This window comes from Podarcis gaigeae (genome assembly GCF_964106915.1).
Source record: "Podarcis gaigeae genome assembly, chromosome: 15".
In the NCBI taxonomy this organism is placed as follows: domain Eukaryota; kingdom Metazoa; phylum Chordata; class Lepidosauria; order Squamata; family Lacertidae; genus Podarcis; species Podarcis gaigeae.
Window position 1 is genome coordinate 44,367,383 of NC_139692.1, and position 69,079 is coordinate 44,436,461.

At 50.0% G+C, this 69,079-nt stretch overlaps 4 protein-coding genes across 13 annotated transcripts in view; all 4 read left to right on the plus strand.

Annotated features, from left to right (window-relative positions):
- Positions 1-985: 985 nt before the first annotated feature.
- On the plus strand, positions 986-29,760 carry PHF12 (PHD finger protein 12). 8 transcript variants are annotated; one of them, XM_083715036.1, is made up of 15 exons: positions 986-1,202; positions 1,335-1,708; positions 16,789-16,861; positions 19,465-19,861; positions 20,518-20,638; positions 21,226-21,358; positions 21,491-21,655; positions 21,931-22,092; positions 22,989-23,799; positions 24,196-24,324; positions 25,437-25,583; positions 26,818-26,916; positions 27,232-27,314; positions 27,460-27,598; positions 28,335-29,760. In XM_083715036.1, exons 1-15 carry the CDS (start codon positions 1,137-1,139, stop codon positions 28,709-28,711), a joined length of 3,276 nt encoding a protein of 1,091 aa, XP_083571162.1. In that variant the 5' UTR covers positions 986-1,136; the 3' UTR covers positions 28,712-29,760. The 8 variants fall into 8 exon arrangements, with proteins under 8 accessions (XP_083571162.1, XP_083571163.1, XP_083571164.1 ...); XM_083715037.1 differs by having other exon boundaries at positions 25,440-25,583; XM_083715038.1 differs by lacking the exon at positions 26,818-26,916.
- A 4,499-nt stretch (positions 29,761-34,259) lies between these two features.
- On the plus strand, positions 34,260-44,337 carry LOC310832923 (dehydrogenase/reductase SDR family member 13-like). The gene is made up of 5 exons (XM_083715264.1): positions 34,260-34,717; positions 37,926-38,044; positions 40,018-40,141; positions 41,529-41,840; positions 43,270-44,337. Exons 1-5 carry the CDS (start codon positions 34,585-34,587, stop codon positions 43,518-43,520), a joined length of 939 nt encoding a protein of 312 aa, XP_083571390.1. The 5' UTR covers positions 34,260-34,584; the 3' UTR covers positions 43,521-44,337.
- A 5,068-nt stretch (positions 44,338-49,405) lies between these two features.
- LOC310832922 (dehydrogenase/reductase SDR family member 13-like) lies at positions 49,406-56,160 on the plus strand. The gene is made up of 5 exons (XM_083715263.1): positions 49,406-50,121; positions 50,892-51,010; positions 51,804-51,927; positions 52,629-52,940; positions 53,407-56,160. Exons 1-5 carry the CDS (start codon positions 49,995-49,997, stop codon positions 53,667-53,669), a joined length of 945 nt encoding a protein of 314 aa, XP_083571389.1. The 5' UTR covers positions 49,406-49,994; the 3' UTR covers positions 53,670-56,160.
- A 377-nt stretch (positions 56,161-56,537) lies between these two features.
- The window catches only part of FLOT2 (flotillin 2), a 27,834-nt gene continuing 15,292 nt past the window's right edge, over positions 56,538-69,079 (plus strand). For 2 of the 3 annotated variants that reach the window (XM_083715225.1, XM_083715226.1), the window contains exons 1-2: positions 56,598-56,747; positions 66,728-66,809. In XM_083715225.1, coding sequence (XP_083571351.1) covers positions 56,699-56,747; positions 66,728-66,809 — 131 coding nt within the window. In that variant the 5' untranslated portion in view covers positions 56,598-56,698. Of the gene's footprint in view, positions 56,748-66,727; positions 66,810-69,079 lie in introns of all 3 variants that reach the window. The other variant, XM_083715224.1, reaches the window with a different exon arrangement.

The following is a 69,079-nucleotide window of genomic DNA, read 5'->3' on the forward strand; positions in this document are numbered from 1 at the left end:
AGAAGAGAACGACTGCTGTATTCCTTTTCTAGAAACCGCTGTGTACAATCTGTTTCATAACTGTTAGAAAAATGTTGCTTCATTTGATTTCGTGAAGTTCAACACTGTAAACAGAGGGAAGAAAGCGTTTATTGAGCATGCGCAGAAAGCAGAGTGCAAAAGCCACCCACGACTGAGTACGCATGCGTAGAAAGGGCAACACAAGAACCGGATTGCGCATGCGTTGAAAGCAAACGTATTTAGCACTAGACATGCGTACAAAAAGGAAACACGGAATAAGGTTGCACACGCGCACGGGGAGTTATGGAGCGAGGACTACGCATGCGTACGAAAGGGAGCGGGGACAGTGCGTGTTTAGAAATGGAGAACCGATTGCCTATACGTAAAAAAAGGGAGCGAGAACTGCGCATGTGCGAGAAAAGAAGGGGGAAACTGCGCGTGCGCAAAGGACGGGCTGTCGAACGCCTGAAAAGAGGGGGATAAATAAATAAATAAGGGCCTCCAAAGTGTCGTTCGCCCCCCCAACCACCATTCCCTGCGTCTGCGCAGACAGCACCCTCCTCCGTGCGCATGCTCCCGGGGCGTCGGGGAGGGCGCTGTGCGCCTGCGCGACGAGCGCTGTGGCTACGGCGGCAGCGGCGACTACGGCGGCGGGGCCCTGCGAGTGAGGAGGCGGCAGCAGCGGCGCCCGTCAGATCCCGCTCGCCTTTTCCCTCAGGAGCCGGTGGCGAGGAGCAAGAGGAGCAGTCCCAGGAGGCAGCGGCGGCGGCGGGAGCAGCGCGGGCCCCGCCCCCTGTCATGGCAGCCGTCCCCTCAGCCTTCCCGGGGCCGCTCCGGGCAGCAGCGCTAGCGGCGGAGGCAGCGGCGGCGGCCAGGCCCGTCGGGTAGGAGGCTGCGGGACGAGGCCCAGCAGGGCAGCAGCCTCCCTCGCGGCGGCGGCGATACCGGAGACCCGGCGCCAGGAGCAGGACGCGGCGGCGGCGGCGACGACGGAGGGGACGAAGGGCGGCCTGTCAGCCACCGGGAGGAGCCGGAGGAGCAGCGCCAGGGGCGGCGGCGGCGCTCCCTTCCCCCGCTCCGGTTCCCGCCCGCCCTCCGCCGGGGCCGCCGCCGGCCCTGCGCGGCGCCGCTGTTGGATGTGGGAGAGGATGGAGGCCAAGACGGTGGTCTACGACCTGGACACGTCCGGGGGGCTGATGGAGGTGAGCGGAGCGGGAGGGCGAGGGCGCGCGCGGCGGCGGGAGGGTCCCTTCCCCCCTGACCCCTTCCTCTTGCTCCCCCCCTCCGGTCTCCATCCCGCTCACCCCTTTCTTCCTCTTTCCCCGACATGGCAGCAAATCCAGGCGCTGCTGGCGCCTCCCCGGATGGACGACGGCGCCGGCGCGGGAGGCAGCGAGAAGCGGAGCCGCCGGCCGGACCGCAGCGGGGACCACCACCAGCACCAGCACCACCCGGCGCATCATCACCACCAGCAGCACCACGCGTCGCCGCACCACCACCACCACCCGGCGCACCACCAGCAGCACCACCACCACTCCTCGCACGGCGGAGACCGGCAGCACCACCCGGCGCACCAGCACCACCACTCGGCCCAGCAGCAGCGCCGGAGCGGCCGCGCCACCAACCACGACAGCTGCGACAGCTGCAAGGAAGGCGGCGACCTGCTCTGCTGCGACCACTGCCCCGCCGCCTTCCACCTCCAGTGCTGGTGAGAGACAGGGAGGAGGAGAGAGAAACGCGCACCCCCCCCCAATCCCGCCTCCGATTTGGAGTCACTCCGGGTCCTCCTTCCACCCATCCCGCCTTCGCATGAGCCATCCCTTGCCCCTTCCTTCCTTCCATCCATTCATTTGCATGCCATCTTCCCGGCAAGCCCCGCTTACTTTTCTTTCCCGATCCGGAGTCATTCCAAATCTCCCTTCCCTCCACCTCCCGTAGTATCCATGCCCTGCTGTTTCTTGACGATTTCGGAGTCTCCTCCTTTTCTCCTCCTCTGCGCCAATTCGGAGTCGCTCCGGCTTGCCGCGTCCTCCGCGCTCCGCTTTCTCCCCGCCCCCGCGGAAAAGTCCCGTTATAATCTGTCGTGCTGCGCTGCTGGCCGTTTCTCTCTCTGTGTTTTGCGCGGGCGGAAACTCGTTGGGCCCGACCGGCTCCTGTTGTTGTTGCTGGGCGGTAGTGTTTTTTTCCCTCCCCGCCGGCCACAGGCGACGCGCTCCGGCGCTCCGCCCTCGCTGACTCTCTCGCTCGCGGCTTGCTTTTTCTCCCAGCCGGGCCCCGCTTTGCTCCTGACAACATGGCGACCTGCCTGAAATTGTTGCATTTTATTCCCAGCGCCATTTTGCCCATCTGGTCTCCTCGGGTGCCGCCGCCGTCCGTCCCCCGCCCCGCCCCCTTTGCATGCTGCGATCGGTGCCCGAGCCCCCTTTTCCCGACCGTCCCCCGGCCGATCGCTCCTCGCTCTCTCCGCCTGGCTCCCACCCGGCCTTTTGGGCGATCGCTGCCTTGCAGCAGAGAGAGGAGGGGGGCAGGCTACCAAGGCCACCCTGGAGAGGGCAGGGCTCCGTGCCTGCTGCAGTTCCGTGCAAGCTTCCTCCCGAGGAAACAGGCACGGGGCCCCTCACGATCGGGCTGCTCCTTCCCTCCCTCCTTCCGCATCTTTTGTTGATTTGCCAAATTGTTGGGATGCTTGTGGGGAGAGCTGCTTTGCAGGTTTCCGAGCCCATTGTTCCAGCCCTGGGGAGCCCCTCCGTGTTCTCAGTGGCTGCTAGGCCGGAGCCCTTGGTAATTCAGGCCCAGGGAAAGAGTGTGTTTGTGGTCTGTTTGGTTAGCTGTTAACTTCTGGGCTAGGATGTTCAGGCCCTGGGGAAGCTTGCCATAGGCAAGCTAACCTTTATTTTTATTCTCTCTCCCTCTCTTGCATAAGGAAAGGGAAGTGAGTGTCCATAAAAGGACTCTTCCGTGTGCTTCAGGATCTCACTTGTTGGCAAAACCTTGAAGGCGCTTGGGGAAACTCGGAGGCTGGCAAAGGGGAATCCTTAACTCTTGCTGCGTTTTGCTTTTTTCATTTGTTTTAATGGTCCATTGCTGGAACTGAATTAATTGCATGGTTCTGTATTGTGGGGCTGTTGTGTCTATATACACAGTCTTGACTTAATGATCAAGGAGGGAGAGAAAGCTGTTTGTGAGGTTCATAAGCGAATGTGGCAAAAGTTACTGAGCTCCTAAACAAGTAATAATAATAATAATAATTTATTATTTATACCCGCCCACTCTGGGCGGCTCCCAATCAGTGTTAAAAACAGTACAGCTTTACATATTAAAAACTTCCCTGAACAGGGCTGCCTTAAGATGTCTTCTGAATGTCAGGTAATTCTTTATCTCTTTGACATCTGATGGGTGGGCGCCACTACGGAGAAGGCCCTCTGTCTGGTTCCCTGTAGCCTCACTTCTCGCAATGAGGGAACCGCCAGAAGGCCCTCGGCGCTGGATCTCAGTATCCGGGCTGAACGATGGGGGTGGAGACGCTCCTTCAGGTAAACAAGGGGGAAGCCATGCCCCTATCCAGACAGGAGGTTTCTGGGGGAGCGTGTGAGTATGTTGCCCTGGTATGGCAGCCTGTCCCCACCCTTCAACTGAGAGGGAAGGGAGAAAGGCATCTTAGGACAAATTCTCCTGTTTATGCTGCTGATAGGCTACTCTGAGGAAGACAGCTCTACAATTAATAGCAGCGGTGTGGATTCTTTTGGTTCCTCATTGGAATATTCACACACACCGTCAACAGAGCACAGGCGGCCTTCCTGTTGGTGAACCGAGACTAGTTTGCCTTGTGCTTTTGCGTGTGTATCAGGAATTTTGCCTGCTGGCAAGCAAGATGCTTGAGGCTTTGCATCCATGTCTGTCTTCATCATGGTCACTTCACTAGGGATGGTTAAAGACTGCTGTGAGCTTCCCCTGCTGAAAGTGTGTGGCTCCTACACTGAATTGGGGGTGGGTGCAGCCATCTTTATCATTTGCTTTTGTTTATTCCCTCCACCCCAGATTTTATGCACTTCCATATGCACTGGATTTTTTTGCAGTTTGTCTGGTATATGTTTTACTTCGATACTCCTTTCTGTGGCATTAAATTATTAAACTTCCTGCATTCATGGGTGTTGAGCCTGTTTCCCTCCATGCTCAGATGCAAATGGATTAGTTTTTGTTGCATTTCCTGGCTTTCAAGTTCAAGCAAACATCTTTCCATTTAAAGCACTGGAAATAACTGAGCCATTGCCTTTGAATCCCACAGTTCCTTTTGGGTATCCTCTTGTAGCAAAGAGCAGTAGGCAGCGGGACTTCAGAACCTTACCCGAATTTGGAAGGGACGGGAGAGAGAGAGAAGTTCAGTAATGGGTTTGGGGAAAGTATATTCTCTCTAACTAGCCAAAATTTGAGGTCATTTTGATTCTACCCTCACCCACTCCTTCGAAAATAAATAAATTGAAGGGGGAAGTGGACATCATGGTGAGGCTGGGAGGGGCTTGGAGTGTTTATGCAGCCTGGGAGGACCACGCTCAGGAGGAAGTCTGTTGCTGATTTCCAGAAAAAGAAGAAAGACCAGGGTGAGCAAACTTGTGGACTCTTGATGGAAGGGAGGGGATAGCTGCACCATCTGGAAAATAAGGGCATAAGTGTTTTGTTTTGTCTCAGAGTCTGTCTTGCCCCTTATGCATACATGGCATTCGAACACAACCTTTGCCAAGCTGGTGCCTTCTGGCATGGCCAGGATGGCTGTGGCTGATGGAAGCTGTAGTCCAAAACATCTGGAGGGGCACCAGGTTGTCAAAGGCAGCTCTAAGCATTAGGAGTGCCCGTGGGAGAGAGATGGGGGCTGTCTGTAATTCTTTGCTCTTTCCACCTGGAGTTGAGCTGGTCTCCCATTGTGATTTCACGCAGATGGGCTGTGGGGTCTGGCTTGTCCTCTGTGGTTTAATTTGTACCAGAAGGGCTACAGTTGGGAATGAGCTCTGGCACCTTCGGCTCAGACTGTGTTCTGCTTGTGTTAGGTACTCCAAACTTTCTGTGCAAAAATGTCATGAGGCTGCAGTGAGCTGCTTAGTGCACTGAATGTTTTGCCTTTTTTATCTTCACAATAAACGTGTGAGGTAGACCAGGATGAAAAAGGGAGGGAACCCAGTTTGTTTTGTGGTTCTTGGAAATCTGAATCAAATACTTTCCCACTTCTCCATCTCATCTGCTTTCTCCTTTGCATTCACTCCACTCTTAGCTCAAGCTGGTTAAAATACTCTCTTATATAGTGAAAGCATTCTGCTGCTGCTGTTTAATCTTAAGCTTTTTGTGCATGCCTGGGCCAGCCTGCTTGCAAATAGCTAGTGGGGTCTAGTAAACAGTGCAGTAAATGCATGCTTTTGTGGCCCTCTCAGGTGAACTGCATCTGGAGGTACAAGTAGCATATTTAAAGAATACCTAGTAGGAGCTGTTTATCTGGAACTTTATTTTGTCCCTCCCACTCAAACCTTTGCTTATACACATCTAGTCTCCTTTCCCCCACTTAAATCATCTCTCTCTCTCTCTCTCTCTCTCTCTCTCTCTCTCTCTCTCTCTCACACACACACACACACACACACACACACACCCCTCCTTTGCCTCCCTGTGCTCCCAAGTGAATTTATAATTCTGCGGTGGAGCTCAGCTCACCAAAGGCCACATCCCCCTCATGACCACCGACTGTGATTTCACTGAGGAATTACAAGAATGTCAGTGAAGGGAAGGTGGTTTTCTGTGTAAAACAGGTAACTAGCAAACAAATAAATCAGTGGCAGTTGCAGAATGCGGGGCAGGTGAACTGGCTTTTCTCCAGGATGTAAAAGCCTCCTCCGAACTTAGTGAACCATGCTATCCATCTGGGTCAAATCCCATTTATAGCTTCCTATTTGGCTCACAAGTAAGGATCGCTATAGCAATGCAAGGCCTATGGTGAAAGTGAATATTGTGTAAGATCATTTAAATGGTTGTGCCCAGGTTCCTCCCCCACCAACTTAAATGTGTCTCCATTCCAAATTATTTCTGTGATTCTGTCTCATTTCTGGGGACTGTTTGCTAGCTTCTCAGGTTACTGCTTTGAGGGCACAGGATCAGCCTCCTCTGTCTGGTTTTTTGACTCAGCGTCTCAATATAGGGCTGTCGTTTTTAAAGAGCTAGAGCGAGCTTCTCTTAAAATGAAGACCTGGCAAAGCAACTGCAGAGTCCAGTGTGCTCTTATTTTTTATGTGTGCCATCTGCAGTGGTTTGAAATGGCATAACTTATTTCCTTGCCTCACACAGACTGGGCGTTCTTGCCTCCCTAGGGTAGCCTTTGGGTGTTCATTGCCTTCATGTGAGTTCATTGCCTCTGTCTTTACTGTTCACTCTGCCTGTCGCCATTCCATTCTTTATACAAACCTGGAAGAAGGTCTTCGCTTCTTCCTGTCGTCACATAGAAGCAGCGTTGACAGGTTTATTAATACTTTATGATTCTGATTTGTTTTTTGTTTTTTTAACCTGTCATTTGGCCCTAGGAACATAGAAAGCTGCCTTATGCTGAGCCATTGGTCTATCTAGCTCATCATTGTCTACACGGGGGGGGGGGGGAGCCTCCATCCCACATGCCTAATCCTGCTCGCCAGGCCTCTGCACTTGGCCCATCAAGCCATTTCAGGCAAGCCACTGTTGCTTGCCCTACACCTGACATCATATCGTCTGGTTATCAGGCATTATTCTGCCCAGGGGACTTTGCAAAGTGTTGATCACATGATGCCATTATGATGTCAGGTGATTGATAGGTGGGTTGCACTGCAGGGGAAGATAAGGATTTGGCCTATCAGGCCAGAAAGGTTTCCCACCCCTAATCTGCAGTGGCTGGCAGTGGGAAATCAGAAGATTTCCCAGCCCTACCTAATACCAAAGAAGATTAGAGAAATGCATGGAGGAGAGGGCTATGATGGCTAACAGGCACGATGGCTCTGCTCTGCCACCTTGGTTGGAGGCAGCAATGGTTCTGAATACCAGTTGCTGGAAACAGAAGGAAAGGTGAGTGTTGTTGTGCTCCAGTTGTGCTTTTGGGCTTCCCATTGGGGCATCTGGTTGGCAACTGTTTGTGAGCATAGGATGCATTGGCGTGATCCAGCAGACTTGCCTGAATATTTTATTGCCACTCTCCTCCTTCTCCTCCACTTCTCAGTGTTTCAAATGTGTAGTGTGACACACAGGGCACTGCTCCAGGTGTGTATAGGGAAAAGCATTTCCCAAACGGTTTTCTGGTGCCTGCTTGAGGCTCTTCAATGTGCAGATTCCTTTAACATCAGCGGCTGTCAGCTAATGACTCCTTATGGTTTTCGGCTTGCTAGGAGGGGCTGTATGCTTGGTTGTGGAGCAAATATTCGGCTCCTGGATTGTGACAGCAGGTGTTGGGAAGGTTCTCTGCCAGAGACCCTGAAGAGCGGGAGCCCGTCAGAATAGACAGTTCTGGACTGAATGGAGCTGTGGTAGGTAGAAGCTTTGCATCTTCAGTTTTCCTCTTTGTTAACACCAATAATATATATGGCGAGTGCACTGAGGGGGTTTTGTGTCTTTGAAGCTGGAAGCGGTTGGCTGGGCTGCCTAATGTCACAGCTTGTTGTGGCAGGCAGGAGGGTCCCTGGCCAAGCCAGTCAGATTCCTTGGCAGGCGCTGAGTCAGCTGTTAGAATCCCAGGAATAGGGCAAGCCTGGCTGGAGGGCCCATAGAGAAACAAAGGGGGGCAAAGGCTGGAGGAAGTAGAAAGATCTGGGAAGGCTTTTGTGATTGGCTACTGGTGATGGTAATAGGGGAGCCTTTGGAAAGGAGAAGTTGTGCATAGGAGTTATGGGTGGCAGGAAATGCACATTGATTTCATGTAATGAACCAAGTCTCTGGTTTCACAGTCTCTATATCATTCCTACCAGTGATGTTGCATATTCTCCTATAGTGATCAAGCCTTCATGCAGAATCATTACTGCAAAAAGCCAGCTATTAGTTATACACACACAGCGTTAAAGGGAACAGTTTTGAACAAGGATAAACTTCTTGGTTCACAGTAACGTCTGCTGTTATATCACCTTAGAGACAGAGTTTCATCAAGTATCTTTTTCAAATGCAGCTTTTCCCTCTCACATACTCTGTTATATCAATGTAAGTTATAAAAAGAATACTCCACCCTTTCTTCATAAATGAACTCTGCACATCAATTAACAACACAGCCAGAAGCAATATAAAACAAAATAAATAATCAGAAAAGACGAAGCGGTACTCGGCAACACAGAAAGAAATTACTGTAATAGTAATCACAATCTTGGCCAATCTCAAATCGTATTGGAAAATGCCAGGTTTCACACCTGACACCTGAAGGCAATATAGTATTGCAGCTAGGCAAGCCTCCCTTTGGGGGGGGGGCATTCCATGGAGCTGGTGTCACCTTTGAAAAAACCCTGCTCCTCGTAAATTCATGCCAGAAATCAGCAGACGAGAGCACCTAGAGCAGCCCCTCTTTGTTAAATGTGAGGGCTGTGTTGCAGGACAGAGTGTTTTTCCAGCAGCTAGGCCCCAAGCCATTTAGGTCTTTATAAGCAAGGAGCAGCACTTTGAATAGAGTCTGGTAACAAAGCAACAACCAGTGTAGCTCACATCATTTCTAGAGTCATATGCTCCTGAGCATCCAGTTGCAGCCAGTATCTGGTGCCTGCATTTTGCACCAGCTGAATGTTTGCGGACTCTTCAAGGGCAGCCCAGGTAAAGAGTGTGCTACAGTAATCAAGCCTGGAAATTTACTTGGTCATGAACAGACTTTGTTGGTGATGGCCATCGTTTTTCCTTCCTGTGATGGTTTTCAGTGAAGCAAGTTGACATATTCAGCTGGTCATTGATCAAGAGATGTGTGGACCATTTATTGATTGCAAACAGTGTGTGCAAAAACGAAATGCTTTCGTGGGCAAACTGAGTGAAGTTATTCTACGTGAGTGTTACAAAAGCAAGCTCCCTTCTCGTGAAGTTTGCTGTGGGAAAGGAGAAGAGCCATGTTTGAAAACTGCCTTTGTTTACTAGCATGTGTTGGGAGACTTCGTTTTGTGGGTTCTGTTCCCATAGCGCTTCAGGATTGGAGTGGATCCTATCATACTTGAAGCCCTTGGAGGACTAACTGATTAAATGAGTCCAAGGCAGGTGAAAGACCAAGGATTCTGTAGCTTCCAGAAGTCATAAACTCTGGTTTAAAAATAATAAGTAAGGGTGGGTTTTGACTCTTGTTTACGGGCTGTGGGTAAAAGGAATCAAACAGACTGAGAGCTGCATCATTTAACTGCAGCTAAAAGCAAAATGTGTAACTTCAGAAGCCTTGTATAGAAGCGGAACTTAGCACAAAAGGGCCCTGTCTGAGGCTGGGCAATCGGATAAGCACCCAGGTCGGTCTGTTGGCGCCGGCATGCATCTTGGGCCTCTGGAAGCGAGTGGTTGCAATTAAGAATCCAGGCTCATTGTAACTTGAACCGGGTTTTCTTTGCCCTCGACCGCCTTCTTTGGGGGGCGGGGGCAGGAGTCTGGTGCTTCGTCGGACGTCCTCTTGCAGCTCTCAAGAGCCCCCTTTTCCTCACAGGCTCCCCCAAAATTAGTCCAAAGCATGTACAGGCACATGTCAGTGAACAGTCTCTGAGGCGCGGCTGGCGTTCAGTGGTAAAGCACATGATCTGCCTGTTGAGCAGAGGTGGAGGGCCTGTGGGCCCCTCCCCACACATGTTACTGGACTACAACTCCACAATCATTCTTGGCCATTGGCCATGCTGGCTACTGGGAGATGGAGGCCAGTAGCCCCTGGAAGAGCCACAGGTTCTCCATCATTGGTATAGGCTCAGCTCCCAATACCCACGGTTAAAGGATCTCCGCTGACAAAGACCTCAGCGTGGAAGCCCTTAAAGAGCTGCTTCTGTGCAGGTAATCCCATATTGTGTTAGGTGAGTTGTCTGTCTCATTAGGTGTTGGGAACCTAAGAATCTGCCTTACATTGAATCAGACCCACGGCCCATCTAGCTCAGAATTGTCTTCAGTCTGGGAGCATCTCTCCAGGGTTTCAAGCACGGGAACTTTCACCAGCACTACCTGGAGAACTGTTGGGGATTGAAACAGAGATATGAAAGCTAGGAGCTAAATGGCACCTTAAACCTATGGGCACAGCAACGGAATGCCTAAGAGCACTTTTTATAACAAGAATACAAAGCTGAAACTGAATGAGCTGCAGCTAAAATATTATTTTTAAAAAGTCCTTCCCGTAGCACCTTAGAGACCAACTAAGTTTGTTATTGGTATGAGCTTTCGTGTGCATGCACACTTCTTCAGATACCAGATCATAAAATATTATGTTCATTTTTCACATGGTCTAGTCCTTCCCCTGTCCTCCCACCCCTAATATTCTTATGAGGGTCTCATCTCCAGTCTTCAGAGAGTAACTGGAAGTGGGGAGGCAGAAAATCCTTCCACTCTGCGGTTTTAATCTGAAATCTTAGGCGCAGTACTGCACCCAGAGCTCAGGAACTGCTCGCACTAATGAAATTCCCTGTCACAAAATGCACCTAGAACAATGAGAGTTTCGAACACTGCTTCTGCACACAAAGCAAATGCTCTGCTGCTAAGCTATGGCACTTCTCCAAGTTTAATAGCGTCCCTTAGCCCACAGGAGCTGGGCTGGTGAGCATCATGGCTGTGCTGGACACCATTCAGAATGCAGACTTCTCCATTTACCCCATGGTCCTCTGTTATAACCCACCCATTGCAGAATAATGGAAGCCTTCAGGGAAGAGAGGAGCCCCCAAGAAGATTTTTGTGAGAATTTAACGATGGCAAAAAAAGGAGGACACAAACTGAGGCATCAGTCTTGGCAGGCTCCCTGACCACAAAGGCCAAACTGGGCTTGGCAAAAGGTTCAATTAATTCAGAGCATATAACAACACTTTTTTGTTCTGGGACTGAGGATGCTGGATCCCAGGGTGGAAGCCTCCCTTGCGCAGCAGAGTCTTGCCACGTTGAGCTCTTGGCTTGGCTGTGTGCATCTCTCTTGAGTGGAGGCTCTGGAATCTGTGCTCTTGACTTGGTAACTTGGCACAGCCAGCGCAGCACAGCCACTTTTGCTTCCTGCTGAAGAGTCTCTGTGCTGCCCATGGGCTGATTCCTCTGTGGCAAACAGGCCTGTTGCAGATCCGAGGGCAGAATGAGACGGCCTGCTTGGAACCTATGGTTTGTGGGGCTTGGAGCAAATGTGGATGGATGTTTGGGACAGGGTGTATGATAATGTGTGTGCTGTGCTGTAGTTCTTGTTGCCAAAAAGTTTGCCAAAGGAGGTGTAGTGCTGTGCAAATAGTTCTTGTTGGTTAAAAGCTTGCCAAAGGAGGTGCCGGAAGAGGAAACATTGGACTTCCCAGGAAGCATTCATCACACGTTAATCATGCCCTTAAAAAAAAAGAATGCAAATCTTCCAGCTGCAGATTGGAAGTCAGGTATCCTGTACTGCCCTTTTCCCACTTGTTGAGAGTGAACTGGAAATTGCTGGGGTAGGGGTATGTGTGTGAAGCCTGAGAGCAGAAGTGTGCAGTCGTCGTCGTCCCCCCAAAACCACAGCAGTACTTCCTGGATTGCCTGGCAGGTGGCATTCTGCTGTGGTCTGGTTGCAAAGCAGGCGCTTAGTATTGGGCAGCTCTTTCAGGAACTCTTTTGTGTCCAGCCGGGAAGAGGAAAGGCTTGCTTCCTGGGAAGTAAAACAGGCAGCCTAGCAGTACGAAGAACCACCCAGTTTGGTTGGATCGCCCTGGGGAATTCTGTGCCTTACTTGAAAGCAGGCCAGAGGCGAGAGAGAGAGATTGGGGCACCATGTTAGTAAATGCCAGGGTACAGGCAGCATGAAACCCAGGATAGCTGATAGCACGCTTGGTTGTTAGGTAGTGGTTTGTTGTGGGAAGGTATCTGATGTACCGGCCTTCTTGCTTTCAGCATGCTTCTGAAAGGTTTGTGGTTTTTCGGTCTGCACAGACAGCAATGGCATATTGCATTTCATTTAAATATTGCCTTTCATCCCCCCCAAAGTGTCGGTTTGCAGCCTATATTTAGCCTTTGGAGGATGGCCATATCAGAGGAGGTGAAACACAGCCATCCTTACTAGCTTTCGGGAACGCCTCAGCCAGTTAGGCCAGAGGGGCAAAGGTGTGCAGGCAGGCCAGGTTAAGTCAAGCTGCTGCTAATTACCAGCACTGGGATTCCCCTGAGATGAGACAGGGGGATAAGGTGGTGTGTTTTTTTCTGCATGGAGGCCTTCCTGAAGAGCTGAACTTTGAGAAGACTGAACTGCTTGGCCTCCTTGCGAGAATGTCTTGTCAGCTGCATTTGATTTCCAGTGATGTCCCCCTTTCTTATTTATTTTTTGCATTTGCTCCAGGGACCATTTTGAAGCTTTTGCAAGCCCTGACTTCAGCACACCATAATTGTGGCATTGTTCTTGAAAGGGCAGGTGGATTTTTCAGGGACCAAACTGGAGAGGCAGTAGGTCTCACAACCGCTGCTTCCTCCTCCCTTGGCTCCCCACCCCCCCACCCCTGTGCTGGCAGGATCCTGACAAAGAGCACCACTGTGTGGAGGGAAGGGAGCTGTTTCCTGATCATTAATCTGCCTCTCGGAAAAAGATGTGCATTCTCCATTTCTCTGGTCACAGCCAGCAGCAGGAAGCTGCAGCTTGGAAAAATGTCTGCCAGCGAAAGTGGCGGAGTGGCTGTGTTTTGATGGTGGCTGCTTCTTGGTAGGGATCGATTGTGGCCAGTTTAGATTGCCTGCAGGTGTTTTCACCCCCAGAAGGCTCTGAGGAGCAGCTGCAAAGAGAGGTTCGGGTGCCACACAGCTGTTTTGCAGAACGGAAACTTTGCCAATATCTGCGTGTTTCTCAGTGGGTTTCAGTTGCAAGAAGCTGAGTTTGCTACTTGCTCACTTGTAGCCTGGCTTAGAAATGAGAGGCCTGAATGAGCCTTTCCACTTCTCTCCTGATGTTATTGGTGGCAGGCCTGCAAAATGCACCACAGCGTCCTAAATCTTGAAACAGAACCATTGAGCCATTTCCCATTCTCCCATCCCCGGACAGCAGAGATGTTGGGGTAGCTCAGGTGCTTGCTATAATAAAGTTCACCTATGCAGACATCTTGAAAATCTCCTCCGTATGGGTCTTTCTGGGGTGATGGTGCCTGGCTGCTGGCCCTTGGGAGTATGAGATTATTTTCTGCTGGTAACCCTGCAGCTGGACTGCCTTTGTGGACTGAATGCTGGAGGTGCTGAGTTTGTGGGACTGCGTCGGCTGCTCTCTCCCAGCAGGCCCCTTTTTATTATGTGCATGGGGGGGGGTGTCTGCAGCCGCGGAGGTCAGGTGTGTTGGCGCATGATGTTTTCCCTAATTCCTGCAAGCTGGATCCTGTTCTTACCTGGCTGCATTTTATTCCCCTGTGCTCTGGAATGTCAATGTCATACCTCCAAGCGGGTGGATGGAACAACTTCAGCACTGCTGGCAACCTTCAGTCTCTGATCATGACTCGCTGCCCCCTCCCAACCACCCAAATCTGCCTGAGGCTCACAGATAAACTGGCAAGCCCTTCAAGCCTCAGGGGGCAGCTGCTCACTGGAACTACTACAGCTCTCTTTTGAAACTTATTTTTTAAAAGCAGCTCACTCTCTACTATTTTGTTCCCAGCGCCCTTCCTACCAGGCTTATTGTGGTTTGGGGTGAGGGGTTTTGTTGCATCTTTGCTTGAAACTCGACCATGGGAGGTTAGGTAGCCAGGCTTGGCCATCTGTGACTGCTTCCAACCTTCAGGCTGTCGTGTGGGTTTTGGTTTTTTTTTTCTTTTTCTTTCAAGAAATGTTTTGATGTGTGGATTTTCCACTGTGCTCTTGAGACTGCCTCAATCACACACTCTGGAGTCCACTTGCCGCCTCCCTGATTCCTGAGCTGTGCTCTCAAAATGGCTGCCTGCCTCATTCATGTGTCTTGATTTCTCAGCAGGAAGTTTCTGGGAGATCTGGTGTAGGCAGGAGGTACGCAGGGTCCAGGTTCCTGTCATAGGTGTCTCTGTATCCATAGACCAATTTCCAGAGAAGCATATCTGTGAGTTTTTAAGACTATAAAGCTTTCCGGTACAGCCTTGGTGCAGAAGGCAAACGCTCCACAGACCCGGCTTGACTTCTTCCTGCTCAGTGTTCTCTCAGTCCCGTCTCTCACTTTCCTTTGTAACTGGCAGCAGAACCACAAATACTAGCCCAGCCTAGGTGGTGTGCCTACCAGGAGTGAAACACCCCACCCCACCCTGCTCTTTCTGCCACATGGATCCATTGCAGAGGGAAAAGAGACGGCCGCTGGTGGAGAAAGGACTTGGGCATGTGGCTCAAATGAGGGAAGGCCTGGCCTCAGCCGGGAACTGTAGTTTCCCTGGTAGGAAAGGGTTCAAAAGAAAGATAATGAAATGAGAGCCGGCTGCATGTGCCTCCTTAGAGATGGAAAGCCTAGATGTAGATATTTCCGGCCAATCACAAATGGAGCAGCCCTAATTCTCAGCATTTACAGAGCACTTCATTGCATTTCAGAGAGTTTTACTTGAGCTCTGTCGGTTTAGAACAGCAGCCCTGTAAAGGAGGCCAGCATTACAATCTGTGGCTGTGGTGATCTTTGAAGTTGGGGACTCAGGAAGCTCAGCTGCTCCTTCGCCTTTCGCTGTTGCAACGAACCTGGTGGCTTCTTTCTTTCTTTCTTTCTTTCTTTCTTTCTTTCTTTCTTTCTTTCTTTCTTGTCTTGGGGTAAGCCAAGGTCCCTGCCTAGCATCTCCCTTTGCCTATGTTGAGGCAGAGTAGCAACCTTTTATTGGGAGCCAAGAGCTGTTGTCAAAGGGCGCTGAGCACTTGTAGGGTACTAAAACATTATTGTGATCAAATTGCAACGATCAAGAACAGAAACAATGTGTGATTACAGCAGGAGTCACCAGCGTGGTGCCCTTGAGCACAGTCGTGCCCACAAGGGCCTTCTCTGGTGCCCACAGCGTTGTCTCACCCTGCCAAAATTAGGCTTGGAAGGAGCATTCTGTTGTGACCAATAGAACGCGTTGGGGTGTGTGTTTGAGTTTGTGGTGTGTGCTCTCTCTGTTCTTCTTTTAAGGTGGTGGCAGTGTTTGCAAGGCTCCCTGTTTTGGGTGGTGAAAGGCAAGTACATCTATCTTTTGCAAAGTCCCCAACTAAAGTCACTTATGGTGGCAGAGAATTTCAGAACGTGGTGTTTGAAATTCACTTCTTTTGGTGTATTTGAAACCTAGATATATGTCAGGATGGTGGGTGGCTGCCAGCTCTTCATGGAGCAGCTCTTGAAGCGCAGAAGGGAGCAAGGAGCTGCTGGAGGGGCCTCCTGCATTGTGGCTCAAGGTGACTTTGAGATTTTTCAGGCAGAGAGGGACCACCTTGATGCCTCCACTTGAGGCCCACTTGAAAGTCTTTCTTTATTATCTTTGTCCCCCTCCACGTCTGGCTTTCTACTGTTGTATCTCCTCCTGCACTGAACTTCTTCATCTCTCTCCCTACCCCCCATCATGCATGACTCCCCACCCCCAAATGTGGGGCAGCACCACCGGGACCACCTATGTGCGGCCCGATCACAACCTGTCATTACTGTGTGTGCATGTGTGTCCATGTGTGTTCACATGCACGGGTGCTGCACGTGCAAATAGACCTCACACAAAGAAGGAGGTTCCACATTGCTAGCAGGCAGCACCCGGATGCATTTGCAAAGGCTGGCCTTCTTTTCCAAGCATGCTGCTGAACATGCATCCTTGGTGCAACTTGTCAATGTCTGACTGCCTTCATCATCCTAGGGTGCACTTTTGCATTGGTCAGCTATGTGGCAAACTGTTTAAGGCTGTCATGGGCAGCAAAATGTCCTTTGCTCTAGCAGTAACAGGGGAAAGGGGCCAGTGTGGTGGGTCAGCTGGTGCAGAATGCTGCAGCACAATTGATGATGGGAGTGAGACCCAGCCAGCATATAGAACACCTTTGCTCAGGGATCTGCACTGGTTTCTCATTTGCTGCCAAACCAAGTTCAAGGTGGGGTCACTTTGCTTGTGGGATTGCCATGCCTCAAAATACCCACTTGGGTGTGCTTTCATCTGCACAATTGGCACTATTGTGGTTTTAAAAATAAAAACCACCAGTATTTTAGTGTGGCAGTGCCAATCCTTTGAAACTCCCTGCCTGTTGACATTCACTGTACTCTTTGGTACCTGTTCAAAACATTTTTGCTTAGCAAAGCCTACCCAGATACATCGAAACTGCATGTATCTCTTTTTAACTCCTGTTGATTTCAAATCATCTTTCAAATGCTTTAAAATACCTGTTTTTAATCAAGCATCTTAATGTTTAATTTCATATTTTTGTAAACCATTTCATATTTCATAATTTCATATTTTTCTTAACAAGCAAGCAGTATATAATTTTTACTAATTAATAAGTGAAAGAAACTGGTGGCTGAGGAACCTGTGTCCTTCCTGCAGGTGCTGCTGGGCTCCCAGCTCCCCTCCTTGTGCTTGGCCCTTGGCCATGGCTGGCTCCTGGTCACGGCAGTCCAGCAACATCTGTAGGGCCCTAGGCTCTCAACCACCACCGGTCTAAATGGAAGGGAGGTGTGGCTTGCATGTCCTTGCCATTTGGAAATATAACGGCCTCCTTTTCTTCCCTCTCTCCTCCCAGTAATCCTCCGCTGAGCGAGGAGATGTTGCCTCCCGGGGAGTGGATGTGCCATCGCTGCACCGTGCGCCGGAAGGTAAAGACGCCTCCGCCCATGAGTGAACGGACCTTCTGGGCATTCGGATGTAATCTCTTCTCCTCCTCTTCCTTCTCTGGAAAGAACAAAAGGGTTGCAAACAGCTGTGGGGAAAGATTTGTTCAGGAGGGGCAGGTGTGAGGACATACAGCTGCCACAGACCAAAAAATAGCTTTTATAATTCCCAGTGCATTATGAACACCTGTCTTCTCAAGCGGGGCTGAGGGGAATGCTTCACAAATCTTCAGGAAAAGCTAGATTTAATTAATTCATGCTTTGAGCCTGGCAGGGAGGGTGATGAGAAAGCCGTTCCTTTCTTTACCTGCTTCTCCAGAACATGGCCAAATGTTCAAGTCGCTGGCATAGCTGTGACAAGCTAATTTGGTGGAGCCACATTCCCTGCCTTGCTAAGCCAATTCCAGGTTGTGTGTGTGTGTGTGCGTGTGCGTGTGCGTGTGCGTGTGCTTGCTTGTTTGCAGGGGGTGGTGGAGGGGGGGAGCTGGCTGTGACGGCACAGGCCTCTCCCTCTTTCAGGCCAGCTGCTCCCATTGCCAAGCCTCCCCAGTTCCTTCCGGCTAGCTTGGGAGAGGAGAGAATGCAATGACCTCCTGTTGTTTCCATAGCAGCGGGGGGGGGGGGGGAGCAGTGATGAGTTACGCTGGGCCCCCCCTCCCGCCGCCAAAGCTAGGGAGGCGATTATTGGGCCAGGCTCCAACTTGTCATCAGAGATGCCTGCCCTTTCCTGCAGCTAGCAGGGCGGCCCAGCTGAATGCAAATATTGACTCCTGGGACTGCCAGCTTTCAGGGTGTGCTTGAAGAGGGAAAGAGCTGCTGGCAGGGCTGGGTGAAAGAGGGAGAGAGAGAGACATTTCAGAGTCCAGGGATTTTCTGGCTTCTCACGTGTCCAGCGATTCCCCCCCCTCCCCAAGTGTAGGATTTCCAGCTTCTGCTTTTTTTCTGTTCTTAAAAAAAGAAGAAGAAGAAAAACCAGTGTAGTAAAAGGAAGCAGTAATGGCCACCAACCTAGTTGACTTTAAAAGAGGACTGCACAGATTTAAGAAGGAGAGGGCTATCGATGGCTACTAGCCATGATGGCTGTGCTCTGCCTTCACAGTTGGAGGCAGCAATGCTTCTGAATCCCAATTGCTGGAAACCACAGAAAGGAGAAGGCTCTTGCGCTTGAGTCCTGCTTGCGGGTTTCCCACAGGCATCTAGTGGGCCACTGCGAGAACACGATGCTGGACTAGGTTGACCATGGGCCTGATCCAGCAGGGGGCTCTTCTTATGTTCTTATGTATGACAGAAGGGCCCATGGCAGAAGCGCTGGCATCTCCCATTAAAAGGATCGGGTAACGCAGGGATTGCCGCGGCCCTTCAAAAGTGGGACTCGCATCTTCCCTGTGCATTGGCCACAATGGCTGGTGATGGAGGGAGCTGGGGGCTGCAACATCTGGGCAGCCCCATAATTGCCACCCCCAAAGTAGCAGTTGCTGACCTCTGCCTGAGGCCCAGGAGAGCTGCTGCCAGTCAAAGGAGACCACGCCAGGCTAGATGGGCAAAGAGCCTGACCTGATAGGACCTATGGTTCTTAGGCTTGATCTTTTGCTGTGTGTTCCTCAGGGCCTTGGTAGCCACCCATTGCTTCCCCGTATTTAGGGGGGTCCTTTTGACCTACCTCCCCTGCCTGCTGTCCTTTCATTCCTCGGCCCACTTGGTCAGCTGCTGAGCCCAGCAGGCAGCTCAGAATGGCCAAGCTCGCAACTCGCCAAACGGCAGGGCCGTGCCACTCTAGGGAATTCAGTTGAGGCAGGAATAGCACGGACCCCTTTCCCCTTTAAATGACTTGAATCCTTTTGTCAGGACAAGGGAGCAAGGTGGCCTTGGAAGTCAGTCACTGACTCTCAGCCTAACCTATCTCACAGGGTTGTTGTGGGGGTTAAATGAGGAGGAGAACTGTGTGCATTGCCTTGAGCTCCTTGGAGGGAAAAGTGGCATATAAATGCAGCCATTAAAATAAATCTCAAGCAGTCAAAGTAGTTTTATTCCTGCAAGGCTTCTCCCCACACAACACCCCAATCAGTTCGACACAAGCAGAAATAATGTGTTGCATTCAGCTAAGTTCTGCTCCTGAGAGACCCACTGAGAAGAATAGGCCCAAGTTAGTCACATCTGTTAATTTCAATGGACCTGAGTCTGAGTAGGCCCAACTTTGTAAGCCTTAAAAGACATGTCATTCTTCAGCCTGAGGGGTCCCATTCCCTTCCAGACAACCTTCCCAGCACCGGATTCCAGTCCTGGGCAGGAGCGAGGGAAAAAGCAAGCGGAAGATTAAATATAAATTCTACCTTTGTACAGTACCCCCCTCTGTCCTCCATCCATCCAAGCAAGAGGCATGATCAGAGTTCTGTGACACATCTCCAGGCAGGTGCTTGGGGTGTGGCCCCGAGTGAGTAGCAGGGACCAGATAAGAGAGTCCGGGGGGGGGGGCGTTGTTTGGCCATTGACCGCTGCTTGGGACTGTCCAGCGAAGGTGATGCTTCCCCTTCCTCCGGCTGCTCTGGGGCTGCTGAGTTAAGACTGCCTGCCTGTTTTGTGCCTTGCAGAAGCGGGAGCAGAAGAAGGAGCTGGGCCACGTCAATGGCTTGGTGGAGAAGTCCGGGAAGAGGACCACGTCCCCCACCAGCGATGCAGCGGACTTCTTGGACCGGGCGAGCAGCGGCGTCCTCCGGACCCTCTCCCACACCCGGCTCCTAGAGCGGAGGGCCAGCCGGCCCGGCACGCCCACCTCCAGCGCCAGCACCGAGACCCCCAACTCGGAGCAGAACGACGTGGACGAGGACATCATCGACGTGGACGATGACTCTGCCACCGCAGCAGAGGCAGACGGCGGGCAGCCCCATCTGAAGCGGCCCTTTGAGCTGCTCATCGCCGCCGCCATGGAGAGGAACCCCACCCAGTTCCAGCTGCCCAACGAGCTGACCTGCACCACCGCACTTCCAGGTGAGCAGCAGACCCCACCCCCCTTCTTCTCAGGCGCCAGTAGAAGGGAGAAGCTGGAGACAGGGGCTCCAGAAGAGGCTGGACCAGCCTGAGCTGCTTGGCTTAGCTTGTGGGCATTGCCATTGCGAAGGGGGCGGCCTTGCAACTCCATGCCTGGTTGCATGGGTAGCCCAGCACAGCTTGGGGCCCATCACCCCTTTGGGCAGGGCTTATTGCTATCAAGACTCTTGTGTCATTCCATGACTGGGAGTTTGGCTCAGTGGCTCCCAGAGTGGGCAGGTCTTTCCCAGAGGCGGTGGGATTGCACAGGGGGACTTTAGGAGGCAAGCGGGCCACAGGGGGTTGATGGAGGTGTAAATGACTCTTGAGATGTTGAAAAGCTAGTATCACTGGATCAAGTTCATCAGGTTTTTTTGAATTAATTAAACCAAATAGTTTTGATTGGACTTTGAATAAAAGTGCAGTCACTTGTTAATCTTCCTTAGCTGAGTGGCTGTTCTGAGTCATTATTTTTAGTAGGGTAGCGTGGGGCAATGGGAATCAGTTTATGGAACCAAGGGGGCAGGGATGCAACAAAGGTTTAGAAAGCACTGGCTTAGCCGTTTGAGGAATAACAGGGTGGTTTCCATCTGTCTTCCCGCACCCCACCCACCCAGGTACTAGTAAGAGGAGGAGGAAGGAGGAGACGACTGGGAAGAACGTCAAGAAAGCACAGCATGAGCTGGACCACAACGGGTTGGTCCCCCTGCCAGTCAAAGTCTGCTTCACGTGCAGCAGGTATGGGTGTGGCGAGCGGGGCTGGGCAGGGGGCTGTAATGGCATTCTGTGCCAGCTTTCTTGGCCAAGATGGGAGTCAGAGCAGGCTGTGTCCCCGCAGGGCCTAGGCTTAGGCAGCACTGTGGGAGGCCTCCTTGCACTCCCTCTTGGCCCGGCTATGCCCAGGGCCTCACATGGAACGCCAACTCTTTCCCCTGCTGCGGGCAGGGTGCAGCAGGATTCCCACTTAAGGCGTTTGGAGGTCATGGGTTTGGATCATGGGCACATCCTTCTCCAGGGGACGTGCTTCTCAGGGGGGCAGGCACCTGCTTTGCATGCAGAAGACCCCAGGCTCAGTCTCCCTCCCGCTTCATCTTCAGTTTAAAGGGCAATGGGAGATAACCTCTTCCTGCCCAAGACCCTGGAGACCTGCTGACCCCAGTCGGAGTAGACCTGCCTTCCCTCACCTGGGTTTTTAGACTACAACCCCCCATCAGCCCCAGCCAGCACAGCCATACGATTCTGGGGCAGATGGAAGTTGTCGTCCGCCAGTTCCCTTTCTCTTCACTCCTCTGTGTAGTGATGGCGCTTTCCCCTCCCCCTTCCAGGAGTTGCCGCGTGGCCCCGCTCATCCAGTGCGACTACTGCCCACTGCTCTTCCACATGGACTGCCTGGAGCCCCCTCTCACGGCCATGCCCCTGGGCCGCTGGATGTGTCCAAACCACATTGAGCACGTGGTGGTAAGTTGGCCTTCCCCTCCGGGGCCTGCAGAGTCTCTCCCCTCCTGCTTTGCTCCCATGTTGCTGCTGCTGCTGCTGCTGCTGCTGCTGTGACCTGGGGGCGTTGTAATGAGCGCCTCCCCTCTCTTCCAGCTGAACCAGAAGAACATGACCCTGAGCAACCGGTGCCGAGTGTTTGACCGCTTCCAGGACACCATCTCCCAGCACGTGGTCAAGGTGGACTTCCTCAACCGGGTCCACAAGAAGCACCCCCCCAACCGCCGTGTGGTGCAGTCCATGAAGAGGAAGGGGCTGAAGGTCAGTGGGGAAGGGGCTATGTTTGTCTCTCTGAATGAAAGGGCTTGAGGGGAGGGTGGGCTGGCCTCTTCCTCCGGACTTCCAGGCGCCAGGCTCTTTCCTTGGTGAAGCTGCCTTGCGTGAGTCCACCAGGAGGTGGCAGCCTTGCCTGCGCAGAGGACGGCTTTTCCTCTTGAAGCTTGCAGGCCTTGGCTTGCTCTTTAACCAGGCTTGACCGAGAGGCAAGGCTGGGAAGGTTTAACTGCCCCTCCTCTCTCTCCGATGCCCTCCCTCAGGTTCCTGATGCCATCAAGTCCCAGTATCGGATCCCGCCCTCGCTGCTGGCCCCTGCGTCGATCAGAGACGGGGAGCTCATCTGCAACGGCGTCCCTGAGGAGCCCTCGCTGAAGCACCTTTGCAGCCCGGAGCACTTAGCCACCCAGTCAGAGCAGCAAGAGGTAAAGGCCCGGGGCAGATGCCTGTCTCCAGGAGGGGCTGCACTCCTGCCGAAGGAGGGTTCCCCCCCCCCAAGCTTCAAATTAGAGGGATGCTGCCTTCTGAGGCCAGCAGACTCTCAGCTTTGCTGCGCTTGGCCCTGGCTCTGCTGAGAGCAGCCCTGAGCACCTCCCCATCAGGTACCTTGTGGTGGTCTGTTAGGCATTCTCTCTTGCATGTTTAGATGTCTCCAAGCTGGCATCTGGGTTGGAAGCGGGGCAGATAACCTCTTTGGGAAACTAGTCTCGCATCCAAGCTGTGCAGCTAACAGATCTGTTGCGGATTCAGTCTTTTTCCCATGGCAAAGGTCTTTTGTTTCCCTCTGGAGCTGTGGGTTGGCCATCCTTCCAGTAGACAAAGGGGACCTAGCTGAATGCAAGCAGCCTGCTTGGAATACGCAGGACAGTTCCAGGATTCCCCATGGGGTCGTTGGCTCATCTTCCTTGCCTGCCTTAGACCTTAGGCTTGTGTGTTTGCTACAGGCATCTTGCCGCCTGCTGTGAGAACAGGGTCTTGACTCAGGAACCATTGGCCTGACCTGGCAGGGCCATTCTAATGTTCTTATGGAGAAGGCGGCTATCAATTGCTACTAGCCATGATGGCTATACTCTGCCTCCAGAGAGTCGGAGGCAACAATGCTTCTGAATAGCGGGTGCTGGAAGTTGTAGGAAGGGACAGTGCTGTTCTCGTGCTCGGGTCCTGCCTGTGGGTTTCCCTTTGGGGCATCTGGTTGGACAAGGATGGGCCACTAGCCATATCAGCAGGGCCATTGAGGTGTCTTTTTTTCAGGATCTCGTGTTGCACTCGTTGCAGACTTCCTCTCCTAAGTGTCTCACTCCGTATTCCTTTCTCCTTCCAGTGGCTGTGCAGCGTTGTCGCTCTGCAATGCAGCATATTGAGACACTTATCTGCCAAGCAGATACCCTCACTCTGGGACTCTGAGCAGGCGGACAAGGCGGACGTCAAGCCGGTGATCGTGGCCGATGGCTCCCTGGCCGGCCCTTACCAGGTGGCGGACAAAGCCAGCCTCCCTCCCCTCTATTCTGCGCCCTGCCCACCTGGCATTGCCCCTCAGAACTCCTTGGGGTCTTCCCTGCAGGAGGACACCCACTACCCCTCGTGTACGGACAGGCCCAAGAAAGTGTCTCCCTGCAGCGCGACGTCCAACGGCCCCAACGCCCCCACGGAGGTGAAAATCAACGGGCCACATTTATACAGTGACTCTGCTTCTGCCAACTTGACTGACTCCCCGAGGCTTGGGGGCCAGGGCAGCGGCGCCCTCCCAGGGTTGTCCCAGCGGCAGCAGCCATGGCCCCGGCCTGCCACCCCACCGGTAGCCTGCGGGCTCCTCAATCACATGGTGGCGGGGGCTGTCGTGAAGACGGAGAACGCGGTGGGGCTAATCTCGTGCACACACAGGGGCTCCGTGCCAACGGCAGGCATGCCGGCCTCCATCCCGAACTCTTGCGCCAGCCTGGAAGCTGCCAGCACTCTGCAGAGGAAGAACGTGCAGACGCAGGTTGGGCCTCTGCTGGCCTCGGACCTGGGGGCGATGGACTCTCCTCTCACTGCCACCCGGGCGCTCACCCCTCCCCAAGCGGCAGCGGTGGGTGACGGGGTCTCTGCCATCGGAGCTGCTCATGGCTTTTGCTCACCAGCACCGCCTCCAGGTGAGAGAGTGGGGGGGCTTCAGGGCAACCAGGGGTCTCTGGGAGCCCTGCCTTAAAAGGGGCAGCGGGAATGACTGAGTCCTGGGGGACGCCGTCGCTTTCATTTATTTTTATTCATAAAATTTATACACTGCCTGATGGTTAAAAACCAAAAACCTTCACTGCGGTTTGCAGAAATATAAAAATCTGAAATTATAAGAAAATTTAACAACAATAATTTAAAACTTCCGAAAAGCTAAAATAATAGACAAAAAGCAAAACTTCCATCAGCTTTCTGACAAATCCCACCCACCATTGAAGCCAATGTGTTTTGACTCTGCGCAGTATAAATTGATAAATAGTTGGGGGGGTGCCTGTGAATCCTGACCCAGCAGTTCTTTTTGCTCCTCCCTCTAGACGGTAAGGTCAGCCCGAGCACCTTATCCATAGGAAGTATCTTAACCACCCCCTCGTTGCTCCCTCCCAACTCTTCAGCCACGCTGGACCTCGCAAGTTCCCTGAAAGCATTAATGGACAGCAGCGGAGGTGAGTCCTTGCACAAAGGCATGTTGCTGCGCCACAAGGGGGGGAGGCAAGCAGGCAGGGAGGTCCTCTTGTTGGTCTTGGGGTAGCGACATCCGCAGATGTCCCCAGGGGGCCTCCTAACTCATCAGTGCTCCTCCTGCCAGTGTGATGTAGTGGTTAAGAGCAGTAGACTCGTAATCTGGTGAACTGGGTTCACTTCCCCGCCCCTCCACATGCAGCTGCTGGGTGACCTTGGGCCAGTCACACTTCTCTGAAGTCTCTCAGCCCCACTCACCTCACAGAGTGTTTGTTGTGGGGGGGAGGAAGGGAAAGGAGATTGTTAGCACCTTTGAGACTCCTGAAGGGGAGTGAAAGGCGGGATATCAAATCCAGACTCCTCTTCTTCTTCCTGCGTGGCCCTTTCGATTCTCTCTGACCAAGCTGCTGTGCCCCTGCCACCCTCTCGATGAAGGCATCTGCACCTGCTGGTGATGCCAGAGGTGCATTTAGTGTTGGGATACTGCCGGGGAGACGGGGGCATCAGGCAGGCCCCCAGCTGGCTCCAGACGATCACCAGTCTCCCGTGGAACAGCATCGGTCAGTTAGCGACACAAGCCTCAGATACGCTTTTGAGACCCGTGCATGCTCTGTCAGCAGAGTGTGTAAATCTCCACACAGCAGATGAGGCGGACAGAGGCAGGTATAAGCATTTATTCAGCATAGTTCAGGAACAAAGGAAAACATGTCTGCATCCCTTCGTCTCCAGCAAAACAGCAGTATAGCAAAACCAACATACAACGGAAGTTCCCAGCAGACAGTGCTGGGAGTAAACAGGCATGTGATACACAAACGTCATGCCTGTACCCTTTTAAGGTGGAATGGAACTATATCCTAACATTTAGATTGCCCGCCTGCCTCTTGCCTCCACCCCCAGGCCTGGAAAGCAGGACCGTGACCCAGCTGGACCCATGGTAAATGCTAGGTCTGCTTGTATTGTGTCTCTGTGGCCCTAGGCCTATCAGGAAAGCACCATAAGGAAGGGTGTCTTTCTCCTGACAATTCCACAAGGTTTAATTCTTTGATCCCCCAGGCACCTCACCTTGACAGCACTGTTTCTTCTTCTTTTATGTCAGCAGAGATTGAGATAAACATGCTGGATGAGAAACTGATCAAGTTCCTGGCCTTGCAAAGAATACATCAGCTGTTTGCTTCCAGGGTCCAGCCCTTTGCAGGCAACGCTGGTCCCCACCAGCCCAGTCCTGGGGGCAATCATGCAGAAGGTAGGCCTGTGCCCATGTTGACTCGGGCACTCTCTCCTCCTCTTCCTCTTCTCCTCCGCTGCTCTTGGGGGTACAACAGTCTTAAAATTATAAGTCGCCTTTCTGCTACACACTCCCCAATAGTTGAAATGCAGAAAAAGGGAGGGGGGCAAACAAGTGGCGGCGCCAGCAGTAGGAGAGGCAGGCTCCTTGGGAAGGGCCTGCACCAGAGGAAGAAAGCCCTGAGTTGTTCCTGCGGCACCAGAAAAGAAAGTTTCCTCTAGGCATTGGCAGAACGCAGAAGCATCATTGGCCTGATCATAGGAAGTTAGATGGTTGGTCCATTTCGCTCAGTATTGTTTGCATTCACTGGCGGCGGTTCTCAGGGTTTCAGCAGGGAACTCCCCCGGGACAACTCTGGGACCTTCTACAGCCTAAAACTAAAGATTCTAGTCCTCGTAGTTCTGAATAAAGGTTTGAAATAGGAACACAGGAAGCTGCCTTATACCGAATCATGTCGCTGGTCCCTCTAGTTCAGTATTGTCCACACTGGCAGCAGTGGCTCTCCAGACTTTCTGAGCGGACATTGCCGGTCCTTCCTGGAGATGTTGTCAGGGGTTGAACCCTGAGCAGGGGCCCAGCCACTGAGCTGCAGCCCTCCCCACCCCCCAATAATAATGGGGCAGATATGCCTTATGATGAAAAACCCTTTGCCCACCCCGCCTCTCAGCCAAGGGGAGATCATCTAGCCCTGCGTTGTTCACTCTGCCTGGCAACAGGTCTCCAAGGTCTCTGGGGGCCCCCTGCTGCCCTTTACCCAGGATTTGAACCTGGGACCTTCTTCCCACTGGCATTGGGAACACAGATGCCTTCTCGCTGCCTCGCTTTCGGTGACACGCCTGCTCAGGTGCTGACCCAGGCCCTGCGATGCTTTGTTCAAGAAGCATTGGCCGAAAGATATGCCTGTGTGGGATGGGGAGTGAGAAGGCAAATGACAACCTTCACCCTGCCTCTCCTCTTCCTCTGGTTATGGGCCTCAAGGCAAAATGAAAAATGGCAAGAACATGGCTGGTGGATGTTTTTTTTTTTTTTTTTTTTGAGGGAGGTGCATGGGTGTGTTCAAATCCAGGGGGCTTCTTGCCTCTTGGCAGTGCTCGATCTTGAGACCTCCTGTCAGGGATTCTTTAGCTGTGAATCCCTTAGGGGATCCCTTCCAACTCTACAATTCAATGAATTCCGTCTTTCTGTCTTCCAGGGCAGAGGAAGGAGGTGCAGGCCCGAGCCGTCTTCTACCCTCTGCTGGGGATGGGCAGTGCGGTGAACATGTGCTACAGGACCCTCTACATTGGGACAGGCAAGGGCTAACTCACTGGGGGACTAGCTCGCCTCCCGCCAAGGGAGGGGAGCAGCTACATGTGTGCTCAGCAGCCTCCTGGCTGCCCAATTGGCTGGGGAAGCGGGGTCCGCTTGCAAGTTGCTGCAGCTGCTCTCACCGGAAGCTAGTAACTGGGGTGGTGGGGGAACCCTGAGCCTTCTGGGAGTGGGTGTGCTTTCATCTCAACTTCTGCCGTGGTCCTTTCCTGCTTCCTGTGGCTTTTGGTGGAGGTTTGGCTGCACCCGAGCCGCCGATGCTCAAGAGAGTTTCTGTCTCCCTCCTTCCTTTGCGCAGGAGCTGACATGGACGTGTGCCTTACAAACTACGGTCACTGCAACTACGTCTCGGGCAAGCACGCCTGCATCTTCTACGACGAGGTGAGTGCTGCAGCCCGGGAGAGTGGCTTGATTTGGAGGCAGGTATATTTGGAGAGAGAAAGAGAGGAAGCAGTCTTCTGGGCATCCTTGCCACCAACACTTCCTGTCCAGGGTGTGACTCTGTCTCCCTTTCCCTCTACCCCAGAACACCAAGCACTATGAGCTGCTCAACTATAGCGAGCACGGCACAACGGTGGACAATGTCCTGTATTCCTGCGACTTCTCCGAGAAGACGGCGCTCGTCCCGGCCAGCAGCATGGTTGCCAAAGTACAGAGTGTGATCAGTAAGTTTTCAGCCTCCTGAGCACCAGAGACAAAGCAACTCTGCGTGCGTTTCTCTCTCTGTTTTACACAAGCATTGCTTCTAGTCCAGGCTTCCTCAACCTCGGCCCTCCAGATGTTTTGGGGACTACAATTCCCATCATCCCTGACCACTGGTCCTGCTAGCTAGGGATCATGGGAGTTGTAGGCCAGAAGCATCTGAAGGGCCGAGGTTGAGGAAGAAGAGTTTGGATTTTATATCCTGTTTTATCACTACCCGAAGGAGTCTCTTAGCGGCTAACATTCTCCTTCCCCTTCCTTCCCCACAACAAATACTCTGTGAGGTGAGTGTGGCTGAGAGACTTCAGAGAAGGGTGTGACTAGCCCAAGGTCACCCAGCAGCCACATGTGGAGGAGCAGGGAAGCGAACCCAGTTCACCAGATTACGAGTCTACCGCTCTTAACCACTGCACCACACTGGCTCTAGTCCTTAGATGGCTGCACTGGTGTGAGTGTATGGACATTGCTCTGCTTAAAAATCAGAAGCCAGAGGGATGGTTAAATCAGATATTGAGCAGTGAGGGGGATGGGATGTTCAGCCCCTTTTTGAAGCAAGGCGCCCGGGATTGCGCCCAGGATTCCGAAGGCGATCACACCACATGTTTGTGCAACGGCATTATGGCCCCGGCAGTTTTATTTTCAGTCTCCCCCACGCCCCTTTCCACCTTTTCCCACTGTGCCTCTCTTCCTGTATTCCAGAGCGACACAAGAGCCGAAAGCAGCAGCAGCAGCTGCAGCAGCCGCTCCCTGAGGAGGAGCAGCCCCCAAGCGAAGAGGCAGCGGTGATGCGTTCCCAGGCCCAGGGCCCGTCCCCCAAGCCCTGCAACTGCAAAGCCAGCAGCTCCAGCCTCATTGGGGGCAGCGGGGCCGGCTGGGAAGGGACGGCCCTCCTGCACCACGGCAGCTACATCAAGCTGGGCTGCCTGCAGTTCGTCTTCAGCATCACAGAGTTTGCGACCAAACAGCCCAGGGGAGGAGATGCCGCCGCGGCCTTAGCACAAGAGAGGGACTTGGAGGAGAAGCTGTCCCCAAAGGCCCAGCAGGTCCCTGTGCTTCGCTCAAATTCAGTGCCCTAAGAGGAGGCAGCGACCGAGGGAGGGAGGGGTTGGACAAGGAACAATAAATCCTCCCTCCCAAGATCGAGAGATTCTCTCACAGACACATTGTGCACAGGATTCCCTTTGATGTACACGAACCATGTCTTGTCCGGATTCCCAACCCTCAACGTGGGCCACAGACTGTTGACGCCCTTTGCATGAGATGAAGAACTTTTAATTTTTATTATTAATATTATTATTATTATTATTGTTTGCTCAAGTTTTTAGGGGCATTTGCACATATATTTGTACTATACATTTCATTTAAAAAAAGAAAAGGAAAGGAATTAACTGCAGCATGTTGGGAGGCCGTGCTGGGGCAGAGCCGGCGAGAGGGGGCCGGGAGGGGAGGGGGTCGTTGACATTGCCCCCCAGGCAAGCCTGCTCCCCTTTGCAGTTGTAAAATAATCCCAAAAAAACCTGTTCTATTTTGTGCCAGTGACAATAGTTTTTATATTAAAGAGAAAAAGAGAAATACAGTTTTCATACAGCAAAAATCTATTCAATTATCATTGTTTTATTTAATGTAAAGGTGCGCTATCGTCCTGCCAGATTTATTTTCTTTCCCCCCCCCCTTTCCAACCTCCTGTGCCCCCCCCTTCTCTCCCCCTTCCTGCTGCAGTTGCAATTCTGCGTATTGTATGTGTGGCAGGAAGCGAGTTCCGATTTCCTGCCGCCCACCCTGTTTCGTTCCCGCCCCCCTTTTAGATGATGGAGAAGTATTTGGGGTTCTGTGTAAATACATCCACTGACAGCGTTTTTATCTCCCCCGCCACCCCCACTGTGTTTTTTAAGCTGTGTACGTGTGGGTTATGACGTTTTTCCTCCAGTTGTCTTAATTGTAGCAAAGCGTTTCTTTGTCGTAAGCCTCCTTTTCCCCTCCCTTTTGTTCCAGAAACTTCCCTCCCACCCACCCCCACCCCCCGCAGCTAAGTTCTGATGTACAGAAGTAAATTGCTATGTTTTAGGCTTTACGGAAACTTTTTTCCTCTCTCCTGTATTCTGTATATAAAACAAAAACTATGGCACTCGTCGCTGTCTGCCTGTCTCTGGAAATTCCCTGCCATCAGCAAGAAAAGTTCTGTCAGCTTTTGGGGGTTCCTGTAGGCAAATGTCCCTGTGGGGGGGGTTTCCTTCCTCCTCCCCCCCACCCCCGGGTCACAAGGTGGGTCTCCTTTTGCGCCTGCACTGTCAGATGGAAGCCAACCGCTTCTCCTTCACCGTGTGAAGATTCAGCCAAAAGTGGGATCTGAGGACTGTCTCTCTATTCCTGGTTGTGCACAGGGTGCCAACTTAGGGTGCCCCTTCCCTCCTCCCCCCTCCCCACAACAGGGTATATACTTGTAGGGCATTGTGGAACAAAAACAGCACCTCTGGCACCCAGAGGCTATATTGGGGGGGTTATGGGGGGGAGAGAACATTATTCCCGCTGGTTGGCCTCGACTCACTCCATCCTGGAGGTGAGATCTGCTGAGTTCTTTAAAATGTTTTTAATGCTTGGGGGGTTTTTTTGGATCTGGAAAAAATTCTTAACCTTTTTTTTTTTTTTTTTGTATAAAACGGAAAAGATTTCATGACTGTTCCAATGGCATTAAGTCTGTATTAATAAACTCACATACTACTATTTAAAAATCATGGGGCTGTGCCAAGCCGTGCCAATTCTTCCTATCTTCCCCCTAAGAACTCATGCTTTTCATGGAGCAGACGGCTGGTTCAGTCTGTGGCCTTCCCAAAGCTGCCGGCAGGGATGGGGAACATCTGCTGCTCTCCACATGTCGCTGGATTCGTTCCCGGAAGAAGAAGCGTGCTGGATCAGGCCAATGGCCCATCTAGGCCAGCATCCTGTTCTCACAGTGGCCAAGATGCCCCAATGGAAAGCCCTCCTCCATGATTTTGTCTAATCCAGCAACCTGTGGAGACCACAGTCTTCACCCTGCCCTGGAGAATCGCAGCCTCTTAAGCCCACCAGCTGAGAACAGGAGTCAAATTCTACAGAAGGTTCCTGCATTTGTTGGTCAGCTGAACTTTCTCTGTTAGCCAGCCGCCTGTTCATTTTTCAGCGGAAATCGGTTAAATAACTTTCCTCTCTCCACCCTCACCAATAACATCTTCAATTCCAGCATTCCCTGTTGAGTTGAGATGCTCTGCTTATCTAAGGGGCGTCTAGATTGCCGCAGCCAGCCTCAGTCACTATCACTGTATATTTAACTGCATTTATAATACTGCTTTGATCATTCATAACTTCTAATCAAGTTTAACCTTGGATCACACAATGTCCCTTTTATGAAATCAAAGGTGGAAAAAGCAAGTTAACTTGAAATTTCTCAACATATGCATGTTGTACTTTGCAAACAAATTTTCTTTTGCGAAAGACAAGTTTCTGTCCTTGAGAACTTAATCTAAATGTTGGCAACATGATGTGAAACAAAGGAGAGGGAGGGGAGGGCAGAGCAACGAGGAAAACCAGTTGCACAACTTCAATTTCTGTTTGACCCTGGGGAATGATTTCAGGAACTGGTGCCTCCAACTCCCATGAGCCTTAGAGTCAGGGATGCCCAAGAGCCAGGCATGATGGGAGTTGGGATGCCATCCAGTGCAACGTGAGGGTCCCAGGGCCTTGGCTTAGACCAGGTGCAGGGAACCTTTGGGCCTTCAAATGGTGCTGAACTACAACTCCCATCACCTCTGGCCATTGGCCATGCTTGCAATGCTGGGGCTGATAGACATTTTAGCAGCATCTGAAGGGCCAACTGTTCTCCATACCTGGTTTAAAGCAAGGCTTCCACCGGAATTCCTAGACCCCTGGTGTTTTGTTTCCTATCAATCCTTGGTAGTGGTTGGCCTAGAGAGCTTTTGGGAGCTTCCTGGCGCCTTGCAGGAGGTTGGGTTGGATGACCCTTGGGGTCCCTTCCAGCGCTACGATTCTCAAAGCCAGTTGCGACCCGTTTCCCTCCGTGTCCACTTTTCCAAGAGCCTTTGCCAGATTAGGACAGCTCCGTTGTTGAGATAAAATGCTGAAGGGGAAAAGGCTGGCTGGCTGGCTCCAGGGGTCAGCAAACTTTTTCAGCAGGGGGCCAGTCCACTGTCTCTCAGACCTTATGGGGGGGGGAGGGGTGTGAACGAATTCCTATGCCCCACCAATAATCCAGAGATGCATTTTAAATAAAAGCACACATTCTACTCATGTAAAAACACGCTGACTCCCTGGACCGTCTGCTGGCCAGATTTAGAAGGCGATTGGGCCAGATCCGGCCCCCAGGCCTTCGTTTGCCTACCCATGAGCTAGATGGACCATCTTTGCCTTGATGGAAAATCAGATCTTCGGTCTTATCTAGCTCACCACTGTCAACACCAGGGTTTCCCAGACTTGAGTCTTCATCCCATCATCCCTGACCACTGGTCCTGCTAATTAGGGATGATGGAAGTTGTAGTCCAAAAACAGCTAGAGACCCACACTTGGGAAACCCTGGGTCTATACTGACTGGCAGCAGCCTCAGTTGCGGTCTTAGTGCTTTAAAATTTCTCTGTGCAGCGCCAAAATTTGCTGCTCCCCCTTCTGTTGTTTGTCATTGTGGTGTCCTCTCAGCTCAGCATCCAGTGTGGACGAACTGGTTGTCCTTCTCTAAATCCGCCTCTGACAGCCTTCCAGGGTTTCCCATTTTTAAGGAGTCTGGTGCCTTTGCATCCTTGCGATTCCAGGGTTTCAAATCTGACACCTCCTGCATGCAAAGCAGCTGTCCCACCACTGAGCTTCCTAGGCCAATTTCCCTAAAAAATAGAGTAAGATTTCTAGTCATGAAACAAAGGGTTGGCTTAAATAGGAACACTGCCTTATACCATGTTAAACCATTGCTCCATCAAACTCAGCACTGTCAACACTGACTGGCAGCGTTTCAGATGGGGGGGGGTCCTTTGCCAGCCTTGTCTGGATATAGAAGCTGGGACCTTCTGCAAGCAGAGCAAATACTTTGAATTTTATTATTACGGTCACAGACCAGTTCCGGCTCACTTACAATATCAGAAAAATAATAAAACACAACAGGAATACATTGGATTGCAATTGGGTATAACAGAGACAATTCAGATATAGCGGCAGTTAAAAATATATATTAAATCTTGATCATTCAAATATAACCTAAAATTGTCGTTTAAAACCTTAATCATTTTGGTAGTACAGCTTGTTCCCTAAGTTTTATGGCAGTCGCACAGAATTTGGCCACCCTTAGAGAGATCTCTAGATCCTTGTCCTCTACCAGGAGTTTTAGACATTGAAGTTCGGACCCATTTGGAGATTTTTGTAGAACAGGAGTGATAAATACCGAGCATATATCCCCGTAGAAACGGCAGCAAATACTCTTCAACTTGAGATCAGGCTTTTCTCTTGGCAGGAGGGCCTGAGTTCTGTGGTGAGTCTGCAAGAGAACTGCACCTCTGTAGTAGCTTCAAGATTTAGCAGAGTTGGTCGCAAAGCCTGGCTTGAGCTCTGTACCATCCTTGGGACAGGTGTCCCCTTCTAGAGATGCGAGGGGCGCACGCATTGATCACGCACGAACAAGACTCTCCAGGCGCAGCCACGTGCCAAGATACAAGTTCTCCGTGCTAAGGCGAGGCTCTTGGAGATTCACAGAAGACTGGTGTAAATTTACGGACTATTTGAAAAGTAATTGTGATGATCAGATTACGTTTGTAGGTTTACAAGAAGTTTTATGAGGTGAATAATTTGAATTATTGCAAAATTGTATAAAGAGGAGGATTGTTCGTTAAGATAATTAAAGGCAATATGAATTTAAGAAATGCAGAAGAAATGATAAAAATGGTGGATCATCAGAGGTGCTGATGGAAGTCCAAAAAGATTGTATAAGATGTGAAGTTTTGTGGTATGTATGATAATTAATATGTTCAAAAATTGATAAAAAATTACTTTATTTTATTTTTTTAAAAGGTGAGGCTCTCGGAAGTTCACTATGCGGCTGCTGGAGCCGCTGCCCCGCGTGGAAAAGGGTTTGCTTGACAGCACCTGTTTGGCCTTAGAGGCAAAAGGGAATCGCTCCCGTGGCAGAAAAGGTCTCAGCTGAAGGAGGCAGACATCCGCAGCTAGGGGCCTCAGCGCCACATCTGGCCTTCTGTTGCCAAACAGTGATGGGCGAAGGCGAGCTTTGGCAACCGGGCTTCCCAGAAGACAAGGGCGGATGGCTGCAAACCCCGCGTGGAGGAAATCTGGAGGCGCTCTGCCTGGTCCACGGACGATGATGAAGCGAACTGGAGTCCCATAGCATCTGCAAGGTCACAGATGTTCCCCATCTCTGCTCCTGCTGGCCGTCAGAGAGAGATGGCTGGTCCTCTGGTTACAGCGCGTCTCCAGGAGCGCGCAGGTTTGCGCAAGGCCCCGCGAGGGGAGGAGCGGGAGGAGGGATCCGGGGCGCGTCTGGCTGCTGAGAACCCGCCTCCCGAGGAGGAGGAGCATCAGGAGCAGCGGCCTAGATCTTTGGACCCTCCTGGGAGGGCGGGGCCAGGGACGCGGACTTTGCTATGGGGCGGAGCTCTGACCCCCACGCGGTCCGGGATACAGCTGACCGTGACGCGCATCTCTGCAAGCGTTCCCGGCACGCCTGGGAGCGCAAGGGGCTGAAGGCGCGCAGCGTTGCGCACGGGTCCGGGGGAGAAAGAGGAAGAATCCGGGGCGCGTCTGGCTGCTGGGAACCTGCCTCCCGAGTAGGAGCAGGATCAGCGGCCTCCTCCTCCGACCAGCAGTGCGAGGAGCCGGCGATCGCGGGCGCAAGATGCGCGCCTAGGCTGCTGCTGCCGCCCCCTCCTCCTCCTCCCTTTTGCGCTCCGGGCGCAAGAAGCGCGCGATGGCCGCCGCGGAGGCGCTGGCGGGGCTGGCGCTGGCGCTGGGCCTCTACGCCTTGCTCTATTACAACTTCATCAAAGGGGCCACGTGCAAGAACGAGACCAGCCTGCGGGGCAAGACGGTGCTGATCACGGGTGAGAATCGCTCCCGGAAGACGGGGGGCAGCGTGGTGCAGTGGTTAGAGCGTCCGAAGAGGGTCCGCGGGAGCTCCCGCTCCGGGGTTTCCTGGCCCTTGATCCCCAGGAAAAAACCTCCAGAACAGTCTGAGCAACATTCAAAGATATAATCGAGGGGACTCTCTGTGTCAAACAAACAAACAAACACCAGAGGCAAAGTGGATCAGGTCAGTGGCCAAAAAGGTATCAGGTTTGACAGGAGGGATGAGCAGCTAATGGCTGCTGGGCCAAACCTGCCCTCCTGTTGCCAAGCAGAGATGTGCAGAGGAGGGCTTGGGTAATTATGATGTGTTGAGTAAGGCCGCACACCCAGGGATGGCGAAACCTGTGGCGCTTTTCCTGTTCTGGGACTCCCAGAAGCCCCAGGCAGCATGGCTCAGTCAGGATGAAGGGAACACTTGGTAGCGAAAGAGAGATTACTGCTACTCCATTTCCAACCCAACCTGGAAATGAGATAGAAGAGGGTTGGCGTTTAAGAGGCGCCCCACAGAGGTGACAGGTTGGTTATATATAAATTTATTATATATAATACAGTGGTACCTTGGCTTACGAACTTAATCCGTTCTGGAAGTCCGTTCTTAAACCAAAAACGTTCTTAAATCCTAATGAGGCCTCCCGCTGCCGGTGCCCTTCCACTCTTCGGATTCTGTTGTTGTTCTTGCTGTTGTTTAGTCATTTAGTCGTGGCAGACACTTCGTGACCCCATGGACCAGAGCATGCCGGGCACTCCTGTCTTCCACTGCCTCCCGCAGTTTGGTCAAACTCATTCCATTCTTAGACCGAGGTCAAGTTCTCAAACCAAGGCACTATTTCTAGTTTTGTGGAGTTTGTAAACCAAATAGTTCTTAAACTGGACTGTTCTTAAACCAAGGTACCACTGTATATGATAAAGAGATGAATAAATGCCGTGAAGGGTGCTGATAATGGTTCCCTGGCAGCTGGCCCTGAGATGGGGGGTCCTCTGTTGAACTACAGCTCCCATCAGAGGGCTCCAGAGCATTATTCAGGAGGTCTGTGATGTGCCTGAGGGTTTGTAGTGGAAGATGAGAGACGGCACATCCATAGCATTCAATATTTGTATATATTGTATTGTATTCTGCTACAATTTGAGCTCTCCTAAGAATAAGAATAATTTATTATTTATACTCCACCCATCTGGCTGGGTTTCCCCAGCCACTCTGGGCGGCTTCCAACAGAATATTAAAAAACAATAGTCTATTAAACATTAAAAGCTTCCCTAAACAGGGCTGCCTTCAGCTGTCTTCTAAAAGTCTGGTAGTTGTTGTTCTCTTTGACATCTGGTGGGAGGGTGTTCCACAGGGCGGGCGCCACCACCAAGAAGGCCCTCTGCCTGGTTCCCTGTAACTTGGCTTCTCACAGTGAGGGAACTGCCAGAAGGCCCTTGGCACTGGACCTCAGTGTCCAGGCAGAATGATGGAGGTGGAGACGCTCCTTCAGATATACTGGACCGAGTCCGTTTAGGGCTTTCAAGGTCAGCACCAACACTTTTAATTGTGCTCGGAAACGTACTGGGAGCCAGTGTAGGTCTTTCAATACCAGTGATATGTGGTCTCGGCGGCCGCTCCCAGTCACCAGTCTAGCTGCCGCATTCTGGATTAGTTGTAATTTCCGGGTCACCTTCAAAGGTAGCCCCATGTAGAGCGCATTGCAGTAGTCCAAGTGGGAGATAACCAGTGCATGCACCACTCTGGCCAGACTGTCTGTGGGCAGGGAGGGTCTCAGCCTGTGGACCAGAATGAGCTGGTAGACAGCTGCCCTGGACACAGGATAGACCTGCATCTCCATGGACAGCTGTGAGTCCAGAATGACTCCCAGGCTGTGCACCTGGTCCTTCAGGGGCACAGTTTCCCCATTCAGGACCAGGGAGTCCTCCACACCCGCCCGCCTCCTGTCCCCACAAAACAGTACTTCTGTCTTGTCAGGAGGAGTCAACCTCAATCTGTTAGCCGCCACCCATCCTCCAATCGCCTCCAGGAAAGGAAAGAGCCTGGCTGCTGGATCAGGCCAATGGCACATCTGGTTCAACCTCCTGTCCTGGTGGCCACCCAGCTGCCCCCATGGGAAGCCCACATGCAGGGCCTGAGTCCAGCAGCCACTCCCCTCTCCTGCTGCTTCCAGCAACTGGCCTTCTGAAGCATGTACTGCCTCTGACCCCAAACTCTGTGGAATCCACATTATAATTGTCAGGGGTTCAGAAGGAGAGACACAGGAGGGGGAGCAAATGGAGAGTGAGGAGGAGGAGTACGAGGGGGGCGCAGGCAGTGACAGTGGCCAGAGTTATTCCACAAGCCTCTCTAGCGAATCGGAGGACTCACAGAAGGTGGCCAGAGCGAAGGGGGCTCCAGGGGGGAAGCCCCAGGAGGAAGGGGCCAGCGGGGAGTCCCTGAGCAGCAGTTGGAGATCAGGACCAGCGTCTCCACCAGAGCGCAGTGGGGAGGGGGAGTCCCAGGAGTCGGGACCAGTGTCCTCACCACCAGGTTTGGCAACGCCCACATCAGGAAGCGGGGAAACGGTCAGAAGGAAAGTCACCGGCTGGGGGCGTGCGCCAAGTTCAAATGTACAGGAGCGCGGCACAGCGGGGAGCCCGGGAAGGGAGCCAGGTCCTAAAGCCCGCCGGAGGGAGGGGCAAGACTCAGGAGGCTCAGCGTCAGAGGAGTCCAGGAAGGAGGGAACCCCAGAGGGCAGAAGGACCCAGCGCAGGAAAGAGCAGCGCAAGAGGTGGAGCCGGGCTAGAATCTTAAACTGGTGTGGGTGGAGCAGTGAGTCAGAGCGGACTTAGCCGGTCTAGCGTCGAGACGTGGGCCTGCGCGCCCAGAGCTTGGAAATGGAAACTAAACTTTAATAAAGACTTTTGTATATAACATCCACTGGGCGTTGGTCCTCTGTGAGCTGGGACCTAGCGGCAGTCCTGACAATAATGCAACAAAACGCAACCTGTAAGAAATAAAGGATGTAGTGAAAATGAAGTTAAAAACCATACAGCACCTAGCACAGCTCATTACAATTGCCACAGCAGGTATAAAAATCATTCAGGGGTCCGCCAAGACCCTCGCCAAATTTCAAGCAGCCAGTAAGCCCCGCTGCCACCAAACACACATTTTGGGAACCACTGCTCTAGATCATTCTTTTCCCCGGACTTTTCCAGGTGGAAACACTGGGATTGGAAAGGCAACGGCCCTGGATCTGGCCCGGAGGGGAGCCCGCGTCATCCTGGCTTGCCGTGACAGAAGGCGAGGAGAATCTGCCGTCTATGACATCAAGAGGGTGAGTGCCGGCCACCTGCCTCCTTCCAAAGGCAGCATTTATTTCTTTGCCTCCACTTAGAAATCACTTCCCTTGAACTATCTTGAAGCGATTTCACAGTAAAATCATGTCATAATGGAATCTGAACAGTCAGCCCTTCCTTCTAGAAAACTGGGAGGTCTAGCTTTCTAGGAGGATTCACCAACCTGCCGCTTTCCCATCAGCATCACACAGCTGTCTGTGTGGGAGTTGTAGTTCAAAAGATCTGGGAGGGCACCAGGTTAGAAAAGTCTACCTTAGTGGTATTAAGGTGCTTTTAAAGCCTTTTGTGGTTTAAGGCCCTCATATTTATGGGACCACCTCTCCTGGTCTGCCCCACAGAGGACCTTACGGTCCATGAATAATCATAGTTTAGAGGTCCTGGGCCCTACGGAAGTCAGATTATCCTCCACCAGGGCCAGGGCCTTCTCAGTGATGGCTCCGACCTGGTGGAATGCTCTGTCCCATGAGACCAGGGCCCTGCAGGATTTAACCTCCTTCTGCAGGGCCTGTAAGACAGAGCTATTCCGCCTGGCTTTCAATTTGAACTTAGCCTGATCTTTTATTCCCCTTCCTTTCCTCCCTCTCCTCTTTTTATGAAGATTACCCGCTCGCATCCCATAGCTAATTCTCCCCTGGTCTCCTCGCTGGCCCAAATAGGACTAATTTAGCCAGCTAGCCCTGGTGATCATCTAATATTTATTGGATGGATTTCCCCCCTAAATTGATTTTTGAATTCTGAATTTATTGTTATTCATGTTTTAGACTGTATTTTATGCTGTTTTTGTTGCATCAATTAAGTGTTTTAAATTTGTAGTTAGCTGCCCTGAGCCCGGTTTTCTGAACCAGGTAGGGCGGGGTATAAATAAAAAAATATTATTTTAACTATTATTATTATTATGGCATTGGGGTGGGGGTGCTTGGAGGATGTTTTCCCACAATGCACTTGCAGGGAATAATATCAGGTTGCCCTGCACAGCATTGGCATTTAGGAGCCTGCTTAAAACCCACGTCCTCACCCGGCTTTTTCTGGGACAGGGGTGGTGGTGAAGCAGCTGTGCTGTTGATGTACTAATCTGATCTACTGATTTATGATGTATCTTGTATTTGTTTTAGGAATGTAGTTTTGTTATTTATGCTTTAAGCCATTCACCACCATCATATATTTTTCTTTAATGTTGGTCGTCTGGGGGAAAAGGAAATTGCAAATGAAATAAGAAAATAAATCTGACGTCTGGATCTGTGGCCGTAATATTTTACCAGAACTTAATTGGCATGTGAATCTTCAGATAACCTGAGCATAAGAGCCAGGCTGCTGGATCAGGCACTGGATCCACCCCCATCGTTCTGCCCAGACACAGATCCAGCGCCAAGGGCCTTCTGGCAGTTCCCTCGCTGCGAGAAGCCAAGTTACAGGGAACCAGGCACAGGGCCTTCTCGGTAGTGGCACCTGCCCTGTGGAACGCCCTCCCATCAGATGCCAAAGAGAACAACAACTACCAGACTTTTAGAAGACATCTGAAGGCATCCCTGTTTAGGGAAGATTTTAACGTTTGATGCATTACTGTATTTTAATATTTTGTTGGAAGCCACCCAGAGTGGCTGGGGAAGCCCAGCCAGATGGGCGTGGTATAAATAAATAAATAAATAAATAAATAAATAAATAAATTATTATTATTATTATTATTATTATTATTATTATTATTATTATTATTCTAGCCCAGCTTCCACTTCTCACAGTGGCCAATCTGATGCTTGCTATGGGAAGCCCGCAAGCAGGAGCTGAGCACAAGCGCAACTCTCCTGCAGCTTCGAGAAACAGGCCTAGATTCTGAGCAAGACCATGGTGTGGCACAGCAAAAGGAGCCTGGTTGTGGCCTGGCTCTGGGAGCGGGACGGGTCAAACCTTCTTGCTAGGGCTAAACGCTCCTTGTGGTTTTTTCCCCCCTGCTCAGGAAAGTGGGAACAATGAAGTTCTCTTTATGAGCCTGGACTTGGCCAGCTTCACGTCAGTGAGGGCTTTTGCAGCGGCTTTCTTGAGCTCTGAGCCCCGCCTTGATATTCTCATCAACAATGCAGGTGAGATTTGGGGAAGGGGCACAGCTGCTTTGCATGCAGAAGGGCCAAGGTTTTCAGTTCCCAATAGCATCCCCAGGTAGGACTGGGAAGGTCCCCTGCCTGAAACTCTGAAGACCCACCACTAGTCAGTGTAGCCAATACTGAACTAGTTGGATCTGATTGTGTATTGTTATAATAGCTTCCTGTGTTCCGGTTTAAATCTTCTTCTTCTTCAAAACCATGAGGGCTGAAATCCCGCTTTACTTTTAGGGGAAGGGCTATAGCTCATAGATAGAGCCCCTGCTTTGCATGCAGAAGGTCCAAAGTTCTGTTCCCAACAGCATCTCTAAGTAGGACTTACCAAGGCAGAATAGAGTGGAGCTATCCTGGTTCTGTCTTCCATGGTATTCACTACCCATCCAGTTTGGTGTCATCAAGGAGTCCAGTTCATTTTGTTGTCTTTTAAAATAATTTGTAAAAAGCTCCCATTTTTCCTTAAAGTCACAGTTGTCCTTGTCCTGCAATTTATAAGTCAATTTAGCCAGTTCTACGTAGCTCATCAATTTTTCTTGCCACTGTTCTTTCCTTGGGATTTCCTGGTTCTTCCATCCTTGTGCTATCAAGACTTTTGCCGCTGTTGTAGCATACATAAATAAGTTCTTTCTTTTTCTTGGAAGATCTTGTCCTACAATCCCTGACAGAAATGCTTCTGGGTTTTTTTACAAATGTCATTTTAAATTTTTTTTCAATTAATTGTATTCATTTCCCCCCAAAAATTCACTGTCATCTGCAAATTTGTTGAGCATCCCCTCAATTCCTTCATCCAAGTCATTTATAAAAAGGTAAAGGTACCCCTGCCCGTACGGGCCAGTCTTGACAGACTCTGGGGTTGTGCGCCCATCTCACTCAAGAGGCCAGGGGCCAGCGCTGTCCGGAGACACTTCCGGGTCACGTGGCCAGCGTGACATCGCTGCTCTGGCGAGCCAGAGCCGCACACGGAAACGCCGTTTACCTTCCCGCTGGTAAGCGGTCCCTATTTATCTACTTGCACCCGGAGGTGCTTTCGAACTGCTAGGTTGGCAGGCGCTGGGACCGAGCAGCGGGAGCGCACCCCGCCGCAGGGATTCGAACCGCCGACCTTTCGATCGGCAAGTCCTAGGCGTTGAGGCTTTAACCCACAGCGCCACCTGCGTCCCTAAGTCATTTATAAAGACATTTATAAATGGCATGGTCGGTAGTTACCTGGGTCTTCTTGCTAAACAGGTGTGTCTCAAAGAGCCGGCAGAATGCCAGTAGTGATGGGGGCTCTCATGTTTCAGCAGGGTGAGCCTCCCACAGAAAGGGGGCCACCAGAGAAAAGGCCTGTCTGCATGCTGCACTTGTTTAATCTAGCCTCATTTTCTGGTAGGTGTCAGGACTGGAAGCCGAAGCAGCGACGGCTTGAATTTGGCGTTCCAGGTGAATCACTTGAGTCATTTCCTTCTGACCCACCTCCTCCTGGAGCGGATGAAGCAGTGTGCACCCAGCCGTGTGGTGGTGGTGGCTTCCAGTGGACATCGGTGGGGGAAGATTGACTTTCAGAACATCCACAAGCCAGTGGATGGGCAGTCGCCAGGGGTCCAGTCCTACAGGAACAGCAAACTGGCCAATATGCTGTACACCCGGGAGCTCGCTAATCGACTGGAAGGGACGAACGTTACCTGCTACGCGGTCCATCCAGGTGGGTGGCAGGTTCAGCTCAGCTCCTGCCTCCACTGGGGATCCTCTATAGTGGTGTCTGGTGCCCTTGAGGGACTGGAGGGGCAGAAAGCAGGGAGCCCAATAATAGACAGAGCCAGAACCAGGGAAGGGCAGAGACAGAATCAATTGCAGGTAGAAGTTCTGTCCCCATCCTTATCCCTTCAGAGATTTACAAGGGGCAACACTGAGACTATGGAGAGAGGGAAGCTGATGGGCAGGATCACCCCCTGGGTTGGTTGTAAGTAGGAAAGGTGGCAGATGGGGACTGTCTGAGAAGCAGACTTCCATTGGTCTTCTAGATGCTGTTGGGCTCCCATCATTCCTGACCGTTGACTGTGCTAACTGGGATCCTACAACATCTGCAGGACAGGGTATTTGCTATCTGGAGGGCCAATAATGCCAGAGATTCCTGTGCAGCTCATCTTTTCATGCATCACCCTAGAACATACATTCCTTTTGCAAATTTCTTAGTCAACATTGCTATCTGCAACTAGCCTAGCCTTTGGCAACCTGATGCCTGTAGCATTTCCAAAACAAGGAAGGATTGGACCCTGATTAATAGAATACACATGAGGCTTGACCAGCAAGACTCTGGGAGGAGGTGCCAATAATAATTCCTGTCCACCCCTCGACCCAGGTCGTTTTATTCACATAAGAACTTTTTACACGTAAGAACCAATCAGATTTCCCCTGAGCATTTCAAAAAACCCCACGTGGGGACAAAGTTAAAACTACAAAGAGCTAATTTGAGCATGTATAGTAGTCCAGAGTAAATAAAAGAGGAAGCAAGGAGGAATGCTTTTAGGAAAACCCCGGAGATCATAAACAGGAGTAAACAGGAGAGGAAGGATGGGTAGTATTTACCATCTCTTTGTGAACTCTCTTCCTGAACTCGTAAGATCTATCTAAAGATTAAACTACATCAAAGTAACTTCCTATCTTTATGTAGTGAGGATGCACAGTGACCAACTGGCCTGTGTATTTAGAATGCTTATAGGTGCCTGTCAGGTGTAGAGAAAGCAAATGGTAGAGATGGAGAGGCTTGTGGGATTTGATCAGAAATTATTGTCAATGAATCAAACCCAGTCAACGCAATGCTTTCATAGTGGACACAATGGCTTGATGCATATTTTATTATTCCTCATAGTAATCCTATCAGATCACTACAATGCCCTTCAGGTGCTTTGAACGATGACTGCCATCAGCTCCAGTCATACTAGTGGATGCTAGCTAGATGGAACCTCCAGTATCAAAGGAAGTTGACCTCTAAACACCAGCTGCTGCTGCTGAGGAAGTGCTGTTCTGCTCATGTCAGGCTTCCCAGGTGGTTGGCCCAAGCGGAAAAAAGAATGTTAAACAAGATGGACCTCCATTCAGTTCTAGCTACTGATTTATTTATTTTCTTTCAGGGCTTGTTAACACTGAATTATTCCGTCACATGTCGATCTGGCTGAAGCCTCTTTTCTGGCTCTTCTTCCGAGACACGACCAGCGGAGCTCAGACGTCCATCTACTGTGCCACTGAGGAAGGCATTGAGAAGTACAGCGGGCGCTATTTTGCCGATTGCAGGCTGTATGACCCCAAGCCACATGCCCGGGATGACGCCATGGCCAAGAAACTTTGGGAAGTCAGCGAGAGGATGGTGGGGCTGGCGAACTAGGCTGCGGTGTTTTTCAAAGAGGGCTCACCTCCATGGAACAGGTGCCTGTGCAGAACCATCCATGAAATCGAGGAAGGTTTTTAATTCAAAGTGTGGCCTCACATGGCAGGGTTCTAAAATGTTCCCCTGAGCGCTCTTAGGTTGTCCACGGTTTCTCTCCTTTTTTGTTCCCTGGTGATCACAGCGGGTTGGGCAATAGCAGGCAATCTTTGCAGCTGTCTCTCTCTTTTTCTTTTGGTAAAGGGTGTCCCCCACCCCATTTTACACTGTATATAAAGGAAAAAGAACAGTGGCAACGGGGAAAAAACGAAGAGATGAAAAACGAAAACTATAAAACAGTACAGTTGCACGGGGGCCAAAACAGCAAAGTCCACGTCAAGGCTATCGGTGTCGTCAGATCATCAGGTCTGGTTCCAGACTTGCCAAGCCTGTGAGGAGAGTTGCCTTGAAAGTTGCCCATTGCAAATGTCACAAAGGAACGCCATATCTTACCAAAAGTGCCTGGAGGCTCAAGTCCCTGTTGAAGTCTGAAATGATGCATAATTTTCTCCATTTTTTTCGATTTTCAAAAGTGAGTGGTACCAAGCATCTGGTGTAATATTTGCTGTTGTCACTTTGTGGGCCGCCATTTCCCTCCTCCTTTTTCATTTTTCCCACTCTTTTTTTTTTACCAGCGGATCTTTCTAAGGCAAGAGAAGCCACATGGGTGTCACGGCTGCTGAGCAGACTTTTTAACTGCTCGGAGGTCTTTTTCTGCACTCGAGCGGTATATAATTTTTATGAAATCAATAATAAATAATGAATTAAGTTGTTTTGAGATGTGTGGTTTTGTTTGTTTTTTTATAAAAAAGAATAATGTGTTTTAATGCTGTGACCCCTCCACCCTAGGATCTTAAGATGAAAGGCAGGCATTAATAAGAAAATAAATAATCTCCCCACACCCCACAACTGCCTCTGGATGAAGCGTCAGGCGAAAAGATTCCTTGTCAACCAGGCCTTTGGCTGTTAATCAATTTGTGGCCTTTTAAAATGTGGTGGTGGGAGGGAGGTACTGCCTATTATAATATTTTTGTCATTATTAATTTTGTGTTCTGTGTTGTAAACTGCTCTGTGGTCTCTTGATGAAGGGTGGTTTTAAAATTTAATAATGGTGATAATTCTGTGGGTTCTGAGTTGTCCTTGAGGTGGGGAGTTTTCCCGCCTTTTTCCTTCCCCACCCACTATGGTGGAACTGGAATTTCAGGCTCAAAAAATGGTTCCCTTCCAAGAGCTGCCAATCTCTCCCTCCCATAGGAGGTGAGACTTCTTTGCTTTCCTTCAATGGGGTTCATGGTCCATGTCCGCAGTTAAAATTCTTTACAGGATTATTTCCAGTGGAAGGCGGTGTTTCAAGGGGCGGAAAGCCTTTTGTGAAACCTTTGCCAAGCCTTTGCAACCTGTTTGAAGCAAGCACAACCGAGTTTAACAGAGCTGGCTCTCAGAAAACAGTGCCCTTCTAAAATGTGGGGTTTTTATTTTAATTTTTGTATGGGGGGGTTATTGGGTTCTTTTTCTTTTGATTATGTATTTTGTGGTTTTATCCGATGAACTGCCGTGAGACCAGTGGGTATAGTGCAGCATACAGCTTTCATTAATAATAAAGAAAAAAGAAAACTGAGCATAGGAGCCAGCTTCTAGGGCTAGGCCCCCCAATAAAATATTTGAGGGGTATGGCTGCCCCCCCAAAAAAAGTTGATGGTCATCATTGCCATTCAAATGGTGTGTATGCAGGGCCGGATTTAGGTTTGATGAAGCCCTAAGCTACTGAAGGTAATGGGCCCCTTTATATGTCCAGCTGTCCTTTGTCAATAACAAATTGTCACTGTTTTTTGTGTTGAATACATGCTACATGGTAATTTATGGACCTAATAGGAATCTAAAGCCATTTGCATGTAACAAAATATGTATTTGATCAAAGTAATTGACATAGAAATGAGCAAACCAGTGATATTTTAGGGAGCAGGTGTGGCCCATTATTTACATCATAGGAGCCTACACAACACAAAACACTGTTGCTGTATGTCGGTTTTATTTTATTTATTTTTTTATCTTATATTTTGGAAATGTACATCCAGGTTTTTTTTCCTTTAAATTTTTTTGGGGGGCCCCAAGAGAGTGGGGGCTATAAAGCTATAGCTTGTTTCGCATATACGTAAATCCAGCACTGCAAGGTGCATCGCGTCTTGCGGTCGATCCTGCCCCCACCCGCGATATTTTATTCAAGCTGTTGTTGTTTAGTTGTTTAGTCATGTCCGCCTCTTCGTGACCCCCTGGACCAGAGCATGCCAGGCACTCCTGTCTTCCACTGCCTTCTGCAGTTTTTTTTTTTCAAATGATATCTATTCAGATTCTCAAAAATACAAAAAAAAGGAGAAACATACAAAAAACAAGAAAATAACAACAAAACAGAAAAAAGAATGAAAAAACATAGATAACAAAAAAATACAAATTCAAATTACAACCTTTCATTAACTTGTTTCTTGGAGCTCCTCACACCTCCCTTTTTGTATTCTAACTTCATTCATTATTTCAGCAAATTCTTCCCATACTTCTCAATTTTTATTTGAATAATTTATCTTTACAATCAGTCTCAATTTACCATTAATTTCTTTAACCTTATCTTACCCTCAAAACGATAGAATTTCAAAATTTTAACCATATTTCTACTTAACTCCTTCAAACCTTTCTGCTAAAGCCAATTAATTCCTTTCCAGCACATTCTAATATTTCATTAGTATTACACTAATTCCAAAGATAAAAAGATATATAAAAAGAAATTATCATTCTGATGTTATCCAACGTCCCTTCTTCCTGGTTTCGGGTTATGTCAGTCCTTTCTAACCATTATATCCTGTCCATCAATCTGGTGTTCTAATGTCCGAGGCTCTCAGGTCTCTTCTATGCCCCCTCTGCAGGTTTTCTTGTTCCTGTTTGTACTTGCACACTTCCTTGTCCCTTGTTGGGTTCTTTCGTAGTTTCTTCCCTTTCTCCTTGGGGAGTGGGTCTCCGGGGAATTCCATGCAGTAATAGACTCCATTTTCTTTCATCAGGTTATCCCATTCCCCACAATCCCACACCCCTGTGTTAATTTTGTAATCCAAAAGATGGTTGTTCCGGAAATAGTTATCAACTTGTTTCACAGTCCCACCAGAGCTAAAAACTTTGGTCAAACTCATGCTGGTCGCTTCGAGAACACTGTCCCACCAATCTCGCCCTCTGTCGTCCCCTTCTCCTTGTGCCCTCCATCTTTCCCAACATCAGGGTCTTTTCTAGGGAGTCTTCATAAAACTTAGGGAAGTGCTGGGTGAGATCCCATGGACAGTAATACTAAAAGGAAAGGGAGTTCATGATGGCTGGGAGTTTGTTAAGAGGGAGATAGTTAAAGCACAACTTCAGGCAATACCAATGAGACGGAAACATGGAAGGTGCCTAAAGAAGCCAGGGTGGCTATCTAAAGAACTTTTAACTGAGTTAAGATTTAAAAAGGATGTGTACAAAAAATGGAAAAGGGGGGAAACGACCAAAGAGGAATTCAAACAAATAACCAGCACGTGTAGACACAAAGTCAGAAAAGCTAAAGCACAGAATGAACTCAGGCTTGCTAGAGAGGTTAAAAGCAACAAAAAAGGCTTTTATGGGTATGTTCGTAGCAAAAGGAAGAACAAAGAAACAGTGGGGTCACTCAGAGGAGAAGATGGTGAAATGCAAACAGGGGACACAGAAAGGGCTGAACTCCTTAATGCCTTCTTTGCCTCAGTCTTCTCCGATAAAGAAAAAAATGCCCGACCTGAAGAATTTGGAGCAAATGATTCAGCAGAGGAAACACAGCCCAGAATAACTAAGGAGATAGTACAAGAATACTTGGCTAGTTTAGATGTCTTCAAGTCTCCAGGGCCAGATGAACTGCATCCAAGAGTATTAAAAGAACTGGCAGGTGTGATCTCAGAACCACTGGCAGTCATCTTTTAGAATTCCTGGAGAACAGGCGAAGTCCCGGCAGACTGGAGGAGGGCAAATGTTGTCCCTATTTTCAAAAAGGGGGAAAGAGAGGACCCAAATAATTACCGCCCAGTCAGTCTGACATCAATACCAGGGAAGATTCTGGAGCAGATCATTAAGCAAACAGTCTGTAAGCACCTAGAAAGGAATGCTGTGATCACCAATAGTCAGCATGGATTTCTGAAAAATAAGTCATGTCAGACTAACCTGATCTCGTTTTTTGACAGAATTACAAGCCTGGTAGATGAAGGGAATGCAGTGGATGCAGCCTACCTTGATTTCAGCAAGGCATTTGACAAGGTGCCCCATGATATTCTTGTAAAGAAGCTGGTAAAATGCGGTCTTGACTATGCTACCACTCAGTGGATTCGTAACTGGCTGACTGACCGAACCCAAAGGGTGCTCATCAATGGTTCCTCTTCATCCTGGAGAAGAGTGACTAGTGGGGTGCCACAGGGTTCTGTCTTGGGCCCGGTCTCAGTGGCGTAGCATGGGGGGTGCAGGGCAGGCCGGCCACACCGGGCGCAACATCTGGGGGTTAGGGTTAGGGGGCGCAAATCCATGGGTTAGGGGGCGCAAATCCACGGGTTTGGGGGCGCAAATTACTTGCCTTGCCCTGGGTGCTGACAACCGACGCTACGCCACTGCCCGGTCTTATTCAACATCTTTATCAACGACTTGGATGATGAACTCAAGGGCATCCTGATCAAATTTGCAGATGACACCAAACTGGGAGGGGTGGCTAACACCCCAGAGGACAGGATCACACTTCAAAACGACCTTGACAGATTAGAGAACTGGGTCAAAACAAACAAGATAAATTTTAACAGGGAGAAATGTAAAGTATTGCACTTGGGCAAAAAAATTGAGAGTCACAAATACAAGATGGGTGACACCTGGTTTGAGAGCAGTACATGTGAAAAGGATCTAGGAGTCTTGGTTGACCACAAACTTGACATGAGCCAACAGTGTGACGCAGCAGCTAAAAAAGCCAATGCAATTCTGGGCTGCACAATAGGAGTATAGCATCTAGATCAAGGGAAGTAATAGTGCCACTGTATTCTGCTCAGGTCAGACCTCACCTGGAGTACTGTGTCCAGTTCTGGGCACTACAGTTCAAGAAGGACACTGACAAACTGGAACGTGTCCAGAGGAGGGCAACCAAAATGGTCAAAGGCCTGGAAACGATGCCTTATGAGGAACGGCTAAGGGAGCTGGGCATGTTTAGCCTGGAGAAGAGGAGGTTAAGGGGTGATATGATAGCCATGTTCAAATATATAAAAGGATGTCACATAGAGGAGGGAGAAAGGTTGTTTTCTGCTGCTCCAGAGAAGCGGACACGGAGCAATGGTTCCAAACTACAAGAAAGAAGATTCCACCTAAACATTAGGAAGAACTTCCTGACAGTAAGAGCTGTTCGACAGTGGAATTTGCTGCCCAGGAGTGTGGTGGAGTCTCCTTCTTTGGAGGTCTTTAAGCAGAGGCTTGACAACCATATGTCAGGAGTACTCTGATGGTGTTTCCTGCTTGGCAGGGGGTTGGACTCGATGGCCCTTGTGGTCTTTTCCAGCTCTATGATTCTATGATTCTCTTCTCATGAGGTGGCCAAAGTCTTGGAGCCTCAGCTTCACGATCTGTCCTTCCAGTGAGCACTCAGGGCTGTTTTCCTTCAGAATGGAGAGATTTGATCTTCTTGCAGTCCATGGGACTCTCAAGAGTCTCCTCCAGCACCAGAATTCAAAAGCATCAATTCTTCAGCCATCAGCCTTCTTTATGGTCCAGCTCTCACTTCCATACATCACTGGGAAAACCAGAGCTTGAACCTTTGTCGGCAAGGTGGTGTCTCTGCTTTTTAAGATGCTGTCCCGGTTTGCCATTGCTTTTCTCCCAAGAAGCACGCGTATTTTAATTTCGTGACTGCTGTCACCATCCGCAGTGATCATGGAGCCCCTGAAATTACACTCATGCGGGTGCCATCTATCCAAGGATGGGACGTGCGCGTAACGAAGGACAGCAACGGATCAAGGCGACCGGCCTGGATCTTTGGACCCTCCTGGTGGGGCGGGGCCAGGGACGCGGACTTTGCTATGGGGCGGAGCTCTGACTCCCTACACGGTCCGGGATACCGCTGATCGTGACGCGCATCTCTGCAAGCGGCCAGGGGTTCCGGCTCTGTTCTTGGCACGCCTTGGAGCGCAAGGGGCGGCAGGCGCGCAGCTTTGCGCACGGGTCCGCGGGAGAAAGAGGAAGGATCCGGGGCGCGTCTGGCTGCTGGGAACCTGCCTCCCGAGGAGGAGCAGGATCAGCAGCGTCCGCTTCTTCCTCCGACCAGCAGTGCGAGGAGCCGGCGATCGCGGGCGCAAGATGCGCGCCTAGGCTGCTGCTGCCGCCCCCTCCTCCTCCTCCCTTTTGCGCTCCGGGCGCAAGAAGCGCGCGATGGCCGCCGCGGAGGCGCTGGCGGGGCTGGCGCTGGGCCTCTACGCCTTGCTCTATTACAACTTCATCAAAGGGGCCACGTGCAAGAACGAGACCAGCCTGCGGGGCAAGACGGTGCTGATCACGGGTGAGAATCGCCCCCGGAAGACGGGGGGCAGCGTGGTGCAGTGGTTAGAGCGTCCGAAGAGGGTCTGCGGGAGCTCCCGCTCCGGGATTTCCTGCTTCGGGATCCCAGCGGAAAAACGTCAGACTAGACTGAGCGCATCTCCCCGGCTGCGATCCTGCGCAGGCTGACTTAGAAGGAAGCTCCCTGGAGCGCCAGTGGGGCATGTTTCTCAGCAAACCTATTATAGGGTTGCACCGGTGACCTTTCTCCAAGTGTGCCTGCACTCCAGCCCACCCACCCCTCATTTTTCCTCAGCATTGGGAATGCTGGGAATTGTAGTCCAAGAGCATCTGGCAGAGGGCTTCAGAGCTTTATTCAGGTGGTGTGTGACATGTCTGAGGGTTTGTAGTGGAAGATGAGAGACAGCACATCCATAGCATTCAATATTGGTATGTATTATATTGCATTCTGAGTTCTCTTAAGAAGAGCCTTCAGCTGGGTCAGACCTGGGACCCACTTAGTCCAGCAAGCAGATCCCTGAGCACAACCACCACTCTGCCCTCCTGCTGTTTCCAGCAACAGACATTCAGAAGCATGTACTGCCTCTGACCCCAAACTCTCTGGAAATCAAATTATAATGCAACAAAATGCAACCTGTAAGAAATAAAGGATATAGTGAAAATGCAGTTAAAACCATACAGCATCTAGCACAGCTCATTACTATTGCCAGAAAAATTGTGCGGTCTGCCAAGGCCCCCAGCGAATTAAACTTTCCCCTTGAACTTTTCCAGGTGGAAACACTGGGATTGGAAAGGCAACGGCTCTGGATCTGGCCCGGAGGGGAGCCCGCGTCATCCTGGCTTGCCGTGACAGAAGGCGAGGAGAATCTGCCGTCTATGATATCAGGAGGGTGAGCACCTGCCACCTGCCTCCTTCGAAAGGGCAGCCTTTATGTGATTCCATTTTAAAATCACTTCTCAAAGCAATTCCACTGTAAAAACGTGGCCTAATATATTCACTTCATAAAATTTATACCCCATTTGATTGTTTAAAAAAAACCACACCCTCAAAGTGGTTTACAAAGAAAACTAAATCAATAAAATTATTAGCAAGAAAAATGTAACAATGTAAAACTTTAAAATATAAACAAATCAGAGTAGACTGGGGGAACTCACATCAACTTTCCTAACCTCCAGGTAGGAAAACACAATAGTGTTTTTAGCAGGCACTGAAAAGAGTACAGTGAAGGCACCTGCCTGATACCAGTCAGCAGGGAGTTCCAGTGAATTCTGAACAGCTGACCTTTCCTTCCTTGGCAGGAGGGAGGTCTAGCTTTCTAGAATAATTCACCAAGCTGACACTCTCCAGATGTTTTGGACCTAGTCTCCCATCAGGCTCAGCATCACACAGCTGTCTGGGGCTGATGGGAGCTGTAGTCCAGTGGATCTGGAAGGGCACCAGGTTAGAAAAGTCTACCCTAGTGGTGGTATAGCATTTGGGCAGGTGCACGGAGGATGTTTTCCCACCGCGCACCATTCTTGCCTGTTTTTCCTGGGATAGGGGTGGTGGTGAACAAGCTCCATTGATCTGCTATTCTAATCCACTGATTTATGTATTTTGCATTTGTTTTAGGAATGTAGTTTTATTGCTTATTCTTTATGCTGTTCCCCACCATATCCCCCCCCCCCAATTAATGTTTGCAGGAAAGTGGGAACAATGAAGTTCTCTTTATGAGCCTGGACTTGGCCAGCTTCAAGTCAGTGAGAGCTTTTGCAGCGGCTTTCTTGAAATCTGAGCCCCGCCTTGACATTCTCATCAACAATGCAGGTGAGATTTGGGGAAGGGGCACAGCTGCTTTGCATGCAGAAGGTCCAAGGTTTTCAGTCCTCAGTGGCATCCCCAGGTAGGACTGGGAATGTCCCCTGCATGAAACTCTGGAGACTGAGAGGAAGTGGGCTGGGCTTTGTTGGTGCCAGCAGCAGCAGCGTTAGCGCTTAAGCAGCTGCCATTGTAAGCAGGCTCAATTTGGGCTTTGTTGCTGCCAGCCCCTCTCCAGAGCCCTTTCGCACACTGCTCATCCTCCCACCACCGCCAGCCCCTGCCATTCGCAAGACACAGGTAAGCAGCCACCGGTGCTCGTCCGGTGCTGTGGAGAAGGGAGGGGAGAGTCATGGGGAGGCATGGCTTACCTGAGTAGAATGTGTCCTTTTATTTAAAATGCATCCCTGGGTTATTTGTGTGGCCTGCCTGGAGCTCTTGCATAGAATGCTGTGTCCTTTTATCTAAAATATAGTCTGGCCTCTCAAAGGTCTTAGGGACAGGGAACCAGCCCCCTGCTGAAAAGGTTTGCTGACCCCTGGGCTAGAACAATAAACTTATATGGACTATGCTTGCCTAAACAGGTGGGTCTTCAAGAGACAGCAGATGATAGTGATGGGGGCCTCTCATATTTCAACAGGGCTGGCGCCACCAGTGAAAAGGCCTGCCTCCGCGTTGCACCTGTTTAATCCAGCTTCGTGTTCCGGCAGGTGTCGGGTCTGGAAGCCGAAGTGAGGATGGCTTCAATTTGGTGTTCCAGGTGAATCACTTGAGCCATTTCCTTCTGACCCACCTCCTCCTGGAGCGGATGAAGCAGTGTGCACCCAGCCGTGTGGTGGTGGTGGCTTCCAAAGCACATCAAACTGGGAAGATTGACTTTCAGAACATCCACAAGCCAGTGGATGGGCACTTGGCAGGGTTCCAATCGTATTGCAACAGCAAACTGGCCAATATATTGTACACCCGGGAGCTCGCCAATCGACTGGAAGGGACGAACGTTACCTGCTACGCGGTCCATCCAGGTGAGTGGCAGGTCCAGCTCCGTTCCTCAACCTGGGACCCTCTATAGTGGTGTCTGGCGCCCTTGGGGGACTGGAGGGGCAGAAAGCAAGGAGCCCAACAATAGACAGAGCCAGAACCAGGGAAGGGCAGAGACAGAGTCAATTGCAGGTGGAGCCAACTCCTCCTAGTTCTGTCCCCATCCTCATCCTTATCCCTGCAGAGATTTACAAGGGGCAACACTGAGACTGTGGAAGAGAAGGAAGCTGATGGGCTTCCTTTGGTCCTCTAGATGTTATTAGACCCCAGCTCCTATTTTTCCTGACTGTTTACTGTTCTGTTCTGCAAAAAGGGGCATCTGGTTGGCCACAGTGGAAAAGTGGATACTAAATTAGATGGACCCCCTTTGAAGTCTGGTCCATCAGCTGGGCTCTCTTCTTATTCTATCCAGTTCTGGCAACTGATGTTTTCCTATCTTTCTGCTTTCAGGGCTTGTTAACACTGAATTATTCCGTCACATGTCGATCTGGCTGAAGCCTCTTTTCCTCCCCATCTGCTGGCTCTTCTTCCGAGACACGACCAGCGGAGCTCAGACGTCCATCTACTGTGCCACTGAGGAAGGCATTGAGAAGTACAGCGGGCGCTATTTTGCCGATTGCAGGCTGTATGACCCCAAGCCACATGCCCGGGATGACGCCATGGCCAAGAAACTTTGGGAAGTCAGCGAGAGGATGGTGGGGCTGGCGAACTAGGCTGCGGTGTTTTTCAAAGAGGGCTCACCTCCATGGAACAGGTGCCTGTGCAGAACCATCCATGAAATCGAGGAAGGTTTTTAATTCAAATTCTGGCATCACATGGCAGGTTTCTAAAGGGGAAATAGCACTGTCCCAAAGCAGCATTTCTCATTTTCGTAAACTGGAGGCATCTTTGAATGATAGCCAACCGGTGGATAGGGCTTGGATGGTGTCTTAAGACGTCAGGTGGCGATAGATGCCTTGGGCCTTTCACCGAGGAAGATGCAGGGATCTTGATCTTAGTGCATCAACAGCAGTCAGCATGGCATCAACCACTGTTGAAATAGTTCCAAACATTGCAGTGTCAACAGACCTGTGTGTCAATCTTGACATTTAAGGTTTCGGATTTAAACAGAGGTTGGGTGGCATCTGTCAGCTTTAGCTGAGATTCCTGCATTCCCGTGTGTTGCAGAGAAAGGGAGACACCCGATTTTTGTAAACCACCACATGCCTGAAACAGCAATAATAATGGAAGGCACCAATCAACACATAGTGATATCTATATAGCTGTGCGATAGGAACATGGAAAGGAAGCTACCTTATCTTAGGTAAAACTCTTCGTCCATATAGTCCAATCTACTCTGATTGGCAGCTGCTCTCCAGGTTCTCAGGTAAAAAAAGGGCATTTTGTGTCACACAGCATTAGTACAGAGTACCTGGTTTGCGTGTGAAAGGTCCCAGGTTTCATCCTCAGGCTGGGAGAGACTTCCTGTCTGAAAAACAGGAGAGAGCCCCTGCTGCCAGTCAGTGTAGGCAATATACAATGTAAGTGCAAGGATGAAAGCCAGGATTGCTAATAGGTGGATTAAAGTGTAGCGCTTTAGTAGCATTTATAACTGAGCTGCAGCAACTGAAGACTTTCTGAGTATCCCTCCAGTCTCAAAACTCCAGAACCCACCATCTTGGCAATATCATAGAATTAGAAGGTGCGTTAAGAATTCACCTCTACACCACCTTGTTTGTTACCCAGGTGAGGAACAACCACCTTGTGCATAAACCACAGAACCAAGGAAACTATTTCCAAGTCCAGCATCCAGATTTAGGGACCCAGTTTTATTATAGCTATTGCAATAGGACAGAGCTCACTCGACTCAACGTGCCAGTTGAGGTCTGCCCCGAGGCAATTCAGTAATTCAAACACAGCAAACCAAGAGTCATAAGACATCCTTAAACATATGTCAGGAAAGATTACAGGTCATGAGACGTAAAGCATGTGTGGCTTCATACTGGCATCTTAACCCCTGCAATTGCTTTGGAGTGGCCCTGATGTGCCCAGGCCATTTGACCATTTCAGGTATCGGATATCCAGCATTACCCTGGCAGCTTAGCCTTCAGTGAGAGAGAAGAGCATCATAAAATCCTCTTCCTGAGTCTCAGATAGCTTCAAGGATAGCTGATTCTCACTATGGTGCTAAAACATCCTCCTGCCATTAGTATGATTTTCAGGAGTAGATAAGGAGAGAGAGGAGAGTAGCTTAGAAGGAAGATTCACAAATGCAGAACACACAAAGATCAAGTCTAATGCATTCTGAAAGGTTAAATGCAATTAAAGCGAAACACTGAAACGTTATTAAAATAATAAAAATGTACACTTGGAGTCTCCAATTCCTATATCAAAGGGACCTCGGGGTTATCCAGTCCAACCCCCTGCAATGCAGAACTCTCAGCTCAATTCTTTCATTTTTTATCAGAGCAGCTGATTGTGGCAGAAGCTGAAATGTTAAAAATGAAACTTGATTTAGGTACATATTACTTCACTCCCCACAATGTTTATATGCCACCTGACTAAACCACCAGAAAAAGAACAAAACAGCAAATTTATCAGTGAAATCTTTTTTAGAACCTAAAACAATATTAGTAATAATAAAAACAGATGGCAGCTTGTTTGTGTGTCTGGATAGGCTTCCCCAGACAGAAATGTCTTTAGCAGAGACTTAAAAAAAGAGCAAAGGCGGCTGGAGTCCAAATTGTAGGAGCTGCCACATAAAAATATGTGTTTATTAGCAAGTGGGGGGAAAGCATAATGTGGCAGCTGTAATTTTGAGGCCAGCTGGGCAAGACTGGAGTGGCTGAGGGGGCATCAATGTTGGGCTGAGGGGGGGTCTCAAGGATGGTCTTTTGAAAAAACGGAGGTAGAAAAACTGTTGCTAATCACAGAATATATGCAGGGAGAGGAGACAAATGGGAAGATGCCCTTAAAAGACAAGGAGGACCATTCAGATGTAGGTTTTTAGGACCTGCTTTGCTTCTGCAATGGCAAGCTGTTTTTAAAACTGTTTTTAAATTATATTTTAAATGTACCCAACCCTGGGACCTTGGGGTGAAGGGCTACTAAAAAAGAATAAAAAAGAACGCCATTTACCATCGTTGATTGATTGTAACCCACCTGGGACCTGGAGTGTGTGGTGTGTTAACAACAACAACAACAACAATAAATTATATTTTTATTATGCCCTGTCTGGATAGTAACTTTCTTTTCGAGTTCTGATAATTTTGTTTATTGAATTTATACACTGCCCTTCTCTGCAGGAGGATCTCGTGCGAAAACGCGAAAACACGTAACATAATAACGAAAACCAAACAATGCGACCTGTGTTCACAAAGGGCGCGTGTTCTCAGGAAGATGGGGGGGCACTTTATTTTATCCTTTTATTTTTCTCCCCTCACCCTTTCCTCCTCCGCCCAAAATGGCGGCCTGAGGCGAAGGCGGAGGAGGCGGCTTCTCCCTCTTCCTCCTCCCTCCGCTCCCCTTTCCCGCTCTTTCCTTTTCCCGCCCACGCTCTCCCCCCCCCACCCTCGGACGCGCTTCCTGTGGGCGGAGCCTTCGGGGGCGGGGGAGGAGCCGAGGAAGGAGGCGGTGCCGCCGCTGCCGCTCCTCCCGAAGATTCCCCCCGACCCGTTAATCGGGCGGAGCGCAGTGCGCGTGCGCCGTGGTGGTCGGTGGGAGGGGGCGGGCTGCTGCTTGGCGTTGGCTGGGTCGAGTCGCCATGGGCAACTGCCACACGGTGGGGCCCAACGAGGCCCTCGTCGTGTCAGGTAAGGAGACCATGGGGGGGAGCGTGAGGGGGGGGGCTTGTTTTCCTCAAGGGGGGGAGGGACGCTGAGGCCCCCCCTCCCCCCGCAGCTCGTCGTCTGCCTTGAAGGTCTGCCTCGCCCTCTTCTTCCTTCCTGCTGTTCTCCTTCCTCCTTCCCTCCCGGGGGGGGGGTCTTCCTCCTTGAATTGGGTGAGGCCTGGGGGGGGCTTTATCCCTCCCCTCTGTGGGGACACATATAGGACCCACACACACACACACGTGCATGCCTGCATGCACACAGCGCTCTCTGACACGGGAGCAGACAGGTACGCAGAGATTTCTCTTGCACAAGCACACACGCGCATCTATCCCAGGCACACGGAGATCTCCCTGTTACACAAACGGCACAGCATGTACAAATGCGCAGGTGTCTCTCGCACAGAGAGGGCACGCGCACGTAGATTTTTCCCACGCCTGCACACGGATGGGTAGACAGCACACACGGATCTCGCACCAACAGCACAGCACAGCACGCGTTTACACAGAGATTTCTCTTATGCACCCACCCATAGGATTTCTCTTATGAACACACGCAGAGATTGCTTATGCAAACAGCATAGAGCCCATACACACAGAGCTCTCTTACGCTTGCACACACATTGCAAACACATCTTTCTTACAGACACACACTGATATCTCTCTTACACGTATTGCACACATTCACAGATATCTATATCATGCATATATAGGTATATCACATCTCTCCTGTGCACATTTATTTATATTGTATATATGCTATGTTTGCAGCAACAGAAAGAGTGTTATTTACATATACAAAGATATTTCTCTCTTGTACACCCCCCATAAATATATACTCATGTACATAAACACAAAAGTATGCAGAGATCTCTCTTAACACAGGGAGACACCATTTGTGGCATTTATATACCACCTAATATGGGGGGGGGGGGAACCAAACCCAAGACCTACACAATAGTCTTGTTTATGGCACCTTAAAGACTAACAACTCTTATTATGGCATAAGATTATTTGTTGGTTTTGCTGCAACAAAAATGAACACAGCCTTTGTCTCTGGAAAACATGCACACATATTTTCCCTGCCACTTGGTCTCTGTATTAAAAAAAGTGTACAGTTCTTTAGAAATTTGAAATTAGCATTAATATTAATATCACACACACAACCCACCTTGTACAGCACCGAGCTCCCCATAAGGCCTTGGGTTTTTTGTTTATGAATAATAATCACAACAGTGACGCAATGTGTGCCATGGGATCTATAGCGCTTGAACTGAGCATTAGCTGGTTTGCATTCAGGTAAGCTCCCATCCGCTCCTGACACAAACTGCAAAATTAGTTAGGGATCCATTTCTCAGTGATTTGAACTTCTCTTAAGAAAATGGTGCTGAATGCTTCCTGTTTTCATCTGAGGCATATTAAAGTGGGCAGGTGCTTTTGCTTGATGGGAAACAGTTGTATGAAAATGCAACTTAGATTGATTGTATTTGTGCATCTCCTGAAATGTTTTCTTCCTGGTTCATGAGGATCCTGCAACCCACTTACCATTTTCCATAACCGCGCTTTGGTATGATAATGCAGTTAATAGGATGGGGGTGCCTCTGAATGTTTTCTCTGCCAAGTATCTGAGCTTTACAGGAACACATTTCCAAGGCAGAATACATGATTTGTAGCCCAGTATGTTATTTTCAGGGGGAAAAAGGTGTGAGTTGCTGTGATTACAATTGGAAGAGGCCAGTTCAGCTCGTAAAAGCAGTCAGGGTGTGTGTGTGTGTGTGTTGGTGATGGGAGCCTCCACCTCCCTTGAGAGCCTCCATTCTCCCCTTTATTACTGTCTCAGTGTAGCCAAAGCTACTGCAGTAGATGGAAAATCATTCTGGGGAAAACATAGCACTCTTAATAACCACCACACCCTCCTACTTTTTTCTGTTTGGGAAGGAAATGGCCTCGAGTGGTCTGGAAAGAAAATATGGAATATAACATGAACATGGGCAGAGTGTATCTTCCATGAACGATGGCTGTGCAGGTTAATCCTGTTACAGACATGGAATAACGGAATTGTGGAGTTGGAAGGGAGCCCAAGGATCATCTAGTCCAACCCCTTGCAATGCAAGAATCAGAGCTAAAGAATCCCTGGCAGATGGCCAACCTCTGCAGATGAGGATCTGCCTACTGAGTCAAGCCACTAATCCTCTGCCTTGTGTTGTCTACTCTGACTGGCAGCGGCTCTTCCAGGGTCTTGGGCAACTACGGATCTTCCACTCTCTCTGCTCCCTGGTATGTTTTTAACTGGAGAATCAGGGGATTGAACCCGGGACCTTCTCCAGGCAAAGCAGGTGCTCTGCTGCTGCGCTACGGTCCTTCCTTGCCTGCTTGGAAGTTCTGATAGGCAGGGAGAACCCCACCCCTGCCTAGACTTCGGACGGGAACAGTGTGGGATGGAAATACACCAGCATTAGCTTTTAGCATTTTATATACCATGTTCCAGAGCACTCAAACCACATGTATGTAGTCATTGTAATCCTCCCAATAGCTCTGTAACGTAGAGCAGTACAATTCTCCCAAATTGTAGACGTGGGGACTGAGAGTCGAGTAGCTGCACTGTGAGTTCATGACCCAGAGGCTTCCCTCATTTCACATATGCCCACAGAGCATCAACTTCCCACTAGTAGCCTCTTTCACATGGAAGATAAAACCTTAGCCTGTACAAATACCTGTTTAATTTGATGCTTTATAATTGCACTCCTCTTAAACTTCATTACACCTGAAGGAGCGTCTCCACCCCCATCATTCAGCCTGGACACTGAGATCCAACTCCAAGGGCCTTATAACAGTTCCCTCCCTGCAAGAAGTGAAGTTGCAGGGAACCAGGCAGAGGGGCTTCTCGGTAGTGGCATCTACCCTGTGGAATGCCCTCCCATCAAATGCAGGGGAGCTAAAGAACTACACAACTTTTAGAAGACATCTGAAGGCAGCCCTGTATCAGGAAGTTTTTAATGTTTGACATTTTGTTATCTTTTTATATGTGCTGGAAGCTGCCCAGGTTGGTTGGGAAACCCAGCTAGATAATAAAATTAGTATTTGTTTAAATTACTATTATTAGCTGGTATTTTCCAGTGTAGGAGTAACAAGGCTGACCCCAGTTATCTTGTGTGAATTTGTACAGGCATATTAGCATACATTTCTGTTGTCTGCATGCTACCAGCCCTCAAGAGACATGATCAGTCCTGGATTTCCCCCCACTCCTCCCCCAGTCTTGTGGCAGGCAGGCAGGCTGTGCTCGCAAGTTGTGTTGCCAGCTTGCCCTTGATAGGAGAAAATGGTGATCCAAGGGTCTATGGTGTTACTGGACAGCATTTCCCATCTGCTTTCTGGGCACTTTTTGAAATGGGAAGCGTTCTTAGCACTGCAGGATTGGTCCGTGTCCAGCAGCAGATGAATGCAGGCTGTGTTCCTGTGCGTGTCAGGAGGCCTGGAGCCTTGCGAGCAGAAGACTTAATCAAATTGAAACCCTGAACCTTCTTCCAGTGCCAGAGTCATCCCACCCTGCCCTCTCTCTGCAATGAGGACATGAAGTAATCAACATGCCTCTGATTTGAGTAACCACATCCTGGCGCTCCATATCTTGGATAAGGCCCCATGACTCCGCTACGGGAGTCCTGTGGCTTCCAGCAGGGGCTGGGCCCCAGCACCTCTTCCTCAAGAAATCCAATGGTATAACAAATGAATATAAAAAACTTACACCTAACTAGCACGTGGCGCCAGGAGAACTGTTGCCAGGGAAAGATTTCTGGAGGATTTTTGCTTGTTTAAATCCTACCTCAAAGCATCATAATCAGGGTGAGAGTTGCATTCACCCAGTGCTGACAAGGTACTAACTAACCTATTAAAAAGGTAAAGGTACCCCTGCCTGTACGGGCCAGTCGTGTCCGACTCTAGGGTTGTGCGTCCATCTCACTTAAAAGGCCGGGGGCCAGCGCTGTCCGGAGACACTTCCGGGTCACATGGCCAGTGTGACGAAGCTGCTCTGACGAACTAGCACCAGCACAGCACACGGAAACACTGTTTACCTTCCCGCTATAAAGCGGTCCCTATTTATCTACTTGCACTTTTGAGGTGCTTTCGAACTGCTAGGTGGGCAGGAGCTGGGACCGAACAACGGGAGCCCACCCCGCCACGGGGATTCGAACCGCCGACCATGCGATCGGCAAGCCCTAGGCACTGAGGTTTTACCCACAGCGCCACCCGCGTCCCTAACTAACCTATTAGGATGGAATAATTGCTTCCTTCCGTCACAGGGAATGGCTTCCCCAGCTAGTTTTTGTGGCAGGCTGGACTAGGTTTAAACTGAGGCCCCCTTACTAATCTGCAGCCCACCTGTGGCGTGAAGTCTTGCAGTGGAGTGAGTGTGTCTCCTGCATTTTCCAATGTTTGCAGGGAATGTTGAGCCCCCGAGACAAGTCCACAATAACCTGGCAGCTGGACTGTTCATGCTGCCTTGTTCTATTTTAACTCCCAAGCAAACAATCTGTGTTTGCTTTGCTGCTTTTGTTGAGGTGTGGGTTGTGCCTCTGCTGGTGGCTTAGGGGACCGTTTGCCAAAATTGCTGGCTGGCCCTTAAACTGGCACACCAGCCTGCAGTTGCCCAGAGATGCAGCATGAGCACTGCCTGTCTTTATTTCTCCGTCTAAATGAGATTAGATGGATGAACCCGTGACCCACTTTGCGTCTGTGCTGGCAGCCTGTTGCAAAAATTCCCGTTAGCTTGTAAGGAAGGACAGGCCGTTGTGCAACAGCCTTTCTCTGGAGAGAGGTGGGCTCCTTTCCAACAGCTGCTATCTTTTCGGGAATCAGGATTCCTTTTGCCAAGACATAGCAGCAGAGAGGGAGGAGCAGCCTCTGTTTTGCTCTGCTTCCCTTCTCCCCCTCCAAACCCTTGTTTGGGAGAGCTCTCTAGGCAGGGGGGGGAGGGACCTTCCTCTCCAAGCCCTGCTCTGCTTCCTTTACATACCAAGCTGCATGTAATTAGGAGATGTAGTATTTTCAACCCAGGAGGTGAAACCCTTGCTGCTGCATCAAGCGAGTATGCTTTGTTCTTTCCAGCAGCTGTTCAGGTACCTCTGGAAGATCACAAGCGGGTCACCCCCCTCCTCTCTTGTGTAGCCCCAGATTCCACCACCGTGCCAATTTAGTATGAGTAGGTTTACAACTAAGCCTTTATTGTCACCCTGTTTGAGAAGAGTTTCAAAGTTGCATTTCGAAATAAGGCCTAGGGGCTGGGCGATATCTGACCAGCTAAACATCGCAATACTGTATATGAGATATATCACAAAGTGTATATATATATATATATATACACGTACAGTTTGGTAATGCAGGAAAATGTGTACAAATACTATAAAGTGGATAAGGGAAACAGAGAGTTAAATACATTGCAAAACAAAACAATACAAAAGAGAAGGATATAAGAAGGACCCCATAAGCTTGTAATAAAGAAAAATGTACGTGGTCTCAAGTGTTTCATCGTATGTGAGAGTCACAGTCATAATTCTCCTGTGAAAATTCACAGATTTAAAGGTATATTTAAAAAAAATAATCCAGAATGTCTTTCCATAAGGAAGTTAGTCGACATTCTGTGATTGTGGACCTTGCTGTGCTTGTGTGTGACTCTCTAAAAAACAAACAGAGAGCGAGCTGCAAAGTCCTTTTTAATTTATACAAATAACAGGAGAGAGAGAGAGAGAGAGAGAGAGAGAGAGAGAGAGAGAGAGAGAGCGCCTCATCAGTACTCCAAAATGGCAAAGGAACTGGGATGATCTGCTCATAGTGGTCCCTTGGTCCCCAGGGGAGGGTTCCTGAGCTCTGGGCTCAGTACTGCACCTAGGATTTCAGGTTAAAACTGTGGAGTGGAAGGAAAGGAGGACCTTTTTCTTCCTCCCCGCTTTCAGTCACTCTCTGAAGACTGGAGAAGAGACCCACTTAAGAATATTAGGTGTGTGGGCAGGGGAAGGACTAGACCATGTGAAAAATGAACAAAATGTTTTAGCTGCAGTTCATTCATTTTCAGCTTTGTATTCTTGTTATTAAAAAGTACACCTAGACATTCCGTTGTTGCGCCCATAACCTCGGTTTAAGGTGCCATCTAGCCCCTCGCTTTCATATCTCCGTTTCTAACGTTGTCTCCCAGGATCTCGCCTGCTGGCTGCACTTTTCCTTCCATCTGAGCAAATCTGATTACACAGCCAGCAGGGACCTCCCTGAGGCAGAATGAAGAAAACAGCAGCGGGTGTGGCTGGCCAGCCTTTCTCAGTGCCAGTCCTCCTTTCCTCTCCACCTCCCTCCCCTCCCCAAAATAGCATCATCATTTGCTACTACACCCCCCCCCCCCCCCGCAATATTTTCTGCTTTGGGGTGGAGGAATAACCAGTCCACCTGAATTCTGGCTGCTTTCGCCTTCTGAACTAGCCCCCATCCCCTGCTGATGAAGTTCTTGCCTGCAGGGCTGCATTTGGCAATGGAGGGGTTTTTTTTTTGCAAGTGAATGAACAGCCAGGGGGAGCTCCAGAGTCCTGGGTGCTGAAGGAAAGTGCCTGGTTAATGAGCAGCAGAGGAAGCTGCCCTCTCTTGAGTCAGACCTTTGGCCCACCTACCTCAGTGTTGTCTACACTTGCTGGCAGCAGTGGCTCTCCAGGGTTCCGGGCAGAGTCCATTCCCAACCCTGCCTGGAGATGTCACCGGGGATTGAACCTTGGAGCTTCTGTAGCTGATCTGCCGCTGAGCTGCACAAGCCATCCCTTAAAGTAAGACTCCATTCCTCCAGTTTCTGAGTAGCTCTTGAGCTAGGCCATGCGTCCCTCTCGCTCACTATAGCCTACACTGACTAGCAGCAGCTCTCCAGGGTTTCAGACATGGGGTCTCCTTCCTGGAGATGCCACTGGGGATTGAACCTGGCACCTCTCTCATGCACCGCAGGCGCCCTCCCACCGACATCTTGGAGGCCCACTGGAGTTTTTGGATTTTTCTCAGGGATTTGGAAAGTTCTAGGTTCCTTTTCACGGGACGTGGGTGGTGCTGTAGGTTAAACCACAGAGCCTAGGACTTGCCGATCAGAAGGTTGGTGGTTCAAATCCCCGCGACAGGATGAGCTCCCGTTGCTCGGTCCCTGCTCCTGCCATCCTAGCTGTTTGAAAGCACATCAAAGTTCAAGTAGATAAAATAGGTACCACACCGGTGGGAAGGTAAACGGCGTTCCCGTGTGCTGCTCTGGTTCGCCAGAAGTGGCTTAGTCCTGCTGGCCACATGACCCGGAAGCTGTACGCCGGCTCCCTCGGCCAATAAAGCGAGATGAGCGCCGCAACCCCAGAGTCAGCCATGACTGGAGCTCATGGTCAGGGGTCTCTTTACCTTTACCGTTAGGTCCCCTTTACTAGGTACTGCAGTCCCTGAGAGCGGGCAGACTTGCTTTGAAACTACTGGTTCTTCCAGACCCCTTCTGATTCCACGGTGGGTTATTGGCATTCAGACTCTTAAAGCACCCAGGTGCCTCGCCATCTCCCAAGGAGGGGTGTGTTAACGCCAAAAACAGCTCTGAAGGGACAGGGTGTTCACTGTTTGCCGTTGGTTTCCTTGCTTGTTCTGAATATATTTTATTTCGGTTTTCCTCTAAGAGACGACTGCAATCAATCTGAACGATTGGGCAGAATTGATTCACAAAGGCGTTCAAGGAGCTGGAGATTTGACGGAAGTGCAGGAGTGGAAAGGCGGGGGGTGGGGGGTACAATATTCGTTTTCCAATCAAACGACCTAATAAAAGCTCCTTCTGGGCCGGGTAGGGACCGGAATGCTTCCTTCCTCCTCTGCTTCCAAAATCTTCCTGAGCTGTGGGGGGCCGTCTGCTGAGGGCGGTGTGCTGCAAAACACAGTTGGCAGAGCCCTGAGGTTGAGAAAGTCACAGGCGTGGGTCACGCGCAGAGGAATGGGAACTGGCCCAGTTCCCTGCCTTCCTGCCAGAGGAGGAGGAGGAGAGCTTCTGAATGGCTCTGCACCAATTCGGTCATAGGTGATCTCTTGGCTCCCTCTCCTGATTTAATCTTTCCTGCACAGCTGCAGCAGGAAATTGCACTGGGCCTGGGTGGGAGTGTGTGTGATAGAGGGGGGAGTGTCCTATGGTGCCAGCCCCCACCTGCTCCTGTTTCTTATCCATTAAGCTGCATATGGCTATTTCTGAAGTTCTGAGAACTTGCTTTTTAATTATTATTTTTTAAAGTGGAAAGCAAGCGTCTCCTATGGCTGCCGAGACAATGAGAAAATTAAGGGTAGTTGCAGGCAGTTGTGCATCCCCCCAACAGAGAAGTTTAAAGTTAAAAAAAAGAAAGAAATTTATCTGGATGACTTGTCTGTGAGAAACTCTTGCTGCACCATTTTCTAAGTGGTCACACACCGACTGCTTAATTATCTGTGCCCCAGAGGCTCCTGGAGGCCAGCCGTTATAACTGGGATGGCTCCTCTCTCTGGATGATGGAGACAACAGTTGCCCCCCTCCAATCTACAGGGAGAATTCCCCAAGAATTCTCAAATATTATAGAAAGAGGCTCTGAGATTATACCTGCCCGCTCCTTTAGTATCATTAGGTGCAGCTCATCAGGCCCTGGAGATTTGAATTCATTTAAAGTAGCTAGGTGTTCCCTCACTACCTATTTTCCTATCGTGGGCTGCAGCTCCCTCCTTCCATTGTTTATTCTGTTATCCCCAGATTGGGCACTGCTTTCCTTTTGGGTGTAGACAGAGGCAAAGTAGGTGTTGAACTGTTCCACCTTCACCCAATAGCTTTTCCCCCATTTTCTGCATGCAGAGGAGCATAGCTAATGAAACCTTTTGTTACTGTTTTCAACCTCTCTTGCAAGCCTGAGCTAATTCTGAGCTTTGGCTGCCTGACTTTCTCCCTGCAACTGTTGGCTACTCATGTATACTCTTCCTTTGCAATTATATTTTATTGAATTATGCCTAGCAGAGAGGAAGTAGATAGAGAAGAGCTTTTCTCCCTTATAAGACTGGAACTTGTGGGCATCCCATGAAGCTGAATGTTGAAAGATTCAGGACAGAGAAAAGAAAGGGCTTCTTCACACAGTACGTAGTTCAACTGTGAAAAACAATGTTTTCCACAAACTAGGATGACTTTAAAAGGTGGATGGACAGATCCATGGAGGAGAGGGCTGGATGGCTGTTAGCCATGAGTGTCCTGTCTCCACAATTGGAGACTGCAGTGCTTCTGAATGTCAGTTGTTGGAAACTGCAGGAGGGAAGAGAACTCTGGTGCTCGTGTCATAGAATCATAGTTGGAAGGAACACCAGAGGTCATCTAGTCCAACCCCCTGCAATGCAGGAATCATAGCTAAAGCATTCCTGATAGATGACCCTCTAACCTGTGTTCAAAAACCTCCAGTGAAGGAGAGTCCACCACCTTCCATGGACCAGTTGGCTTCTGAAAAGGCGGCTTCCTATTTTCCTAATTAAACCACTCCTTTATTTATGATCATGAGGACTAGAATCTTAGGACAGCAAGGGAGAGGGCTCTGGTGTGCTCAAGTCCTGCTTGCGGACTTCCCACCGGGGCATCTCTTTGGACCACTGTGAGGACAGGATCCTGGACTAGCAGGTCCATTGGCCTGAGCTCTCAAGCTCTCCTTACGCCCTTTTCGATTTACAAAGAACGAGATGCTTACAATCTGGAAACGCAGGCAGATGGAAGGGAACAGAAATGGAGGCAGGGTTTAAACAGGTCTGTTGCAGTTTGACATATCTGGGCTCTGCTGCCATCATATTGGGCATACCATTGCCTTTAGCTTTTCACTGCTTTGCTGGTTGCCCTGGAAAGGCCTCCCCTTTGGAACGGTGGGCATCCTTCGGAGCGTTATAGACGAAATAAAGCGCCCGTTCCCAACCCCTCTCTCTCTGCTTCCTCTGCAGGTGGTTGCTGCGGGTCGGACGAGAAGCAGTATGTCTACGGCGGCTGGGCCTGGGCCTGGTGGTGCATCTCTGACACGCAGAGGTAAGGAGGGGAGCACCCTCATCGCTGGGGGAGGGGGGCAGGCGGCTTTGTGTCAAGGCCCAGCTAGATGTGACTGTGCTGCTTTCCCACATGCTCCTGTATCAAGTGGCTCCTCGTGACTCCCGAAGACCCCCATCTTCCGAGGGCTCCCCTCCCTCTAAGTTGAGTTGCTGCAGGGCGAAGGGCGAGGTAGTGTCCCCTTGGTTAAAGCTGGCCAGGCGACAGGGTGATAATATTTGGGGAAGGCCCACAGCTCATCGGTAGAGCATACGCTTTGCAGACAACGGGTCCTAGGTTCAGTTCTGGGGAACTCCAGGTAGGAATGGGACAGACGCTCTGCCTGAAACCTTGGAAGAGTCTACCGGTCAGTGTAGACAATACTGAACTAGATGGACCAGTTGTCTCACTCAGTATAAGGCATCTTCCTGCGTATCGTTCTCCACCGCAGGGGGAACAAACACTGTTCTCCCTTCCAATGCCCTTCTGTCACTTCCGTGCTTCTGAATACCAGCTGCAGGAAACAGCAGGAGGGGAGAGTGTTCTTGCACCCGGAGTTCTGCTTGTGGGTTTCCTACTGGAATCTGGTTGGCCCCTGTGAAAACAGGATGCTGTTCTAGATGGGCCATGGGCCTGATCCCGCAGGACTCTTCTTATGCCCATCTGCTGCCTGAAGCAGCCCCTTCTCTCTTCCCAGCGAGGAATGGTGAAAAGCCTCTGGAGCAACTGATTTCAGGCAGAGAGGTTCAGAACCTTTATGCAAACACTTTTTGCTGTTAAACTAATAGCCCCCTTCCAACCCCCCCCTTTAACTGTGAAAGGGGCAGCATTGGGACAGATGGTCTGTTGCCTCTAGTCAACTGTGCCTTTAGTCACACGTCTATCCCTGGTTCAGGGGCACTTTGGTCTTAATGATAAAAGTAATGAATGAGAGACCTCATATCTATTCTGGGAACATGTATAGGGACCTACAATGTCCAAACTCAGCTGGAAAGGATTTATTTCGTACACACTGAGGCCTGCAACCCCCAGAACTTTTCCCCAGCGATCCACTCCATTATGGTAGTTGGGCATTTTGCTAATATTTTTAAAGCTTGCCACATTTGAGGCACATTCACCCTGCAGCAGATCTGAGCGCTGATTTGCTGTCATGGTTCCTTTCCTTCTCCCGCCACCACCCGATAAGCCAGGAAATTGATTTGTTAGGTAGTTCGCATCACAGAGCTGCCATTTCTTGGATCCATTTCCTGTAGACCATTTTGGCAAAAAAAGAAAACTGTCCTTGAGACCAGCTTAAATTTGTAACCTTGACATGATTCAAATGCCCCCCAAACCACAAGCCAGGACACACTAGTGTTGTTCAAGGCCCATGTAGTGATGTTAAACTCTCAGGAATAATATTTTGGAGAATATTCTTGATTAATGAGAATATTAGAGAAATTCATTTAAAATAGGAGAATATTCATTTTAATGCATTGAAAATGATATCATTTTAATAATTGAAAATGGCATAATTAGTTAATATAGTTGATAAATAAAACTATATGCATACATATAAAAAGAAGCCAGTAACATTAAATGTATTATTATATGATAATATATTTCAGTATGTCAGTCTTGCAAATTCAAATGTTCATCAAATTAAATGAATAACATTTTTAAAACTTAAAAAATAAATGTTTTCTGTAGCTCACATTTTAGAACTGCCAATGGTGAATGACACAATGCTCAGTAATGTAACTGGATTAAAAAAAATCGTTACTCATTACTTACACTGGCAGTGTCACAGCTTGACTTATTATTTACTAGATTTTTAAAAAGTGGATTGTAAAACTGGTTCTAACATTAGAATTTACAGTTTGTAAACTGGAGAATTTTCTAGCAGAGAATATTCTCAAGAATATTCTCATTTTCAAGAATATTCTCACCTCACCTCACTAGGCCCATGCAGAACTTACCATTAGAAACAGCATTACGTAGGTAACAACTAGAGCTCAGAGAAGAGGCTGCCTGCTGCAGCTCTGGAGGTTTCCACGCTCTGGGGTTGCCTCCTTCCAATTTCTCCCAGTGAAGAGGCACACTAGAATCATTTGACCTTGGAAGAAGCTTCCCGTTGCATCTCTGTGCAGCTCACTGGCCTCAGAACAGAGATCCACGGGTACAGGCCCCTCTTACGAGTGACTGGTTTCTTTCACATGCCGAATCGAAACAAGTTGGATCAAATCCGCCCCCCCCCCCCAAATATAACTCTACCCGCTTCTAGCTAAATTGGG

Excerpts from the sequence above, each read along its gene's own strand:
- PHF12 (XM_083715036.1), top strand. The coding sequence starts at position 1,137 with ATGTGGGAGAGGATGGAGGCCAAGACGGTGGTCTACGACCTGGACACG. Across the intron at positions 19,862-20,517 it reads CTGCACCACCGCACTTCCAG|GTACTAGTAAGAGGAGGAGG; the intron begins GTGAGCAGCAGA and ends CCACCCACCCAG. Across the intron at positions 25,584-26,817 it reads TGGGGGCAATCATGCAGAAG|GGCAGAGGAAGGAGGTGCAG; the intron begins GTAGGCCTGTGC and ends TCTGTCTTCCAG.
- LOC310832923 (XM_083715264.1), top strand. The coding sequence starts at position 34,585 with ATGGCCGCCGCGGAGGCGCTGGCGGGGCTGGCGCTGGCGCTGGGCCTC. Across the intron at positions 34,718-37,925 it reads CAAGACGGTGCTGATCACGG|GTGGAAACACTGGGATTGGA; the intron begins GTGAGAATCGCT and ends GGACTTTTCCAG. Across the intron at positions 41,841-43,269 it reads CTGCTACGCGGTCCATCCAG|GGCTTGTTAACACTGAATTA; the intron begins GTGGGTGGCAGG and ends ATTTTCTTTCAG.
- LOC310832922 (XM_083715263.1), top strand. The coding sequence starts at position 49,995 with ATGGCCGCCGCGGAGGCGCTGGCGGGGCTGGCGCTGGGCCTCTACGCC. Across the intron at positions 51,928-52,628 it reads CATTCTCATCAACAATGCAG|GTGTCGGGTCTGGAAGCCGA; the intron begins GTGAGATTTGGG and ends GTGTTCCGGCAG. Across the intron at positions 52,941-53,406 it reads CTGCTACGCGGTCCATCCAG|GGCTTGTTAACACTGAATTA; the intron begins GTGAGTGGCAGG and ends TTCTGCTTTCAG.